Source organism: Archocentrus centrarchus, chromosome 21 (genome assembly GCF_007364275.1).
Source record: "Archocentrus centrarchus isolate MPI-CPG fArcCen1 chromosome 21, fArcCen1, whole genome shotgun sequence".
NCBI lineage: Eukaryota > Metazoa > Chordata > Actinopteri > Cichliformes > Cichlidae > Archocentrus > Archocentrus centrarchus.
The window spans coordinates 29911151-29972098 of record NC_044366.1 but is presented as its reverse complement, the minus strand read 5'-3'; the positions used below and the strand labels follow the sequence as shown (position 1 = coordinate 29972098).

At 41.7% G+C, this 60948-nt stretch overlaps 8 protein-coding genes across 8 annotated transcripts; all 8 read right to left on the bottom strand.

The window, feature by feature from the left end:
- Positions 1 to 754: 754 nt before the first annotated feature.
- LOC115801019 (olfactory receptor 6N2-like) lies at positions 755 to 1663 on the bottom strand. The gene has a single exon (XM_030758708.1). It carries the CDS (start codon positions 1661 to 1663, stop codon positions 755 to 757), a length of 909 nt encoding a protein of 302 aa, XP_030614568.1.
- Positions 1664 to 5178: 3515 nt separating this feature from the next.
- LOC115800176 (olfactory receptor 4C12-like) lies at positions 5179 to 6123 on the bottom strand. Its single transcript, XM_030757430.1, has one exon. The coding sequence runs from the start codon at positions 6121 to 6123 to the stop codon at positions 5179 to 5181; it is 945 nt and encodes a 314-aa protein (XP_030613290.1).
- A 7871-nt stretch (positions 6124 to 13994) lies between these two features.
- Positions 13995 to 14921, bottom strand: LOC115800175 (olfactory receptor 6N2-like). Its single transcript, XM_030757429.1, has one exon. The coding sequence runs from the start codon at positions 14919 to 14921 to the stop codon at positions 13995 to 13997; it is 927 nt and encodes a 308-aa protein (XP_030613289.1).
- Positions 14922 to 19622: 4701 nt separating this feature from the next.
- Positions 19623 to 20531, bottom strand: LOC115801010 (olfactory receptor 6N2-like). The gene has a single exon (XM_030758694.1). It carries the CDS (start codon positions 20529 to 20531, stop codon positions 19623 to 19625), a length of 909 nt encoding a protein of 302 aa, XP_030614554.1.
- Positions 20532 to 23963: 3432 nt separating this feature from the next.
- LOC115800173 (olfactory receptor 4C12-like) lies at positions 23964 to 24908 on the bottom strand. Its single transcript, XM_030757428.1, has one exon. It carries the CDS (start codon positions 24906 to 24908, stop codon positions 23964 to 23966), a length of 945 nt encoding a protein of 314 aa, XP_030613288.1.
- Positions 24909 to 29694: 4786 nt separating this feature from the next.
- Positions 29695 to 30642, bottom strand: LOC115801144 (olfactory receptor 11A1-like). The gene has a single exon (XM_030758866.1). It carries the CDS (start codon positions 30640 to 30642, stop codon positions 29695 to 29697), a length of 948 nt encoding a protein of 315 aa, XP_030614726.1.
- A 6358-nt stretch (positions 30643 to 37000) lies between these two features.
- Positions 37001 to 37948, bottom strand: LOC115801208 (olfactory receptor 13C2-like). The gene has a single exon (XM_030758955.1). The coding sequence runs from the start codon at positions 37946 to 37948 to the stop codon at positions 37001 to 37003; it is 948 nt and encodes a 315-aa protein (XP_030614815.1).
- Positions 37949 to 49860: 11912 nt separating this feature from the next.
- LOC115801129 (olfactory receptor 13C2-like) lies at positions 49861 to 50808 on the bottom strand. The gene has a single exon (XM_030758848.1). It carries the CDS (start codon positions 50806 to 50808, stop codon positions 49861 to 49863), a length of 948 nt encoding a protein of 315 aa, XP_030614708.1.
- Positions 50809 to 60948: the final 10140 nt, after the last annotated feature.

Here is a 60948-nt window from a genome sequence, read left to right as displayed (position 1 = left end):
AACCTGAAACAGATTAATAACCTTCACTGGTAATAACTGACCTGATCCATCCAAAATGCTTAATTGACTTGATGGTATACCCTGACTGAATAGTATTCCCTTAATTTTTTTTTTGAGCAGTATAGTTATAGAAAAACTTAACAATACAACAGTCTCAATTTCTTAAGCACTGGCCCTGTCAGTCTACTTCTTCTCTGTTTGTAATTCTCTTGTGAAAATCATTAAAAATGCTAGAGCAATGAAAGATGGAACTATTAACAAATTCATAATTCAGAAATATACATAAAAAAGTGACAACAGACACTCAAGATCTTATTATTTGTTTACTTTTCATTTACGATTTGAAATAATGATCTGCTTACAGCTACATGACAAACAGGTTAAGCCCTGTTTTTGAACGTCACACTTTGAGCACCAAAAAAACATTACAAAACAAAAGAGGAAATCGATTATTGTTTATGATAAACATTTCAAATGACTCTAAACACTAATAGCAATATTTTTTATCCAATTAATATAAAAATGGGAATGACTAAAAATAATAAAATGTTCTGAATAGCTACTTTTGAATCTACCAGTTATTGCATTGAAAAAGGTGCTACTTTATTATTGTGCTTATTATTCATAGAAAGAAAAGCTTACATTAAAGACGTCCTGAAAATCAGACCACACTTAACATTTCTTTAATAAACAATGTGCAACAATTAAAAAAAAAAAAAAAAGACTATGAATGGCTTAATTAGTTTATGTCAGATCAACAGAACAATGTTTTGAGGTGTTTAGAAATTTCTTTCATTTTTAGTCCATATATGATTGGATTGCAGAGAGGATTATATGTTACAAACTGCAATGTCATTACAAAGCGTGCAGTTTTTGGAAACTCTGACTCCAGCCTAACCATGACCATATCATATGTAAGCAAACAAGAATAGTTAATTAGAACTAGCACATGAGGCAAACAGGTTTGTAGAGCCTTTTTCTTTACATTTCCACAACTCTGATAAGCAACTATAATTATCTTTGTGTATGTAAAAAGTATGAAAAGCATAGGAAAAAGTGCAACGTTAAATAGAACAACCATACCATATACAGAAAGTGCTCTTGATGTCACACAATAAAGATGGTTGACAGAATTGTTACAAAAAATACCTTTCAAAGTAAAGTTACACAGCGGTGTGTTTGCATTTCCTGCTATTGGCACTGCAACCTGAACAGCAGGTAGAAACCACGCCAAAACCAGGAAGATATTGACTGTTGTTCTTCTCATGATAGTTGGATATTGCAGAGGTTTACATATAGACACATATCTGTCATAAGCCATCGCTGTCAGCAGTAAGAATTCTGAAGTGCTTAAAACATAAAACATAAATACTTGAAAGAGACAGGCTTGATACAAAATGATCTGTTTTTCAGATAAAAAGTCAGTCAAAAGCTTTGGGTAGATCACAGTGCTCAAAAGAACAGAGTTCAGTAACAAAGCAGCAATGAACATGTACATAGGCTCATGAAGGCTTTTGTGAATCATGATAAGCCACACAATAGTGGAATTGCTGCAGATTATTAGAATATATACTGTAAACATGATCACAAAATAAAGATATCTGTATTTCTCTACTTCCACATGACCACCAAGTGTTATATATGTTAAATTAATTTCATTCATTCAGAAATTAAACACTAATATTTAAAACAGACAAAATGACAAAATGTGTAACAAGCAGCACACATACAATAGTTTTAATATGAAGATTGTTATATTCATAAATACCTAAACTTGGTGTGTGTTCATCTTTAGAAAGTGAACTGTTCAAATCAGACAAATATATAATGAAACTTCAACCTCCGTGGATCTCATTAAGTCCTCCACAAAGACCTGCTACTATGTTGCAACTTTAAACTCTGGAGACTTAGATGGACAGGTTTTAGGCCTTAAATACACGAGTACACATTTTTCCCCTCTTATTCAACCAGACTTTGCACTTAGCAAAAAATTCAGGCTTGCACTAAACACAGTAAACCATTCAAAGTAATCACAAAACTTAAAATTTGACATAAACAACATTCAAAAGGGCACTTTGTCATATACAACATTCTATTTTTTTTTAAACAAAACAATGGTTAAGTGAACAGCTGTATAGTAATATAAACCCAGATGCATACACAAACCACATTTCAATAGCACACAATTTCTCTGATATTACAGAAAGTGTGTTTTCATATCCACACAACTAATAAAAGTTTAAAAGACTTTAGAGGGGAAATATTCACAAACTAATAGTTTAATTGTTTTTCATAATAAACAAGCAATATTCAAGCAAAAATAAACTGAATGGTTATTAAAATTAAGCAAAAAGAAGCTGAAAGGTTCCAGTGAAATAACACAGGTGTACGGTGCTATTTTTTTCATTGTTCACACTAAGATAATTTGATGTAGATCTACAGTGAAATCTGAACAGTATTATACTCTATTAACATCATACACTGTCATACTGTAAACTGCAATGCAAATCAGGAAGAAAAAATTCTTATTGCACTTTGCAATGATCCCATCATTTACAGGAAAGATGAAATGTTCTGAGTGATGAGCATGACTGGCAGTCATTTGGGAATTCACAGTCATTGTTTCCTTTGTAACTTACATTCTGTTTCATTCTCTCCTGACTTCCAGTGGCAGTAAGCAATATGGATGAATTGTACCAGCAGTGTCACAAGGAATAACTTACTGGTCAGTCAGCAGCAGAACAATTGAACCTAGCAAATGTGCAAAGTGCAGCCCAGGATGCTTGTGCACAGATTTACCTTAGTGGGACATCGCTCATTGTCCCCCAAGAAATGGCCACACCCTTGGTAGAGTGATGGCTACATGTGAGGTGCACATGCTACTACACACGCTTGTTTTACTGCTGAGTCCAAAACCCACTGGAAACTATTCTGACTTATTACCAGCAATGCGCACCAAGCTCTTGCTGCAATTGTACAGGGAATGACCCTGGCCCGTAAAATGGGCCAGACATCCCACACTCCTGCAGCGTCCCCCACAGGATATCCCAAGGGATGCGGTCGAATGCATTCTCCAGGTCCACAAAGCACATGAAGACTGGATGGGTAAACTCCCACGCACACTCAAATATCCTTGAGAAAATAAAGAGCTGATCCAGCGTTCCTCTTGAAACTGAGGTTCATCTAATGGAAGAACTCTCTTTTCCAGCATGCTGCCATAGACCTTTCCAGGTAGGCTGAAGAGCGTGATCCCCCTCAGGTGCTTCTTAAAGATGGGGACCACCATTCCTGTCTGCCAATCCAGAGGCACTGCCCCAGATCTCTATGCAGTGTTGCAGAGGTGTGCCAAACAAACAACCCTACAGCATTCAGGCCCTTCAGGAACTCAGGAATAAATTTCATCCACTGCAGGAGCCCTGCCACCAAGGAGTTGTTTAACTACCTCAGTGACCTCTATGGCCCTGTCTGGCTCTCCTAGAGTAACTACTGATCTCCTTGAATCTCCTGGGAGACACGGCTGGAAGACACAGAAAACCTTCTGGCAATGGCACGTATTAATGTGTCATCCTGGAGGAGTTGGACTACCTGTGCAACCTCTGTAGGGTCCAGGTATCACCTCATGCAACCAGTAGTGACACTGACCCCAGCCAACTGCAGAACTAGTGAAAAACTGTCAGAAAAGATAAAGAAGGAAAAAAACATCAGTCAAACCATTTGTTTTGGGGGTGGTCTCATTGTTGCCCCTCTAGTGCACCTGTTGTTAACTTTATTAACACCGGAGACAAGGGATTAAGGGAGACTGAGCAGCTATGCCTGTGATGTCACCAAAAACAGTGCCCACCGAAGCTAGCGTCTGCCATACTTTTCTGTTCAATGGGAAGATAAACTTTGTCTGTTCAAGCACAGTGTTTAGAATTAGCGGAATCCTACACACCAGAGATCCCACTCAACAATGTAAATGATTAATTTGGGTCATAGTTTTTCCTTCTATCAGGTTTAAAGAATTGAAAAGAATCAAGAGAAGCCTCTTGTTTTAATTAAAGTTTTAATAATCTAAAACCAGCAACTGAAAAAGTCCATTGACATGCACCTGTACTGAGGCTTTTTGAGGATTTCCAGGATGTCTCCATCAGTAATGCTACTGTGATTGCTCAGTTAGCTACAGTTAGCCCATGTTATTGGAACTTTATTTAATCATCAGATGAACTCAGTTTTTCACTATTCACACTGACTCACAGCATTGATGCTCACTTTTCGTCAGTAGGAAACTGATGAAATCTTTGGTTCTGACCCATCCTGGGGTCAATGAACTCTTGCTGTTATTGGTGCAGTTTATGGCACAGCAAAATTGAACACCTTAGGTGGTCATTCTCGCAGACCTTCAGGAAATGTTTGGACACTCGATACTAAACAACCACATAACAACAACCTAACAACAGACAAATACAATTGGGGGCCTAGGATGTCACGTGATTTGCTCAGTCTCCCTTAATCTCTTGTCTCTGATTAACACCAGATCACCTGAAAACAGATTAACAGACCCCTCCGCTCTTCACTGACTAGATCAATATCCCAGAAGTTTAACTGACTTGATATTATACTCTGATTGAGAAAGGCCCTTTTTAAATTTTTTTGAGTAGTATTCAATTACCTATGCTGTTACTTAAAGTGCTAAGTGTAAAGAGAAAGGCAATTGTAAATGCTTAAATGTTTCACCAAAAGCTCTTAGTATGTAACTTAATTAAACTCTGTATATCAGAAATTGTAGTGCTTACACCCTATTTACATGAATGCTTTACTAAGAATCAAAACATACAATTTAAAAAGAAAAAGTGTGAAAGACAGGAATGAGAATATAGGCATTTAATATAATTCGTATAGTTTAAATATGATGTTTATCATCAAAATGCAGAGTTCGAGTTATTGGATTTAGAATTATTGGAAACAGAACAGAACAATTCAGCCCATTCTCATTGTGGAGCAGCATCATTTTCACTATTCACTTCATTAATAAACCCACAGCACATAATATCATTTTCATCTTATTATGATTGCAGTAACAGTTTGCTAAAAAAAAACTTCCACAGATCCAATATACTTACATGACTGACTCGATTGTGTTAAATGAAATGTTTTCAGCAACTGCATAAAACTGATTACAGAACAAAGTACTGCACCTTAGCATTCAGTGTTAATGCATGAAATGATTTTGGCCTGACACAAGTTTTTTAGGTGTTTAGAAATTTCCTTCATTTTGAGCCCATAAATAAATGGATTAAACAAAGGATGATAGAGCACTATTTGTAAAGTCATTATTAAACGTGCAGTTTTTGGAAAATCTGATTCCACTCGAGCTATACTGATATCATAGATACTTAAACAGGAAATGCTGATTAAAACTAACAGATGGGGTAAACAGGTCTCTGCAGCTTTCTTCCTAATTTCTTTACAACTTCGATAAGAGACTATAAAAATGTTCATGTATGTGAAAACTATGAAGAGCATAGGAAGTATTCCAAGATCAAATAAACAAACCACTCCAAATACAGTAATTAATCTTGACCTTTCACACTCAAGAGTGAAAATTGCATTATTACAAAATATTCCTTTTAAGTTAAAGTTACACAGTTTAGCTTCAGCACTCCCAATTGTTTGGACTGCAACGTGAAGAGCAGGAAAAAGCCAAGCTATGACCAGGAAAATACTCACAGTGGTTTTTGTCATGATGGTTTGATATTGCAGAGGTTTGCAAATAGCCACATATCTGTCATAAGCCATACCTGCCAAGAGAATGAACTCTGAACTGCCTAGAGTGTAAAACATAAAAAACTGAAAGAGACAGGCTGAATATGATGTGACTTGTTTTTCTGATAAAAAGTCAATCAGAAGTTTTGGGTAAATATTTGTACTGTAAAGAACACAGTTCAATAGCAAAGCTGCAATGAAAATGTACATAGGCTCATGAAGGTTTTTATGAGTCCAGATGAGATAAACAATAGTAGAATTACTGCAAATTATTAGAATATATAATATACACATAACAAAAAAATAAATATATCTGTACTTGTTAACTTCTACATACCAGTCCAGAGTTATATAGGTAACATTTAACTCTTTCTCCATTATTGGTTTCAAAGACAAAACATTTGATCATAAAACAAATTGCAAAACCAGTATAAATAAAAATAACAAACAAACAAAAGTATATCAACATACAACCTGTGTTGTGTCCTATTCCTAAAGATATTTGAACTGGCGTCTATCTTGGAGTACATTCATCAACCAAATGCATGCAGTCAATCTGAGTCTGTGGAAGTTTTTTATCAGGCTTCTTCATCCTCCAGGGAGGAGGAGGTCTGAAACAGCACTGTTCAGTGTCTTGTAGTTAAGGCTTCAGGACTCTACAATTAATGTGTCCTTTCTGCTCATGTTTTGTCATAACTTCTGTTATATTTCAACTCTGAAATTTCAGTAGCCTTGGAAGTTTATATTGTTTGAGTGTGGTTCGATAATGCCTTGAGTGTAATCAGCTTTATTTAAATGAGGACCTCTTCTCTTTGGTTATATCTGAATATAGTTTATTGTCCATTACAGTTAGTGTGGCCTTGTGCCTTGTGTACATTCCTTTCAAACTATACTAGATACACTTGACCCTTAAAACATTTTTTCTAGTGCAAAATTTCAGCAGATGCTTTCTACTTATAATGATGCCATTGCTTGTTATGGAATCAAGTTTGAATTTCTTGTCATTTTGAAAAATAACTTAGGGATCTAAGTGACTGTTTGTTTGATTCAGCGGTTTCCTAACCCAAGCTGATTTTCTCCAATAGGGCACAATAAAGTATTTTCATGTTAAAGTCTGTATGCTGTACTGTCTTGGGAATTTTCCTTTTCTTTAGTATTCAAAATAAAAAATAAAATGTACCAGCCTGCTGTGAATGAAGCTGTACATATTTTATCAGTGTCAGAATTGAACACACTGCATCAGGAACACAGTAGATTTGTGAAAAAAAAATTTTTTTTGTGCAGCATACATCCTTAGTTTGACTCATAATTGGTGCATGCATGCCAACCTATTAATCACATCACACATGAATGTGCGTGAGACATGCAGATGTAATCTGTGGAGAATTTGGGTTTGCTGGGATATCTTCAAACATAGCCAACGTCACTGGAAAAAGTGGCTAAATTTGTCACTTTTGGAAAAAGAAGTTGCTAGGAGGGTCGAAAAGCACCAAAGTCACTGAGCTCCAGGGAATTTAGGTTTGATCGCAAGCTCAAAAATTGTACTCCCCTTTTCCACTTCTTTCCCCTCGCTTTCACACTAGTCACCATTGTGCTTTCTGCTAAATCAAGCATGAACAGGACTGTTGTGAAATAATGCGTGCACATTGTGAACTAAACTGGCCATCCCCAGTGGTAGTGAGACAAAACAAATTAAACTGGTATCAGTGACTGAGTGGAGTGTGTGCCTGCTTGCTAATTGCAGTGATAGTGAAGAGTTCCTATAGCAAACTGGTGAAATTCTCAGCCCAGTGCAAGAGACATCAGCATAGCACAGCACCAAGTGATCAACCGCTAGCTAGAACCCTGCAAAGAGAGGAAAGGTATTCAGAACTGAGAGGATTGCACTGCCAGAAGGCAACATTGCAGGTATTGAGGACAGCTACAAGTACCTTGAAATCCCACAGGTAAAGGGGACCCATGAAGAGGCTGCTAGGAAAGCTGAAACCACCAAGTACCTGCAGAGAGTAAGGCAAGTCCTAAGGAGTCAGCTGAATGGAAAGAACAAAATTTGTGCAATCAAAACCTGCACCCTGCCAGTTGTCAGATAACTTACTGGGATAATAAGCTGGCCAAAAGAGGAGATAGAAGCCACTGACATCAAGACAAGATAGCTCCTTACTATGCACTGAGGGTTTCATGCCAAATCCAGCACCTGACACTGTACGCTAAGCAGAAGGATGGAGGCCAATAGAAGAAGTGGCTGACATCAAAAAATCCCCCAAAATCATGAAAGACAGCATAGAGGCACTAATCATAGCAGTGCAGGAACAAGCTCTAAGCACAAGAGCTAGAGAGTGAGGTCTGCTGGACCAGGCAAGACGCCAGTTGCAGGCTGAGAGATGCCCCTGAGACAATCCAGCACATAAAAGCAGGGTGCAAGATTGTAGCAGGAAGGGCTTATAGTACATATAACAGCATAACCAAGTGGCTGGCACAGTATACAAAAATATTTGTGCCAAGTATGAAGTGGAAGTCCTGAGTTAAAAATGGGATACACACCCAAGCTTGGAGGACAAAGACCACCCACAGGGCAAGTGGGGAATTAAAAAAAAAAAATATATATATATAAAATTCCAGCTCGCCCCTACGGGCGGTCTTTTTGCCCTTCAAGCTCGGGTCATCTACCAGAGGCCTGGGAGCTTGAGGGTCCTGCGCAGTATCTTAGCTGTTCCCAGTATTGCGCTCTTCTGGACAGAGATTTCGGATGTCGTTCCAGGAATCTGCTGGAGCCACTCTCCCAGTTTGGGGGTCACTGCCCTAAGTGTTCCAATTACCACAGGGACCACTGTTACCTTCATCTTCCACATCATTTCCAGCCCTTGGTATTTATCAAGCTTCTCGTGTTCCTTCTTCTTGATGTTCCCGTCACTTGGTATTGCAACGTCTATCACTACGACCTTCTTCCTTTGTTTGTCCACCACTACGATGTCCGGTTAGTTAGCCATCACAAGTTTGTCTGTCTGTATCCTCTTCATTCTCGGGTTTCTGCTGCCTGAGGCACTCACTAAGCACATGATCCTTTGTGACCATCTTGCTGACGTATTCATGGATTTTCATCTTTTCATCTAGGACAGTGGTTCTGACACTCACTAGTCCTTGGCCTCCTTCCTTCTGCTTAGCGTACAGTCTCAGGGTGCTGGATTTGGGGTGAAACCCTCCATGCATGGTAAGGAGCTTTCTTGTCTTGACATCAGTGGCTTCTATTGCTTCCTGTAGCCAGCTTATTATCCCAGCAGGGTATTTGACAACTGGCAGGGCATAGGTGTCGATAGCCTGGATCTTGTTCTTCCCGTTCAGCTGACTCCTTAGGACTTGCCTTACTCTCTGCAGGTACTTGGAGGTTTCAGCTTTCCTAGAGGCCTCTTCATGGTTCCCATTTGCCTGTGGGATTCCAAGGTACTTGTAGCTGTCCTCAATGTCTGCAATGTTGTCTTCTGGTAGTGCAATATCCTCAGTTCTTTTTCTTTTTTTATATAGCCTGTCATGTCTGGCAGTTTTCGCAATCAGAATGATGATCCAAATGCACTGTTACACCAAACATATTTGCTTTTACAAGAACAGCTCTATAGGTTTTCTATAGGCTATTCTTGTTAATATTTGTAGTTTTGTTTTTATTTTATGTATTCATGTCAGGTCTGACACGCAGGAAGGAAGGGGTATAAGAAGAGAGATAGAGAAAGAAAAAAAGAGAAAAAAAGGGTATAAAACAAAAAATAATAGGAGCGAGGTAGATAGAGGAGCTCAGAAGACCTGATGCCACACATCCTGATGGCAACTGTGCACACATCCCAGAGGAGTAAAGAGGGAGACCCCAGACAGAGAACCCATGGTCAAAGGGCAAGACCGCAGAGAGCCAGAGGCTATGAGCAGCCCACCCCCCCGTAGGCCAACCACCCCAACACGAGCCCAGAACACGGCCACAAGGCCCCAGGCACCTGAGAACCGCCCGACACCCAGCAGAGCCCCCCCCCACCCCCAAATGCCGAAGAGGCCCAAGCCACCCCCAAGTCCCTGCTGCCATGGGAGCGGACCAAAAGCCATGCTAAGACATCTGGCCACGCACCCCAGGACCCACAGGCACCCACATCCAAACAAGAAAGTGACAGAGACCGGCCAATAAGTCCTAATAATTCACAGTAGAGTTCTTGCAGATTAATATACTACACTGCTCAAAAAAATAAAGGGAACACTCAAATAACACATCCTAGATCTGATTGAATGAAATATTCTCATTGAATACTTTGTTCTGTACAAAGCTGAATGTGCTGACAACAAAATCACACAAAAATCATCAATGGAAATCAAATTTATTAACCCATGGAGGCCTGGATTTGGAGTCACACACAAAATTAAAGTGGAAAAACACACTACAGGCTGATCCAACTTTGATGTAATGTCCTTAAAACAAGTCAAAATGAGGCTCAGTATTGTGTGTGGCCTCCACATGCCTGTATGACCTCCCTACAATGCCTGGGCATGCTCCTGATGAGGTGGCTGATGGTCTCCTGAGGGATCTCCTCCCAGGCCTGGACTAAAGCATCCGCCAACTCCTGGACAGTCTGTGGTGCAACGTGACGTTGGTGGATGGAGCGAGACATGATGTCCCAGATGTGCTCAGTCGGATTCAGGTCTGGGGAACGGGCGGGCCAGTCCATAGCTTCACTGCCTTCATCTTGCAGGAACTGCTGACACACTCAAGCCACATGAGGTCTAGCATTGTCCTGCATTAGGAGGAACCCAGGGCCAACTGGACCAGCATATGGTCTCACAAGGGGTCTGAGGATCTCATCTCTGTACCTAATGGCAGTCATGCTACCTCTGGCGAGCACATGGAGGGCTGTGCGGCACTCCAAAGAAATGCCACCCCACACCATTACTGACCCACTGCCAAACCGGTCACACTGAAGGATGTTGCAGGCAGCAGATTGTTCTCCACAGTGTCTCCAGACGTCTGTTACATGTGCTCAGAGTGAACCTGCTTTCATCTGTGAAGAGCACAGGGCGCCGGTGGCGAAATTTCCAATCCTGGTGTTCTCTGGCAAATGCCAAGCATCCTGCACAGTGTTGGACTGTGAGCACAACCCCCATCTGTGGACGTCGGGCCCTCACACCATCCTCATGGAGTCAGTTTCTAATCGTTTGTGCAGACACATGCACATTTATGGCCTGCTGGAGGTCATTTTGCAGGGCTCTGGCAGTGCTCCTCCTGTTCGTCCTTGCACAAAGGCGGAGGTAGCGGTCCTGCTGCTGGGTTGTTGCCCTCCTACAGCCTCCTCCACGTCTCCTGGTGTACTGGCCAGTCTCCTGGTAGCGCCTCCAGCCTCTGGACACTACGCTGACAGACACAGCAAACCTTCTTTCCACAGCTCGCATTAATGTGCCATCCTGGATGAGCTGCACTACCTGAGCCACTTGTGTGGGTTGTAGAGTCTGTCTCATGCTACCACGAGTGTGAAAGCACCACCAACATTCAAAAGTGATCAAAACATCAGCCAGAAAGCATAGGTACTGGGAAGTGGTCTGTGGTCCCCACCTGCAGAACCACTCCTTTATTGAGTGTGTCTTGCTAATTGCCAATAATTTCCACCTGTTGTCTATTCCATTTGCACAACAGCATGTGAAATTGATTGTCAATCAGTGTTGCTTCCTAAGTGGACAGTTTGATTTCACAGAAGTTTGATTTACTTGGAGTTATAATGTGTTGTTTAAGTGTTCCCTTTATTATTTTTTTTTGAGCAGTGTATGTTTTCCCTTTAGTGGGTTCTCTGGCTGGCCCCCCTTAATGTCTTTGTCTCTGCAGCTGGCCAACTGGTCCACTCCCGGATTTGCTTGGTCTTGTCTGCCACTGTCCTCTGCCCTTATGCCTTGTCCCATGGCCTGGGAAGTCTCCAGGGCTGTTTTCTCTGCCCTGTGTGGATCCATGGCTTGGCAAGACTCCTGAATGTTTTTTGTTTGGACTCTGGTGCTCCTGGCTTCCTTTGTTCTGTTTGGTTTTGGTTCCTTGTCTATTTTATGTTTAAGTGTATCTAATCATGTTCTCAGTTTCTAGTGCTTAGTTTAATTTCTCCCTCTGTGTCCTCGTATGTGTCTTGTTCCCCCATTTTTTTGTTCATGTGTCTGTTATTTTTTCCATGTGCTTGCCTCCCTGTGTTGTCTAGTCTGTGTTTCTGTTTCCAGGTTTACTTTGGCAGTCCTTGTATCATATGTTCAGTATTCAATTTTGCTTCCCACGGTCTCGTTAGCGTGTATCTGTTCACCTGTTCTCCCCAAGCTGTTTCTACTCTTTCCTTGTTACCTCTAAATTATAGTTGCAGTGAGTTCTCTTGTTTTTTCTGAGATTCCTATTCTGTGAGTTACCTGATTCCCTGCACTACATCTTGAACCAGCAATAAAGTCCAGCACGTATAACCAGCAAAAAATGTGAGTTTATCTGAGTTCATGTGAGTCTCCTGAGTCCTGTTTAGAGTCCTGCATTTGGGTCCAACCCTGCCTGCTTCACCACTTTATGATATTATCTATATTCCCTGAAAACACTCTTCTGTCTGATCATTTCTTAATAATGTCTAAATTTACAAAATGGATTTCACAGCAGTGGGGAATAAACATCATTACAGTAGATGTCTTTCTGAAGTTTAAGGATATAATTCCTCCATTATCTTCAGTACCAGGTGCCACCACAGTCCAGAGCAGCTACTCTACTGTCACTACTCCCAGGTCAATTATCTTGTCAGCAGTTTTACATCTTCACTGTATATGACACTGGATACTGTGGCTCCTCTGAAAAAGAGAGTCTTAAATCAGAAGTGATTGAATCCCTGGTATAACTCACAAATGCACAGCTGTGACATTTTTCGCAAAGAAAATTTTAACCATAATGGAAAAAAATATTCACAACCATCATCCGAGACGTATCTTTATGTACAAATACTTTGAATTCTACTGATATTTATTTAGACTCGTTCTCTCCAATTGATCTTTCTGAGTTAACGTCACTAGTTACTTCCTCCAAGCCATCAACATGTCTATTTGACCCTGTTCCTACAAGACTGCTCAAAGAAGTTGGCTCCCTGTTAAATAAATAATTGAATTTAAAATCCTCCTTCTCCCATACAAAGTCTTGAATAATCAGGCCCCATCTTATCTCAAAGACCTCAGAGCACTTCGCTCTCAGACTGCAAGCTTACTTGGGGTTACTAAGGTATTTAATGTAGAATGGGAAGCAGAGCCTGAAGCTTTCAGGCCCCTCTTTTGTGGAACCAGCTCCCAATTTAAATTTGGGAGACAGACAACCTCTCTGTTTTTAAGATTAGTCTTAAAACTTTCCTTTTTGATCAAGCTTATACGTAGTTAGGGCTGGATCAGGTGACCCTGAACCCTCCCTTAGTTATGTTGCAATAGGCCTAGACTGCTGGGGGGTTCCCATGATGCACTGTGTGTTTTTTTTCTTCACTCAACTCTTTTCACTGTGTGTTTATACACCACTCTGCATTTAATCATTAGTTATTATTAATCTCTGGTTCTCTTCCACAGCATCTCTTCTGTCCTATCTCCCTGCACTCCCTCTCAGAGAGCTTTTCCTTCCCACTGTTGCCAAATGCTTGCTCATAGGGGGGGTTGCTCGATTGATGGGGTTTTGTCTGTATCATTGTAGGGTACAATAACAATAACAACAGAAACAACTTACAATATAAAGCAGCTTGAGGCAATTGTTTGTTGTGATTTGGTACTGTTTAAATAAAATTCAGTTGACTTGAAGTGAAGTGATTACACTTTTCATATAAACCAATGCATATTATTAGAAAATATGTCATGTTTAGAATTTGTTAGTAACAGAATGCAAAATATTGTTCCCTATCAAAGAAGTCACTTGCTTCATACAGACACACACACAGCAGTCCAGTGGCTTTTGATTCATTTCACTAAATTGATTTTATGTGTTTAAAAATCCAATCTGTGTCAAATGGAAAAAGAAAGAAAAATGTTAAATGCAGGCATACAAGCTGATTAGACTTCAAACATTACCAGCAACATTTTAAGAAGTTGTTTATTTTTCCTTCATGGCCAGTACACACTTGATCAGTAGAACAACAGACATTAACATTACCTTATAAAAATGTCATAGTATATGATGATGATGATACTTCATGTCTCATTTGCAGTACAATTACAAATGAAATGATCATACTTTGACTAATAGTGAAGTAATATCACTGTTTTTTAACTAGGCACATCAATATCTTGAGATGTTTAGAAATTTCACTCATTTTGAGTCCATATATAATTGGATTCAAAAGAGGATGAAATAAAATCGACTGAAAAGTTAATATCAAACGAAGAGTTTTTGATAGATCAGATTCCTGTCTAACTATAATTACATCAAAAACAATAAAACAGGAAAAGTTGATTAACACCAGCAAGTGGGGTAAACAAGTCTTTGCAGCTTTTTTCCTCACTTCTCTACAACTTTGGTAAGATATCCTAAGAATCCTGATGTATGAAAAAAGTATGAAAAGCAGAGGCACAAAAGCAATATTTATTAACAGGACCACACCATATATAGATATTGCTACTGAGGGCACACACTGAAGCTTGTAACATGAATTGTTACAAAAAATTCCTGTCAGGGTAAACGTACAGAGTTTTACATTAGAATACAACACAGCTAACACCACAATCTCAAAAGCAGGCATAACCCAAGCTGAAACCAGACAGACATGTACAGTTATTTTATTCATGATAACTGGATATTGCAGGGGTTTGCATATAGACACATACCTGTCATAGGCCATGGCTGCCAACAGTAAAATCTCTGAACCATCCAAGATGTAATATGTAAAACCTTGGAAGAGACAGAGTGGATATGATATAACCTGTTTTTCAGACAAAACATCAGATAAAAGCTTTGGGTAAATAGTTGTGCTGTAAAGAACAGAGTTGATTAACAAAGCTGCAATGAAAATGTACATTGGCTCATGAAGGTTTGTATGAGTCCAGATAATGCACACTATAGTGCAATTACAGCAGAGTATCAGAATATAAAGTGTGAATATGACGACAAAATAAAGATATCTGTATCTGTGCAATTCTACAAACCCACCAAGAGTTATTAATGTTACATTTAATTCAACATCCATTGAATGAACCAAAATGTTATCAGCTGTAGAATCAGATCACATAACAGGTACTAATGAATAACAAATGAATAGACAAGACTTAGAGTATTGTAATAATATATTTCCTGCAGTGGAGTACAAAGGGGAGTGACTTTGTGGCTTCATCTTTTCAGAAAACCATCCATCCTCTATGGATCTCATTAAGGTCTCCACTATCATGTAAACAACTTCAGCAAACTTGTTATCTATATATTGTCCTTTATCGTGTTTCCCCATACTTTTTGTATCCATAGACGTCTTATAAGCTTAGTAATATAGGCAAAAATTCATCAGTGTGGATGAAAAAAGCTAAACAAACGAAAGCGAAAGAGGCCTTTTATTTTCCTGTTTCCATGCATGAATAAGATGATCAAAGTGCCTTAACCTGAATGATGTGGTAGTTTTCACCACTAATGGTTTGGGCCATGGGATGCAAATGTAGAATGGACCTTTGCTACACACCACAGGACATATGGCCTAAATTGAAATTATTGAAGGGAATATTTAGTGGTATGGTATAATATAATCTCAGTTTAACCTTACTGTGAAAGATACATTTTTACCTTACCTATTTTGTAATGCATTTGCAGGCTAAAATAATATGCAATTGTAGTGTATTGTTGATTACTTTTTCACATTATTTCCTAAATGAGCAGAATGATTTGTGTTCAAGCCTCAGACTGATCTGATCTTATCCAAAACACCATCCATCCATCCATCCATTTTCTTCCGCTTATCCGGGGCCGGGTCGCGGGGGCAGAAGCCTAAGCAGAGAAGCCCAAGCTTCCCTCTCCCCAGCCACCTCCTCCAGCTCATCCGGAGGGACCCCAAGGCGTTCCCAGGCCAGCCGAGATACATAATCTCTCCAGCGTGTCCTGGGTCTACCACGGGGCCTCTTCCCGGTGGGACGGGACTCCAAAACACAATCTTTAAAATTAAGACTTTTTGTAAGCATACATGGACAATGTAGCATCAGTTCTGAAGCCTCGACATTTGACATACACTTCTGGTGGCTTCAGATGCTCAGGTGGAGTGGGATCTGGTGGCTCAGGCTTCGGATGCTCAGGTGGCTTGGGACCCTCACACTAGGGTTCAGACTCAGGCAGCTCCGGACCTTCTGGATCAGGTTCAGACATGGGAAGCTCAGGACCCTTGGGCTCAGGTTCAGACGCTGGATGCTTGAGACCCTCGGCCTCAACTTCAGATGCTGGAGGAGCTCGGGCTCCAGACACTCTGGACTCTCTGAAGTAGCGGGATGCTCTGGCCCTGACTCTGGACACTCTGGCAGCTTGGGACACTCGCACTCAGGTTCAGGTACAGACAGAGCAGGATTCACTGACTTTGAACTCTCATGCTCAGGCTGAGCACCCATCAGATGTCCTCAAGCCTGTCCTTGCTGCTGTTGTGAGAGGAGATATGCTTTAGTGATGCAGGAACGTGTGGTGTGCCACCAACTGCAAAAATTTCAGTGATTACCGTATTTTTCAGACTATAAGTCGCTCCGGAGTATAAGTCGCACCAGCCAAAACACACACTCCATAGGTAGACGAAGGGCCGCTTCCTCTTCTGTGTCGCTTTCGTCAGAGTCGTCATCAGTTGCAGTTCCAATTATTCTGGCCTTTCTGAATCCTGACAGGATGGTTTCGGTTGTCACTGAAGCCCATGTTTTGTTGATCCATCCAATGACTTCCAGGAAAGTTGGGTGGCGCATTCTCCTGGTTGCCGTGAAGCTGTCCATCCATCATCCACTGCTCCCACAGGTTACGCAAGACTGCCTTAACGCCCCGGTTCACAGAGATGTCAAGTGGCTGGAGTATTCTGGTTAATTTGTTAATAATTTCACATATAAGTCGCTCCGGAGTATAGGTCGCACCCCTGGCCAAACTATGAAAAAAAGTGCGACTTATAGTCTGGAAAATACGGTAGTTTTCTCCACCAGCTTACATTTAGACAGCTTTAAAGATAATAAAGAATCATTTCTAGGCATTTTTTCAATAACATCTGATCTCTAGAATGAGCAAAGAAAACCTAGACAGTTTACAGATTTATATCGATGAGTGTTTCGAGTGAGTTGTCATGGGCAAAAAAGACAAGAGTGCCTCCAGCAGCAAAGGAGCTCCGTCTACTAAAAGAAGCCACCCTGAAGACTCCCCAGAACTGGCCTCTCCACAAACCAGCAATGTGGTGGACATTTTGGAGTCTGTAAATAAGAAACTGTCCAGCTCTGACCCACGCCTGACCCTAATGGAAATCCTCCACAAAGAGTTTAAGGTTCTGCGGGAGTCTGTAGAGTTCAGTCACGAGTAATCTAGATGCCATTTTATTAGTAGTCTTCAAACGTCCCATTTTCTGGAAGGCACTATGAGGTTTATGAGTCCTGTGCAAATTTCCAAAGACTTCATCCCTGCCCCCACAAAACTCAGCCCAAATAGCTGATCAGAGTTACACACCCTACCCAGATCGATCAAGTTAATACTGGTCTAATACATTTTAATTGGCATGGATCACTCATTATACAGAACAGTGCAAAAATCTTGAGCCATGACTAATTTCTTTATATTTTACAAGAAATGGGTGGCATTTATTTAAACATGTGGGACAAGCTGAACTCCATTCAAGTCTGGAGTTGCCCCCCTTGAGAGGCTGGGGTGGTTGTTCTTGTTTCTCCTCGGCTTGTTGACAAGAAGTCAGTGACGTGCAGTGAGGTTTGTGATGGGTGAGGCACATCCTCTGGAGTTGGATGTTCACATATATGACTCCAAAATAGAAGCTTATATTTCAATTTTAATTATACTAATGATTCATTCTGCTTTGATCAACTCCATACTGTTCAAACATGATGGTAAGAAAAACAAAATATTTAATGTAAAGTCAAACAATTTCTTTTTTTTGGGGGGGGGGGGGGGGGGGGGGGCATTTCTATTTTTAAATAAAAAAAACAAAAAAACATTTATTATCTTACCTTCATTTGAAGGTGAAGTCCATGTGCCTATCCTGCTGCTAAGACAGCACTCCTACAGCACTGCCCCCTATCGGTGTGGCATGGTACTCTCCGCCTCCCCCTGTGTATTTTCACCATGCATTTATGATCACAAAGAATAAACATGTCGCACACATTCAGTCAGTTTATTAGACAGACTGTGGAACATCAGCATGTGTAGCACATGTGTAATCAAACATGTATATTGGCAATATGTTGAGAGACAGCAACGGGCATGGCCAACTGCCTGCTTCATTTATTGTATGTGACACAGCGCCACCAGAAGTGAGGCACAGCACTGCACTGCCTCAGCCTGCATTTCTTCCATGTGTTTGAACAGGCGATGTGTAAATTCAGAGATTTTGACCATTAAAGGATTGAAATAATTCAGAAAACAGTTTTATAGAACAGTTTTATAGAACATTAAAGTGGTCAAATGTATTTTCTCTTATCACTTCCTCACCTGCCTCCCCTGACTGCATGTCACTGAGTTTAGTGTACCTAGCCTTCTTGGAGTAGTTGGATGGGGTGCTCAAGAGTGCTCCATCTGGTGACTGAGAGATTTCAATGCTTAGGTGGACAATGACAGTGAGACCTGGAGGGGCACGGCTGGGAGGCATGGCCTGTCTGACCTGAACCCGAGTGGTATTCTGTTATTGGGCTTCTTTACAAACCACAGTTTGCCCATATAGAACACCATGTTCAAACAATAGGTGCGAATGTGAGTGAGAATGGTCATCGGTCCCTTCATGTTGGCCCTGCGACAGGCTGGCAAACTGCACAGAGTGTACCCTGCTTCTCACCCTATGACAGCTGGGATAGGCTCCAGCCCCCCCTCCAATCCTAAAAAAGGATAAGCAGAAGAGAATGGATGGATGGATGGATGGATGGGGTTGTCTCATCGTTTCCCCTCTAGTGCACCTGTTGTTCATTAACACCAAAGCAGGCGAAACCTGAAACAGATTAATAACCTTCGCTGCTACTTAACTGACCTGATCCATCCAAAAGGTTTCATTGACTTGATGGTATACCCTGACTGAATAGAATTCCCTTAATTTTTTTTTTTGAGCAGTATAGTTATAGAAAAACTGAACAATACAACAGTCTTAATTTCTTAAGCACTGGCCCTGTCAGTCTACTTCTTCTCTGTTTGTAATTCTCTTGTGAAAATCATTAAAAATGCTAGAGCAATGAAAGATGGAACTATTAACAAATTCATAATTCAGAAATATACAAAAAAAAGTGACAACAGACAGTCAAGATCTTATTATTTGTTTACTTTTCATTTACGATTTGAAATAATGATCTGCTTACAGCTACATGACAAACAGGTTAAGCCCTGTTTTTGAACGTCACACTTTGAGCACCAAAAAACATTACAAAACAAAAGAGGAAATCGATTATTGTTTATGATAAACATTTCAAATGACTCTAAACACTAATAGCAATATTTTTTATCCAATTAATATAAAAATGGGAATGACTAAAAATAATAAAATGTTCTGAATAGCTACTTTTGAATCTATCAGTTATTACATTGAAAAAGGTGCTACTTTATTATTGTGCTTATTATTCATAGAAAGAAAAGCTTACATTAAAGACGTCCTGAAAATCAGACCACACTTAACATTTCTTTAATAAACAATGTGCAACAATTAAAAAAAAAAAAAAGACTATGAATGGCTTAATTAATTTATGTCAGATCAACAGAACAATGTTTTGAGGTGTTTAGAAATTTCTTTCATTTTTAGTCCATATATGATTGGATTGCAGAGAGGATTATATGTTACAAACTGCAATGTCATTACAAAGCGTGCAGTTTTTGGAAACTCTGACTCCAGCCTAACCATGACCATATCATATGTAAGCAAACAAGAATAGTTAATTAGAACTAGCACATGAGGCAAACAGGTTTGTAGAGCCTTTTTCTTTACATTTCCACAACTCTGATAAGCAACTATAATTATCTTTGTGTATGTAAAAAGTATGAAAAGCATAGGAAAAAGTGCAACGTTAAATAGAACAACCATACCATATACAGAAAGTGCTCTTGATGTCACACAACTAAGATGGTTGACAGAATTGTTACAAAAAATACCTTTCAAAGTAAAGTTACACAGCGGTGTGTTTGCATTTCCTGCTATTGGCACTGCAACCTGAACAGCAGGTAGAAACCAGGCCAAAACCAGGAAGATATTGACTGTTGTTCTTCTCATGATAGTTGGATATTGCAGAGGTTTACATATAGACACATATCTGTCATAAGCCATCGCTGTCAGCAGTAAGAATTCTGAAGTGCTTAAAACATAAAACATAAATACTTGAAAGAGACAGGCTTGATACAAAATGATCTGTTTTTCAGATAAAAAGTCAATCAAAAGCTTTGGGTAGATCACAGTGCTCAAAAGAACAGAGTTCAGTAACAAAGCAGCAATGAAAATGTACATAGGCTCATGAAGGCTTTTGTGAATCATGATAAGCCACACAATAGTGGAATTGCTGCAGATTATTAGAATATATACTGTAAACATGATCACAAAATAAAGATATCTGTATTTCTCTACTTCCACATGACCACCAAGTGCTATATATGTTAGATTCATTTCATTCATTCAGAAATTAAACAGTAATATTGAAAACAGACAAAATGTGTAACAAGCAGCACACATACAATAGTTTTAATATGATGATTGTTGTATTCATAAATACCTAAACTTGGTGTGTGTTCATCTTTAGAAAGTGAACTGTTCAAATCAGACAAATATATAATGAAACTTCAACCTCCGTGGATCTCATTAAGTCCTCCACAAAGACCTGCTACTATGTTGCAACTTTAAACTCTGGAGACTTGAACTGACAGGTTTTAGGCCTTAAATACACGGGTACACATTTTTGCACTCTTCTTTAACCAGACTTTGCACTTAGCAAAAAACCATTGTTTTTAAACAAAAGAATGGGTAAGTGATCAGCTGTATAGTAATATAAACCCAGATGCATACACAAAGCACATTTCAATAGCACACAATTTCTCTGATATTACAGAAAATGTGTTTTCATATCCACACAACTAATAAAAGTTTAAAAGACTTTAGAGGGGAAATATTCACAAACTAATAGTTTTTGTGACTCTATACCACTATGGGAATATTTTTTTTTTCATAACAAACAATATTCAAACAAAAATAACTTGAAAGGTGATAAAAATTAAGCAAAAAGGAGCTGAAAGGTTCCAGTGAAATAACACAGGTTTCAACATGCTATTTTTTTTTCATTATTCACACTAAGATAATTTGATGTAGATCTACAGTGAAATCTGAACAGTATTATACTCTATTAACATCATACACTGTCATACTGTAAACTGCAATGCAATTCAGGAGGAAAAAATTGTTAATGCACTTTGCAATAATCCCATCATTTACAGGAAAGATGAAATGTTCTGAGTGATGAGCATGACTGGCAGTCATTTGGGAATTTACAGTCATTGTTTCCTTTGTAACTTACATTCTGTTTCATTCTCTCCTGACTTCCAGTGGCAGTAAGCAATATGGATGAATTGTACCAGCAGTGTCACAAGGAATAACTTACTGGTCAGTCAGCAGCAGAGCAATTGAACCTAGCAAATGTGCAAAGTGCAGCCCAGGATGCTAATGCACAGATTTACCTTAGTGGGACATCGCTCATTGTCCCCCAAGAAATGGCCACACCCTTGGTAGAGTGATGGCTACATGTGAGGTGCACATGCTACTACACACGCTTGTTTTACTGCTGAGTCCAAAACCCACTGGAAACTATTCTGACTTATTACCAGCAATGCGCACCAAGCTCTTGCTGCAATTGTACAGGGAATGACCCTGGCCCGTAAAATGGGCCAGACATCCCACACTCCTGCAGCGTCCCCCACAGGATATCCCAAGGGATGCGGTCAAATGCATTCTCCAGGTCCACAAAGCACATGAAGACTGGATGGGTAAACTCCCACGCACACTCAAATATCCTTGAGAAAATAAAGAGCTGATCCAGCGTTCCTCTTGAAACTGAGGTTCATCTAATGGAAGAACTCTCTTTTCCAGCATGCTGCCATAGACCTTTCCAGGTAGGCTGAAGAGCGTGATCCCTCTCAGGTGCTTCTTAAAGATGGGGACCACCATTCCTGTCTGCCAATCCAGAGGCACTGCCCCAGATCTCTATGCAGTGTTGCAGAGGTGTGCCAAACAAACAACCCTACAGCATTCAGGCCCTTCAGGAACTCAGGAATAAATTTCATCCACTGCAGGAGCCCTGCCACCAAGGAGTTGTTTAACTACCTCAGTGACCTTCTATGGCCCTGTCTGGCTCTCCTAGAGTAACTACTGATCTCCTTGAATCTCCTGGGAGACACGGCTGGAAGACACAGAAAACCTTCTGGCAATGGCACGTATTAATGTGTCATCCTGGAGGAGTTGGACTACCTGTGCAACCTCTGTAGGGTCCAGGTATCACCTCATGCAACCAGTAGTGACACTGACCCCAGCCAACTGCAGAACTAGTGAAAAGCTGTCAGAAAAGATAAAGAAGGAAAAAAACATCAGTCAAACCATTTGTTTTGGGGGTGGTCTCATTGTTGCCCCTCTAGTGCACCTGTTGTTAACTTTATTAACACCGGAGACAAGGGATTAAGGGAGACTGAGCAGCTATGCCTGTGATGTCACCAAAAACAGTGCCCACCGAAGCTAGCGTCTGCCATACTTTTCTGTTCAATGGGAAGATAAACTTTGTCTGTTCAAGCACAGTGTTTAGAATTAGCGGAATCCTACACACCAGAGATCCCACTCAACAATGTAAATGATTAATTTGGGTCATAGTTTTTCCTTCTATCAGGTTTAAAGAATTGAAAAGAATCAAGAGAAGCCTCTTGTTTTAATTAAAGTTTTAATAATCTAAAACCAGCAACTGAAAAAGTCCATTGACATGCACCTGTACTGAGGCTTTTTGAGGATTTCCAGGATGTCTCCATCAGTAATGCTACTGTGATTGCGCAGTTAGCTACAGTTAGCCCATGTTATTGGAACTTTATTTAATCATCAGATGAACTCAGTTTTTCACTATTCACACTGACTCACAGCATTGATGCTCACTTTTTGTCAGTAGGAAACTGATGAAATCTTTGGTTCTGACCCATCCTGGGGTCAATGAACTCTTGCTGTTATTGGTGCAGTTTATGGCACAGCAAAATTGAACACCTTAGGTGGTCATTCTCGCAGACCTTCAGGAAATGTTTGGACACTCGATACTAAACAACCACATAACAACAACCTAACAACAGACAAATACAATTGGGGGCCTAGGATGTCACGTGATTTGCTCAGTCTCCCTTAATCTCTTGTCTCTGATTAACACCAGATCACCTGAAAACAGATTAACAGACCCCTCCGCTCTTCACTGACTAGATCAATATCCCAGAAGTTTAACTGACTTGATATTATACTCTGATTGAGAAAGGCCCTTTTTAAATTTTTTTGAGTAGTATTCAATTACCTATGCTGTTACTTAAAGTGCTAAGTGTTAAGAGAAAGGCAATTGTAAATGCTTAAATGTTTCACCAAAAGCTCTTAGTATGTAACTTAATTAAACTCTGTATATCAGAAATTGTAGTGCTTACACCCTATTTACATGAATGCTTTACTAAGAATCAAAACATACAATTTAAAAAGAAAAAGTGTGAAAGACAGGAATGAGAATATAGGCATTTAATATAATTCGTATAGTTTAAATATGATGTTTATCATCAAAATGCAGAGTTCGAGGTATTGGATTTAGAATTATTGGAAACAGAACAGAACAATTCAGCCCATTCTCATTGTGGAGCAGCATCATTTTCACTATTCACTTCATTAATAAACCCACAGCACATAATATCATTTTCATCTTATTATGATTGCAGTAACAGTTTGCTAAAAAAAAACTTCCACAGATCCAATATACTTACATGACTGACTCGATTGTGTTAAATGAAATGTTTTCACCAACTGCATAAAACTGATTACAGAACAAAGTACTGCACCTTAGCATTCAGTGTTAATGCATGAAATGATTTTGGCCTGACACAAGTTTTTTAGGTGTTTAGAAATTTCCTTCATTTTGAGCCCATAAATAAATGGATTAAACAAAGGATGATAGAGCACTATTTGTAAAGTCATTATTAAACGTGCAGTTTTTGGAAAATCTGATTCCACTCGAGCTATACTGATATCATAGATACTTAAGCAGGAAATGCTGATTAAAACTAACAGATGGGGTAAACAGGTCTCTGCAGCTTTCTTCCTAATTTCTTTACAACTTCGATAAGAGACTATAAAAATGTTCATGTATGTGAAAACTATGAAGAGCATAGGAAGTATTACAAGATCAAATAAACAAACCACTCCAAATACAGTAATTAATCTTGACCTTTCACACTCAAGAGTGAAAATTGCATTGTTACAAAATATTCCTTTTAAGTTAAAGTTACACAGTTTAGCTTCAGCACTCCCAATTGTTTGGACTGCAACGTGAAGAGCAGGAAAAAGCCAAGCTATGACCAGGAAAATACTCACAGTGGTTTTTGTCATGATGGTTTGATATTGCAGAGGTTTGCAAATAGCCACATATCTGTCATAAGCCATACCTGCCAAGAGAAGGAACTCCGAACTGCCTAGAGTGTAAAACATAAAAAACTGAAAGAGACAGGCTGAATATGATGTGACTTGTTTTTCAGATAAAAAGTCAATCAGAAGTTTGGGATAAATATTTGCACTAAAAAGAACACAGTTCAGGAGCAAAGCTGCAATGAAAATGTACATAGGCTCATGAAGGTTTTTATGAGTCGAGATCATGTATGCAATACTAGAATTAGTGCAGATTATTAGAACATATATTGTCAACATAATAAAAAAATAAACATATCTGTATTTGTTAACTTCAACATACCCATTTAGAGTTATATAGGTAACATTTAACTCCTCATGCATTATGTTTTGAAAAATATTTTTTTAATAAAAATAAAACTGAAATATAGTAGCATAGCCAGTATACATGGAGTACAAGTACATTCATGAATCAAATGCACACAGTGAATTATCTGAGTCTGTGGAAGGTTTATATCAGGTTGCTTCATCCATCAGGGAGCTGAACTATGAAGGTCTGTCACACCTTTGTTTAGCCTTTTTTTTTTTTTTAACCTGATGTCATGGTTTCTGGGTCGTGTTTCAAGTTTTGTCTGGTCTTCATTCTTTTTGGGTTTTTGAGGGGGATTTTTATTTGTGAGGGTTTCCTAATTTCTTTTTATAATGTTTTAGTTTACTTGTTCTTCTGAGTGTTTCTGATCCTTGTAGTAGTTCTCTGTTGTATTAGTGGTGTCTCTAGTTTAGTTATGGAAGACATTAGATTGCTTAGTTCTCTTTTGTGATCCCTTCCCCTTTCCCCACTCTGGTCCCCATGTTTATCTTGTCTTTCTGCATTCTGCCTGTTTTGTTTTGAGTTTAACTTCCATAGTCTTATTATTGATTGGTTCTCCCTTTGTTTCCCATGTCTTGGTTAAGTCTTCCCCAGTGTAGGTATTCTCATATTTTTGGTTATTTTGGTTACTAAGTTGTTTTATTTTAAATGTACAGCACTTTGGTCAACTGCTGTTTTTAAATGTGCTTTAGAAATAAACTTGACTTGACTACTTCCTGTTTTGTTTTGTCAGCCATTTGTCTCTTGTTTATTGTGTTTGTATTTGCTTCCTTGGTCATGTCTACTGTGATTACTTTCAGCCATGTACAGTGTATCACAAAAGTGAGTACAACCCTCACATGTCTGCATATATTTAAGTATATCTTTTCATGGGACAACACTGACAAAAGGACACTTTGACACAATGAAAAGTAGTCTGTGTGCAGCTTATATAACAGCCTTTGTGTAGAGCAACAATTCGTCTTTTAAGATCCTCAGAGTTCTTTGCCATGCTGGAACTTTCAGTGACCAGTATGAGAGAGTGTGAGAGCTGTACTACAAAATTGAACACACCTGCTCCCTATGCACACCTGAGACCTAGTAACACTAACTAGTCACATGACGTTTTGGAGAGGAAATGACAAGCAGTGCTAAATTTGGACATTTACAGGTGTAGTCTCTGAGGGGTGTACTCACTTTTGTTGCCACTGGTTTAGACATTAATGGCTGTATATTGAGTTATTTTAATGGAAGAATAAATTTACACTGTTACATAAGCTGCACACAGACTACTTTTCATTGTGTCAAAGTGTCATTTTGTCAGTGTTGTCCCATGAAAAGATATACCTAAATATCTGCACAAATGTGAGGGGTGTACTCACTTTTGTGATACACTGTATGTGTTTAAGTGTATCACACTTTAAGTGTATTCACATCCTGCAACCCCTGGATAACTTAATCTTCGCTACAGCAGAAAGCCTGCTCCTCAGCAGCCCCTGTGCAGCCTCGAGCTCGGCCAGTCCCTGCACCCATACTTTTCCCAGGGTGGGGGTGGCTTGGTCCTAACCTAACCCTGCACCTGTTCCTGTACCCAGGGTGGCATGGTTCAGGCTCAGCCTGTCCCTGCACCCATACCTGTTCCCAGGGTGAGGATGATCAGGCCCCAGCCTCAGTTTCAGGCCCTGGAATCAGCAGTATGCCCTGCTGAGCATCCCCAGTATCAGAGGAGATGGCTGGGAGCGCTACGCAATCCCAAACTGTGTATCCAGAGCATCTAGTTCATCATGGGAACCCTGAGATGTCAGAGCCTATTAAGCAGCCCCAGTGTCCTGAGCATCATGTGTATTCTGTGTAGCCAGTACAGCTTGGACATCCTGAGTAACCTGAGTCATAGCTGCAGTGTGCCGAGTGTCCAGAGCCTTCAGAGAATCCTCCGCCAGAGCTGCAGCAGCCCGAGAGGCCTGAGTCCCAGGAGCCGGTGATGCCTGAGGTGTTATGTCACCTTCACCAATGCGGTGAGCCAGATCAAGGTAGTTCACCTCTGCCATTTACCACCCAGCCTTCCTCCAGAATTGTTTTGTACTCTCCATCTAGTCCCTTGGCCAGGCCAACTCCTGCACTATCTTCTTTTTTGTTTAGACTCTGGTGTTCCCTATTTTTTCTTTTTCTTTTTTTTTTTTGTTCTGGAAATTTCAGTAGCTTTAGATTAGATTGTGTGAATCTACTTTGATAATGAGTGTCTCACAGATTTTGTGCAATCATGTTTATCCCTTATTTCTATGAGGAGTTGTTTTTTTGTTTTGTTTTGTTTTTTTTCTGGTGTCCAAAATAGGAAGTGTGGTCTTATGCCTTGTGTACATCATTTTCAGTTTACACAAGGTACATTGACATAGTTCATCAGCAAAAAAAAAAACATAACCAGCAAACTGAATAAAGATAATAAAAATTAAAGAAGGAAAGAGTTCAAGCTCATGCACTACAAGCATTAAGTTTTTATTATAGCCTGCCTGACCTATCCATCCATCATGGAACTAATTTAAAAGCCAACAGAGTAGATTATAGCATGGAAAGAATTTCAACAAACCTTTACTTTGGAATTTGCCACGTTAAACAGTGTTATGGTATATTACATGGAAACTTGTTGCTATTTTCTGTACAAACCACTATTTTCCTCTTTGTACCTTTGACACTTAGATCCAATTTCAAGGCTCAGTTTATAGCCATGTGTAAAGATTTGCTTTGCTGCAGCAACACTTTAGAATCATTATCTCTAAGTCCTCACATTTTACATAGTCTAGTTTAGTAGTATATTAGACTATAGTCTATTATCCAGTCTTACAAACCACTCAAAACACTTTAGACTACATGTTAGATTTTAACCATATGCTTTATTTCATACACTTAAAACACTATCTACCTGATATCCATGACCAATTTACAATCACCCATTAAACTTACTTCCACGTCTTCAGACTGTGGGACGAAATACAGGCACTGGGACAGCATGCAAACTTCACAAAGAAAGACCCCATCCAGGATCTAAACTGGGAGCCTTTTTGCCATGAATGGCAGTGCGAAGCACTCCAATACTGTGGTGCATTATTATGGTGCTACAAACTGAACTGGCAGCACACTGTGTCTTACTTCTTGGAATTCATACCAGACATATGTTTTCGTTTAATATGAATATGGCAGCCAGGTGTGGTTTCTGGCTCAGCAGCAGCACAAATGTTAGTACAGAGTGATTCAGAGAGTAGTTCCCCATCCTCCTCCATGCAGCATGCTCCCCACTGGTCGCTGCTGCCGCCCAATGGAGTGGGTGCTTCAGGGTTCTGGGGCTTGGCCAGATGTCCTGGCGTGGTTTTTGGCCAAGTTCCTTGGGGGTTGTGGTTCGGGGCAGCTTGGGCCTCTTCTTACAATGTGTTCTTTGAGAGGTCATTTAACATTAATATAGCAATAAATAATCAGATTTAATTATGTGAATTTTTCCAGAAAGTTTCTTTGTTATAAAAGGAATATTTTGATTAAAAAGGAGCAGGTTAGAACATGGATTGGGATTAAAGGTTGTTTGATTCAGCAGATCTTTATTCCACATAACCTTCCTGATGTAAACCCACAGGTATTTGAGTCTCCTCCTGGGATCTTTTACATTCAAACCAGGGATCTTTCACTTTATAGGCAAATGTATTAACCACTGCACTACAGAGCCACTCTGTATACAGTTGTAAGGCAATAAAACCAGAAAAGTTTGTACATGACAACAGTTTTATTGTGAATTTAGTTACACTCAAATGCACAGAAAACAACAGATATAATTTTAGCCACAGTACTTGTTTACACTGAAAGCAAATTGGTTTTCCCACTGCATTATAAATATAAGTAATACACTGGGTACTCAATTACTCTATCTGGAGTGCACAATATACACAAGCGTGGTGCTGAAATATTGAGTTTATGGTGAAAATAAAAGGATGTCACATGCCAGAAGCAAGAATGTTTAAAACCCTGTAACCCTTTACTACCACTGGGAATTTAACTGAGACCATTTCCTTCAGACCATGGGCAGTATACATTTAAATAAATGCTTGTTCTTGAATCTTTTCAGAATTATTTTGGCACACACTTTTCCTTTGGTGCAAGCTAGGGTTTTTTTCTATGTAGCGCAACTATTTTTCAGTGTAGGAATGCATTCAAATGCAGTGAACATGAAATATTCTGAAAGGCACCTGCCTGCATCAAAGCTGTCTTGGAGCTTGCTGAAGGACTGACACATGCAGTGGTTCCCTATTCTATTTCCAGTGTTTAAAAAAAATTGCTTTCAAAGTGAAGCGTTATCTATAAGTACTTAGCACCAATGCAGCAAAACAGGCACAAGCAAAGTCTGAAAGCAGCACTCAAGTCAATGTAACAATTACAATAAACATCGGTCATTGGAGCTTTTGGTGAATCCAAGTGAGCAATACCAGAATTATTGCAGAATAACTTCTTGGAGAAGATTAATTCCTCTATTGGAGTTAATTAAACTAAAGGAAGTCAGTCTACTCATGCAGTATAAATACGACACAAACTTAGACTGTGTATCTCATCATTCATGAACACTTTTTTAATAACCACAAAGTAAATAATACCAATGACATTTCTTAAAACGGGGTTAGAGTTTGCTAATTAAATTGATGACATACAGTAAGTGTTTTTTTTTTTAATTTAATATTTTCTTGGACTGCCACAGATAAAATGTACAAACATGAAAATTTGATTATGTGAAATGAAAAGTATTTTGAATAACTGCAGCAAACTGGTTACAGAATAAATTAATGTACGTTAGCATTCAGCTTTAATACAAGAAATCATGTTGCCCTGAGAAAGAAGCCTTTTTAGGTGTTTAGAAATTTCCTTCATTTTGAGCCCATATATGAATGGGTTAAACAAAGGATGATAGAGCACTATTTGTAAATTCATTATTATACGTGCAGTTTTTGGAAAATCTGATTCCACTCGAGCTATACTGACATCATATATAAAAAAAACAGAGTAGCTGATTAAAACTAACAGGTGGGGTAAACAGGTCTCTGCAGCTTTCTTCCTAATTTCTTTGCAACTTTGATAAGAAACTATAAATATTTTTGTGTATGTAAAAACTATGAAGAGCATAGGAAATATTACAAGATTTAATAAACAAACCACTCCAAATACAGTAATTAATCTTGGTCTTGCACACTGAAGTGTGTAAACTGCATTATTACAAAATATTCCTTTTACATTAAAGTCACACAGTTTAGCTTCAGCACTTGCTGTTACTAGGACAATATTATGGCAAGAAGGTGCAAGCCAAGCTATGACCAGGAAAATACTCACAGTGGTTTTTGTCATTATAGTTTGATATTGCAGAGGTTTGCAAATAGCCACATATCTGTCATAGGCCATACCTGCCAAGAGAATGAACTCCGAACTGCCTAGAGTGTAAAACATAAAAAACTGAAAGAGACAGGCTGAATATGATGTGACTTGTTTTTCAGATAAAAAGTCAATCAGAAGTTTTGGGTAAATATTTGTACTGTAAAGAACACAGTTCAGGAGCAAAGCTGCAATGAAAATGTACATAGGCTCATGAAGGTTTTTATGAGTCCAGATGAGATAAACAATAGTAGAATTACTGCAGATTATTAGAATATATAATATACACATAATAAAAAAATAAACATATCTGTACTTGTTAACTTCTACATACCAGTCCAGAGTTATATAGGTAACATTTAACTCTTTCTCCATTATTGTTTTCAAAGACAAAACATTTGATCATAAAACAAATTCCAAATCAGTATAACTAAAAATAACAAACAAACAAAAGTATATCAACATACAACCTGTGTTGTGTCCTATTCCTAAAGATATCTGAACTGGCGTCTATCTTGGAGTACATTCATCAACCAAATGCATGCAGTCAATCTGAGTCTGTGGAAGTTTTTTATCAGGCTTCTTCATCCTCCAGGGAGGAGGAGGTCTGAAACAGCACTGTTCAGTGTCTTGTAGTTAAGGCTTCAGGACTCTACAATTAATGTGTCCTTTCTGCTCACCATGTTTTGTCATAACTTCTGTTATATTTCAACTCTGAAATTTCAGTAGCTTTGGAAGTTTATATTGTTTGAGTGTGGTTCGATAATGCCTTGAGTGTATTCAGGTTTTATTTAAATGAGGACCTCTTCTCTTTGGTTATATCTGAATATAGTTTATTGTCCATTACAGTTAGTGTGGCCTTGTGCCTTGTGTACATTCCTTTCAAACTATACTAGATACACTTGATCCTCAAAACATTTTTTCTAGTGCAAAATTTCAGCAGATGCTTTCTACTTATAATGATGCCATTGCTTGTTATGGAATCAAGTTTGAATTTCTTGTCATTTTGAAAAATAACTTAGGGATCTAAGTGGCTGTTTGTTTGATTCAGCGGTTTCCTAACCCAAGCTGATTTTCTCCAATAGGGCACAATAAAGTATTTTTTAATGTTAAAGTCTGTATGCTGTACTGTCTTGGGAATTTTCCTTTTTTTTAGTATTCAAAATAAAAAATAAAATGTACCAGCCTGCTGTGAATGAAGCTGTACATATTTTATCAGTGTCACAACTGAATACACTGCATCAGGAACACAGTAGATTTTTAGAATTTTTTTTGTGTAGCATACATCCTTAGTTTGACTCATAATTGGTGCATGCATGCCAACCTATTAATCACATCACACATTAATGTGCGTGAGACATGCAGATGTAATCTGTGGAGAATTTGGGTTTGCTGGGATATCTTCAAACATAGCCAACATCACTGGAAAAAGTGGCTAAATTTGTCACTTTTGGAAAAAGAAGTTGCTAGGAGGGTCGAGTCACTGAGTTGGCAACACTGAGCTCCAGGGAATTTAGGTTTGATCGCAAGCTCAAAAATTGTACTCCCCTTTTCCACTTCTTTCCCCTCGCTTTCACACTAGTCACCATTGTGCTTTCTGTAGCCACGCAAAATCAAGCATGAACAGGACTGTTGTGAAATAATGTGTGCACATTGTGAACGAAACTGGCCATCCCCAGTGGTAGTGAGACAAAACAAATTAGTCTGGTATCAGCGACTGAGTGGAGTGTGTGCCTGCTTGCTAATTGCAGTGATAGTGAAGAGTTCCGATGGCAAACTGGTGAAATTCTCAGCCCAGTGCAAGAGACATCAGCATAGCACAGCACCAAGTGATCAACCGCTAGCTAGAACCCTGCAAAGAGAGGAAAGATATTCAGAACTGAGAGGATTGCACTGCCAGAAGGCAACGTTGCAGGTATTGAGGACAGCTACAAGTACCTTGAAATCCCACAGGTAAAAGGGACCCATGAAGAGGCTGCCAGGAAAGCTGAAACCACCAAGTACCTGCAGAGAGTAAGGCAAGTCATAAGGAGTCAGCTGAATGGAAAGAACAAAATTTGTGCAATCAAAACCTGCACCCTGCCAGTTGTCAGATAACTTACTGGGATAATAAGCTGGCCAAAAGAGGAGATAGAAGCCACTGACATCAAGACAAGATAGCTCCTTACTATGCACTGAGGGTTTCATGCCAAATCCAGCACCTGACACTGTACACTAAGCAGAAGGATGGAGGCCAATAGAAGAAGTGGCTGACATCAAAAAATCCCCCAAAATCATGAAAGACAGCATAGAGGCACTAATCATAGCAGTGCAGGAACAAGCTGTAAGCACAAGATTGATAGAGAGTGAGGTCTGCTGGACCAGGCAAGACGCCAGTTGCAGGCTGAGAGATGCCCCTGAGACAATCCAGCACATAAAAGCAGGGTGCAAGATTGTAGCAGGAAGGGCTTATAGTACATATAACAGCATAACCAAGTGGCTGGCACAGTATACAAAAATATTTGTGCCAAGTATGAAGTGGAAGTCCTGAGTTAAAAATGGGATACACACCCAAGCTTGGAGGACAAAGACCACCCACAGGGCAAGTGGGGAATTTAAAAAAAAAAATATATACATAAAAATTCCAGCTCGCCCCTACGGGCGGTCTTTTTGCCCTTCAAGCTCGGGTCATCTACCAGAGGCCTGGGAGCTTGAGGGTCCTGCGCAGTATCTTAGCTGTTCCCAGTATTGCGCTCTTCTGGACAGAGATTTCGGATGTCGTTCCAGGAATCTGCTGGAGCCACTCTCCCAGTTTGTGGGTCACTGCCCTGAGTGTTCCGATTACCACAGGGACCACTGTTACCTTCATCTTCCACATCATTTCCAGCCCTTGGTATTTATCAAGCTTCTCGTGTTCCTTCTGCTTGATGTTCCTGTCACTTGATATTGCAACGTCTATCACTACGACCTTCTTCCTTTGTTTGTCCACCACTACGATGTCCGGTTAGTTAGCCATCACAAGTTTGTCTGTCTGTATCCGGAAGTCCCACAAGATCTTAGCTCTGTTCTTCTCAACCACGCTTGGGGCGTATCCCATTTTTACCTCAGGACTTCCAGGTCATACTCGGCGCAGATATTCCTGTATACTATGCTGGCCACTTGGTTATGGCGTTCCTTGTATGCTCTGCCTGCTAGCATCTTGCACCCGGCTGTCATTTGCTGGATTGACTCAAGGGCATCTTTGCACAGCCTGCGCCTGGGGTCTTGCCTTGTGAGGTAGACCCCAGCCTCTATCGATCTTGTGCTTAGAGCTTGTTCCTGTGCTGCCAAGATTAGTGCCTCTGAGCTGTCTGTCAGTCCAGCTTTGTCCAGCCATTGGTAGGATTTTTCTATGTCAGCCACTTCTTCGATGTGCCGGTGGTAGAAGCTTGTCCTTCCATGACGGTTCCTGTTCTTTCTCCTCTTCTTTCTCGGGTTTCTGCTGCCTGAGGTACTCCCTAAGCACATGATCCTTTGTGACCATCTTGCTGATGTATTCATGGATTTTCATCTTTTCATCTAGGACAGTGGTTCTGACACTCACTAGTCCTTGGCCTCCTTCCTTCTGCTTAGCGTACAGTCTCAGGGTGCTGGATTTGGGGTGAAACCCTCCATGCATGGTAAGGAGCTTTCTTGTCTTGACATCAGTGGCTTCTATTGATTCCTGTAGCCAGCTTATTATCCCAGCAGGGTATCTGACAACTGGCAGGGCATAGGTGTCGATAGCCTGGATCTTGTTCTTCCCGTTCAGCTGACTCCTTAGGACTTGCCTTACTCTCTGCAGGTACTTGGAGGTTTCAGCTTTCCTAGAGGCCTCTTCATGGTTCCCATTTGCCTGTGGGATTCCAAGGTACTTGTAGCTGTCCTCAATGTCTGCAATGTTGTCTTCTGGTAGTGCAATATCCTCAGTTCTTTTTCTTTTTTTATATAGCCTGTCATGTCTGGCAGTTTTCGCAATCAGAATGATGATCCAAATGCACTGTTACACCAAACATATTTGCTTTTACAAGAACAGCTCTATAGGTTTTCTATAGGCTATTCTTGTTAATATTTGTAGTTTTGTTTTTATTTTATGTATTCATGCCAGGTCTGACAGGCAGGAAGGAAGGGGTATAAGAAGAGAGATACTGTAGAGAAAGAAAAAAAGAGAAAAAAAGGGTATAAAACAAAAAATAATAGGAGCGGGGTAGATAGAGGAGCTCAGGAGACCTGACGCCACACATCCTGATGGCAACTGCGCACACATCCCAGAGGAGTAAGGAGGGAGACCCCAGACGGAGAACCCATGGTCAAAGGGCAAGACCGCAGAGACCCAGAGGCTATAAGCAGCCCACCCCCCCGTAGGCCAACCACCCCAACACGAGCCCAGAACACGGCCACAAGGCCCCAGGCACCTGAGAACCGCCCGACACCCAGCAGAGACCCCCCCCCGCACACCCCCAAATGCCGAAGAGGCCCAAGCCACCCCCAAGTCCCTGCTGCCATGGGAGCGGACCAAAAGCCATGCTAAGACATCTGGCCACGCACCCCAGGACCCACAGGCACCCACATCCAAACAAGAAAGTGACAGAGACCCGCCAATAAGTCCTAATAATTCACAGTAGAGTTCTTGCAGATTAATATACTACACTGCTCAAAAAAATAAAGGGAACACTCAAATAACACATCATAGATCTGATTGAATGAAATATTCTCATTGAATACTTTGTTCTGTACAAAGCTGAATGTGCTGACAACAAAATCACACAAAAATCATCAATGGAAATCAAATTTATTAACCAATGGAGGCCTGGATTTGGAGTCACACACAAAATTAAAGTGGAAAAAACACACTACAGGCTGATCCAACTTTGATGTAATGTCCTTAAAACAAGTCAAAATGAGGCTCAGTATTGTGTGTGGCCTCCACGTGCCTGTATGACCTCCCTACAATGCCTGGGCATGCTCCTGATGAGGTGGCTGATGGTCTCCTGAGGGATCTCCCCCCAGACCTGGACTAAAGCATCCGGCCAACTCCTGGACAGTCTGTGGTGCAACGTGATGTTGGTGGATGGAGCGAGACATGATGTCCCAGATGTGCTCAGTCGGATTCAGGTCTGGGGAACGGGCGGGCCAGTCCATAGCTTCAATGCCTTCATCTTGCAGGAACTGCTGACACACTCCAGCCACATGAGGTCTAGCATTGTCCTGCATTAGGAGGAACCCAGGGCCAACTGGACCAGCATATGGTCTCACAAGGGGTCTGAGGATCTCATCTCGGTACCTAATGGCAGTCGTGCTACCTCTGGTGAGCACATGGAGGGCTGTGCGGCCCTCCAAAGAAATGCCACCCCACACCATTACTGACCCACTGCCAAACTGGTAATGCTGAAGGATGTTGCAGGCAGCAGATCGCTCTCTACAGCATCTCCAGACTCTGTCATGTCTGTCACATGTGCTCAGTGTGAACCTGCTTTCACCTGTGAAGAGCACAGGGCGCCAGTGGCGAATTTGCCAATCCTTGTGTTCTCTAGCAAATAACAATTATCCTGCATGGTGTTGGGCTGTGAGCACAACCCCCATCTGTGGACGTCGGGCCCTCATACCATCCTCATGGAGTCAGTTTCTAACTGTTTGTGCAGACACATGCACATTTGTGGCCTGCTGGAGGTCATTTTGCAGGGCTCTGGCAGTGCTCCTCCTGTTCGTCCTTGCACAAAGGCGGAGGTAGCGGTCCTGCTGCTGGGTTGTTGCCCTCCTACAGCCTCCTCCACGTCTCCTGGTGTACTGGCCAGTCTCCTGGTAGCGCCTCCAGCCTCTGGACGCTACGCTGACAGACACAGCAAACCTTCTTGCCACAGCTCGCATTGATGTGCCATCCTGGATGAGCTGCACTACCTGAGCCACTTGTGTGGGTTGTAGAGTCCGTCACCAACATTCAAAAGTGATCAAAACATCAGCCAGAAAGCATAGGTACTGAGAAGTGGTCTGTGGTCCCCACCTGCAGAACCATTCCTTTATTGAGTGTGTCTTGCTAATTGCCAATAATTTCCACCTGTTATCTATTCCATTTGCACAACAGCATGTGAAATTGATTGTCAATCAGTGTTGCTTCCTAAGTGGACAGTTTGATTTCACAGAAGTTTGATTTACTTGGAGTTATATTATGTTGTTTAAGTGTTCCCTTTATTTTTTTGAGCAGTGTATATTCAATTTATTTATTTATTTAAATCTGCATTTCTGTATGGTTTTTAACAAAACTGTATCTGGTGTGTATGCTCAGAGTGCATTTGTATAATTTTTTCATTAATTCCTTCACTAAAACCTCTCAGCTTGCAGCGCACTGGTATTCTTCAAGTCTGAAGCTGTTGGTCTTGTACCCTATTCACATGAATGTTTTATTGAGCTTAACACACTACAACTTCAGAAAACAAATGAATAGAAAAAAGTATAGAAGACACGTATGAGAACATGTGTGCATTAATATAATCTACTTCTTTCTATGCACTCTGGATTAATAACCTTAAAGTAAATAATATCAATGTCATCTCTTAAAAACAGGGTTATAATTTGTGATTTTAATTTTTTTTTATATTTTATATTTTCTTGGACTTCCACAGTTACAATATACCAACATGAAAATGCTTTGAATGACAGCTGAGAAAATTTCATTATGTGAAATGAAAAGTGTTTTGAATAACTTCAGCAAACTGATTACAGAATAAATTAATGTACCTTAGCATTCAGCTTTAATACAAGAAATCATGTTGCCCTGAGAAAGCAGCCTTTTTAGGTGTTTAGAGATTTCCTTCATTTTAAGCCCGTATATGAATGGATTAAACAAAGGATGATAGAGCACTATTTGTAAATTCATTATTATACGTGCAGTTTTTGGAAAATCTGATTCCACTCGAGCCATGATTATATCATAGACAAAAAACATAGTGAGACTCATTAAAACTAACAGGTGGGGTAAACAGGTCTCTGCAGCTTTCTTCTTAATTTCTTTACAACTTCGATAAGAAACTATAAATATTTTTGTATATGTGAAAACTATAAAGAGCATAGGAAGTATTACAAGATTTAATAAACAAACCAAACCAAATACGGTAATTAATCTTGATCTTGCACACTGAAGAGTGTAAACTGCATTATTACAAAATATTCCTTTTATATTAAAGTCACACAGTTTAGCGTCAGCACTCGCTATTGCTTGGACTGCAACATGAGAAGCAGGAACAAACCACGCTATCACAAGGAAAATACTCACAGTAGTTTTTGTCATGATGGTTTGATAATGTAAAGGTTTGCATATAGCCACATATCTGTCATAGGCCATGGCTGCTAAGAGAAAGAACTCTGACATTCCTACAGTGTAAAACATAAAAAACTGAAAGAGACAGGATGAATATGATGTGACTTGTTTTTCAGATAAAAAGTCAATCAGAAGTTTTGGGTAAATAATTGTACTGTAAAGAACACAGTTCAATAGCAAAGCTGCAATGAAAATGTACATAGGCTCATGAAGGTTTTTATGAATACAAATGAGATAAACAATAGTAGAATTACTGCAGATTATTAGAGTATATAATATGAACATAATAAAGAAATAAACATATCTGTACTTGTTAACTTCTACATACCAGTCCAGAGTTACATATGTAACATTTAACTCTTTCTCCATTATTGTTTTCACAGGCAAAACATTTGATCATAAAACAAACTGCGTAAAAATTTTAAATGAAAACATCAAACAACAAAACAAACAAAGAGAAACCTGAATTATATAAACATGCAGCCCATGCTGTGTGTCCTATTCATAAAGATATCGGAACTTGAAGTCTATCTTGGAGTACATTCATCAACCAAATGCACACAGTGAATGTGAGTCTCTGAAAGGTTTTTATCAGGTTTCTCCTTCCTCCATGGAGGAGGAGGTCTGAAACAGCATTGTTCAGCTTCATGTAACTGAGGCTTTAGGACAGTTAATGTGTCCTTTCTATTCATTATATTTTGCCATAACTTCTGGGTTTTTTTTTTTTCAACATTGAAATTTCAGTAGCCTTGGAAAATATATTGTTTGAGTGTAGTTTGATAATGTCTTCAGTGCATTCAGGTTTCTATCTTATTTCCATGAGGAGCTCTTCTCTTTGATTATGTCAGAATATATTCTTGTTGTCCATTACAGGTAGCGTGGCCTTGTGTAAATTTTTTTTTCAAACTAGGCACACTTTATCCTCATAAAAATTTTTCTATTTCAAAAATTTACAAGACCATGTATCCATTCATGGTCTTGTAAATTTTTAGTGCAGCAGTTTCAAAAGTGATTTTCTCCTATGGAAGACAATAAAACAGTTTCATTTTAAAGTCTGGATGCTTTACTATCCCAGAACTGCAGGGCAGGCTTTGTTTAGGTAATTTATAGACCCATTCAAAATATATAGACAAAGACACGACAATGAACAGAAGAAAACTGAGGGCTTAAATACACATTAGGTAATCAGGGCAAGAGGAAACAGCAGGTAAAGCAAATGAAACTAATAACACAGGGGAAGCAAAACTAAACACAAAGCACAGGGAACACAAGACTGTCAAAATAAAACAGGAAGTGACTAAACAAGGTACACGTAGACTAAATACGGGGTACTGGCACACAGACACGGGACAGAGGCACAGACTAGTAACAACACTGGGAATAAAAGTCAAAATGAAACCGCAGGAGGTCAGGGTCAAGACAAAAGGACAAAACAGACACAAGACCACAGATGCAGGGGAGACAGGGACAAAGGGAACAAGAACACTAAAACAAACTGGGAACTAACAAAACTTCAGGGAAAACAAAACTCAACACACAACACTGGACATATGGCCCAGGACCATGACACTAATTGGTGCATGCATGCCAACCTATTAACCACATCCCACAATGCAGACATTGTAGTCTGGTCTCTGAAGTTTTATATGCCCATGTTTTGTTTAATATTCTTTATTAGGAAAATCGAAGATATAAAAATACACTGTGCAAGACACATATCTGCACATGCTTCGTTAGAAGTTTTACATTTTCTCTTTCTTTCTCTCTTTTGTTAAAGCATACACACACACACACACACACACACACACACACACACACACACACACACACACACACACACACACACACACACACACACACAGTAATAAAAAATTTGCAACAACACAAAAAATTGCTACATGTGGAGGGACATCAATAGATTCAGAGACCACCAGTGTTAATTTTGACAGCAAATTTTGATTTAGTTTTAGTCATAGTCTTTTGATGAAAATGTAATTTAGTTTTAGTCATAATTTAGTCATCTGAATAATTTTAGTTTTAGTCAATGAAATTATCCTAAGATTATAGTCGACTAAATCTGGAGTTGATTTAGTCGACTAAAATATAACGGGTGTAAAATGTAAATGTTTTTTCTTCAGTTCACTTGAATTAGTCATTATACACACTTACACAAATTAAACATTTATTAAAAGAATATTATTAATAATATAAATATTATTATATATATTATATAATAATATATAATAGCGTTTCACCTGCTTCCCACACACCTGATCATTAACACCACCTTACTGAGATAATACCAGTGTTTTACAGCAGGACATGCTCTGAAAGGTACAGGTCAGTGTTCAGAACTAAGATTAGGAAAGGCTAATCCACCGTGGTGTGGAGATTTTCTCCAAACACAAATGCTAAACTGGGAAAAACACTTTACCCTGCATGACATTAATGTGTATTTCAAATTTTATCAAGATTGCACAAAACCTACTGTTTTGTAAAGGTTTTTGTGTGTTGATGTCCAGGCGTGGTCTCACATGTGCCATTTGGAGACTCTCAAGTACCACATGTGAGCAGCCTTTGATATGCCAACAAATGCCAACAAAATCCGTGTGCAGCTCAGCAAGCTACACGAATGAATGAATGAATGAATGAAGTTTTATTGCCATGTGGGTGAACAAGTTCACACATTGGAAATTGCAGTTACAGAACACCATCCAAATACACAAACACAACACACATAGGGGGATATGTGTCCTCGGGTCATGCAGCCGTTAACTTGCGGCGCTACCTTTGGCAGGAGGAGAAAACAACACATCATGGGGAAGTTAGGTTAAAAAAAAAAGTCATCTGGTACAGTGCTCTTTTGAGCACTGTACCAGGGTCCAAAAAAACCACCTTAGCAAAGCATTTGCACATGTAAAGCAAGGACAGCGGCGGTAGGTGAGGTCAGGTTTAGGAGGGGATGCAGACGGAGATGAGAGGTGGGGGCATTGTGGAGCCAGATGCCATGATCCAGCCAAAACAGTTCGCTGATAGCGGTGGAATTTCATCAGCGGCCGTGATACACCAGACCCAGCTTCACAAATCACAACGCGGAGTGGGGGAGAGAGCAGCCTCACACAGAGCTCTGGAGAGAGATATGGTTGCCAACCCAAGGCCGGCAGGGGAGCCGAATTCCTGATAACAAATGTTGTTTTGGAACAGGCTGCTTGTTTTTCCAACAGCCTTCAGTCTTACTGGGAAACCATTCGAAAATCCAATATTCCAAATTCGTTGATTGCCGTCCTCACTGTGCAGAACCGAACTATATCTCCTGATCTAACCCCTCTCGCCTGCGAGCTCGCTAATCTTGCGGCTCAGGTCCACCAGGCTTTGAGTCTGAGTTTGTACGGCTCTGCTCAGCCCCTCCACCTGGGTCGGCAGCCTCTGCAGATGTCGAACCGCCATCCAGATTTTCTTAATTTGCCAGTAAAGCAGGTATCCACCGAGCCCAAACAGAGTAGATACTGCTACCAAAAGGCCGAATATGTAGGCGTCTTCCACGTCTTCCACTCCAAGGGCCGAGAAGCACACAGGTCTCCACGAGCTCCAAGAGTCAATGACGTATCCAACCGGGTCTGTTCCACTCGGACACGCAGGCTCCCCTGTCCCGGATCTCATAGTGGAAAAAATTCGATCAATGATGGAGAATGCCCAGTTTGCCAGATCCATGGTTCAATCTTGTTCTTATTCGGACAGTGTGTAAAAGACGCTCTCACAGCAAGCAGCAAGCGGAGAGATGGGGAGGGCAGGGAGAGAGAGATAGTGCGACCGTCTCCGACAAGAGCAGGAATTTGTTGGCATTTCGAGTGCGGATAGTTTCAAAATTAAGTTAAAAAGCAGAATATATCAACACAGTGGTGGTTTAAATACCCTGAAGAGATGTTAGAGTAGGTTTTGCAGGAGCTCCAAAAGTCGCGTCTCACTCCATCAGACACAAAACCGGAAGTCCAAAATTAAGAGATTTTATCTAAAGTGTATCTTTTTTCGACCTTCGCTCAGTTGTTATACAAACATGTCTGAACCTTTAAGAAATTTAGCTAGGCTTTAGCTTTAGCACACAGGAAATTTGTTGAGAGGGGTGTGAGGTCATATAGATGAGGGGTATTTAAGCCAGACAGCCCCCCCCCCTTCCAAAAAAAGGCAGAAGCACAACTACTCAGGAGCTTGTCATGTCCCTGTTGCAATTTCCCTAATTTCCCTACCTCATCAAAGATTTTTTACTTTTTATTTAATCATAACTCATAAATTGGTAGGCCTGTAGCTGTCATTTTAAGCTTGTTGATGCAATGATGCAAGTGAGCCAGCAATCAGGAAATGGATGGTAGGCTACGTTCACACTCCAACCCAAATCCAATTTTTTGCCCTTATGCGACCTGTATCTTATCTTTTCATGACAGTCTGAAAAACACAGATCTGACTTTTTCAAATGCGACCCAGGCCATCTGGATATGTGGCCCTAAATCCGATGCGTATCCCATCTTTTCAAATGTGGCGTGTCTCTGTATGGCCAGGTCGCATTTACCTGATCTGCATGTCATTGATACTCAACAAACGTCACTATTCTGCATCCTGCTACACGGAAGCAGGAAGAAAAACAAACTTACTTCCGCAAACACTGAGCAAGTTCGCTACATGTGACGTTATTGTGTCCTCTACTGCACATGCAGGACACTTGTAGGTTCATTTGCAGTTCACACACAGATCACATACAAGTTGCATTTGGAAATGTGAACAACCACGCAAAAAACAAAATTTCGGATTTCACAAAAAATCTAAATTAGGTCACTTCAGGCTGCAGAAACAGCGAATCATGGGAACTTAGGTCTATTGCAGCATAACTAAGGGATGGTTCAGGGTCACCTGATCCAGCCCTAATTATAAGTGTAATCAAAAAGGAAAGTTTGAAGCCTAATTTTAAAATTAGAGAGAGTCTGTCTCCTGAATCCAAACCGGGAGCCATTTTCACAGAAGAGGGGCCTGAAAGCAGTCTGAGAGTAGAGTGCTCTCTCAAGGAAATACAGTGGGGTGAATTAATTTTGACAAAGCAGCATCGCTTCTGCATGTGTCAAAACCTTTATAACTTATTTCATGCCTCCAAAGTTTAGTCATTCCATGGCCAGACAGTTTAAATCTTTATTTTTTCAGCAGCAGTTTAGTGGCTGCAATGACTTACAGTACACACTTAATGTATTTTTATCCACCCTGCTTTGACCATATTGAGAAGCAACTGAGCAAGTATTTTGTAGATGGTTACACAGAAAATAATGGCGTGAAATATTTTTGGGAATATTTTGGATGCTATATCATATGCCATGCTTGTCCAGACTGCTATGCCTTTCATCAGATCAGCACCCCTTCTTAGGTGTGCCTTTTGCAGATTTGCATTCAGTTTCTAAATAGAAATTACAGTAACTATGAGCTGAATATGGGTTCAAGGTAGCTATTATGAGGGAAATCATATGCATAAAAATTAAACAAAAAAGGCAGCTGCCGTTATCCTCTAGGGCAGTGAACATCAACTGGCTTTTCATCTGGGCCCCCGAACCTAGTGAAGCAGAAAAAAATATGAAGCGATCTGATGCAAAAGCTGCTAAACGCCATATTTACAGAATCCTTTCCACACATACTATGTCAATCATGTCATGTCATAACCTGTTAAATACCCATCTCTGACCAGTCTGAGTTATCAGAAGCCTCCAAACGCCAGTTCCATTGCCCACAAAAGTCTCCATGTCCATAGAACAAATCAGAATGCAAGATCGGACCATGTTAATATTTTCAGCACTGCACTGCACTGAGGAGCCGGCTTTTGTTGGTGATGGTCAACACAGCTGAATGTGAGTCTAGTGTTGTTTTGTGTTGAGAAAATGTTCGCCGACCAAACTTGTCTTAATTAAAAGAAGTAAAAGTTGTAACGTGATTCCCATCCGTGAACCTGCGGAAGGATCGTTACTGGCTGCCAAGTGCACTCCCCAGCCTGTGCGGTGCTCCCGTCTCTTTTGCTGTGAAGATCTCTCACACGGTCTGCGCGCGTGGGGGAACAGATGGTGGTGGTGGCTCGGTGGCTCAGCATTTACCCTGTGCAGGTGGGGATGTCCATTCCTTGGTTGTCACGAACCCCATGGCCTGGTATCTACCATTCTGTTATTGTTAAAATAATTGTGCTGTGATTTTTTTTGCCATTGTGGTTGTATTGTGTGAATCTATGTAGAAATCTTTTTTACTCATAGTCTGATATTTGCACCTTTTGCCTTCATTCACACAGGGCAGAGGATGGACTAAAATTTATCATAGGATCCAGGTAAAAACAAGTGTCCAGACAGATTTAGCGGGTTTTGCATCTGAACTCTTCATGTTTCTATATTCACTTAAAAACAACAACAACAACAACAATAACAAAAACACCTTCTAAAAAATGGATGTGTGTGCATAGACAAACATGTAACTTTTTATTGTTTCACAACTGCACACAATGGCAGTGTTGACATAACAGAGAACATGTAAGTGCAAGACTTGCACATCACATCATTAAAAATAGTATAAATTTGAAAGGAAAATTTATTTATCAAATGATAATATATTATTTAGGATACAATTCCTTACAAGATGTCCTATTTGTTTACGAGAGCATCTGGCACTCACAGTGTCTGCAGAGAAAAATTCCCTTGGACAAATGTAGTTGATGGTCCCTGGTTGTCATGGTCCTGGGCCGTCTGCCCAGCATTTTGTGTTTAGTTCTGTCTTCCCTGAGTTTTGTTGTTTTTCAGTTGTTTTGATACGTTTGTTCCCCTCGTCCCTGTCTCCCCTGCTCCATGTTCTTGTCATGATGTCTTGTCCCTGACCTCCTGTGTTTTCATGTTGAGTTTATTCCTAGTGTTGTGACTAGTCTGTGTCTCTGCCCCGTGTCTGTGTGCCAGTCCCCCGTATGTAGTCTGCGTGCGCCTTGGTTAGTCACTTCCTGTATTATTTTGACAGTCGTATGTTCCCTGTGCTTTGTGTTTAGTTTTGCTTCCCATGTTGTTAGTTTCATTTGCTTCACCTGTTGTTCCCTGCTGTTTCCTCTTGCCCTGATTACCCAGTGTGTACTTAAGCCCTCAGTTTTGTTTTGTTCTCTGTCGCGTCGTCTTCAGTGTTCCCTCGCTGTGTGTCTCCCTGCTCCTCCTCAGGTTTTTGTTTAGTTCCTTCCCAGTATAGGTTTGTTTTGTATTTTTCCAATAAATCCTGTTTGTTTGAGTCTGCATCCTGGGGTCCAATTCTGCCTGCCACACACACACGCCATGACAGAACGACGCGAACATTTCAAAGACCCCGCGGACTCAGACCTGCGTGAACGGCAGCTAGCTGTGCAAGCTCACCTGCAGGAAGTGGTGAGGAGGAAGCCGTGGCTGGCTCCCGAGTATGAGGGACAGCTCCGCCGCTCTCACCGCGCTTGGGGAGACTCCAGCTGGGTTAAAGGGTCTCCGCGTCAGAGCTTGCCGCTCTCTCCACCTCCGCCGCCACAGCCCTGTTCATCAGCCGCACTGCAGCAACCGCCCGATACCATTGCCCCACCTCTGCCCCAGCCTTTAGGGATTAAGCTGGGCGGGTTCTCCCTGGCATCAGATTCGCCCCCGCCCGAACCTTTCGGGAAAAGGCTGGGCGGGCTCACTTCCTCATCAGACAGTCCTTTGCCTGCTGCTTCTCTTGCCAGCTCTGCTTCCCTTCCTCTCCCTAAGACGCGGAAGCAGCGCTCGCGATTCAGGAAGAGGAGCACGGAGCCAGCAACCCATGACAAGAAGCAGGAATCAGTCACTGTGAGAGAGATGTCCTGTATTGACTCTGCCAGCCCTCCAATGGATCCTGCAGATGCTTCCGTCTTCTTGGACCGGGAACTTGGGCCAGAGGTTCGAAGATTCTTCAGAATCTCCTCCCGGATTTATAACTGTACTGACTCGAAAGCCTTTTCCATTGGATTTTCTGCTGTGCTCAGTCTCTTAGACACCCACCCTCGCTTATTGCTGTCACCCACTATTGCCGGCTGGATGGCTTCTGCTGTTCGTGTGGAGGCACAGATTAGAGCACTGAACTCTCTGTCTTCAGCATCACCAGCAGCAGCACCACAGTTACCCACGCCGCCTGTACCACAGACCACTGTAGCAGCCTCCGAGCCACAGCAGTCAGAGCCCCCAGTGTTAGCTGCAGCAGCTCCTCAGCCACTCCCATCAGAGCCCCAGCTCCCTCAGTCAGCCTCTGTAGCTCTCCCCGCTTCAACTTCCCCAGTGCCAGCTCTCCCCGCTTCAGCTCCCTCAGCCTCAGCTTTCCCTAGCTCTCAGTCAGTTTCCACGCAGTCAGCTCTCCCTAGCTCTCAGCCTGCTCGCCCTCAGTCAGCAGCAGCTCCAGCCGCTCTAGTTCACCCTGCCTCAGCTTTGCCCCCTCCAGTGGTTTCTCTTTCTGTGATCCCCTTGGTCAGTTTAGTTTCACCTCCAGTCCCTTCATCTTCAGTTTTAGTCTCAGTCCCCTCTTCCTCAGTCACCTCAGTCCAGTCAGCTTCCCCGGTCCCCACAGCCAGTGCTTCAGCTTTGCCCCCTTCAGTGGCGTCACTTCCCTTAAATCCCTTGGTCTCTCCAATCAGTTTAGTTTCATCTTCAGTTCTAGTCGCAGTCTCCTCGGTTTCCTCTGTGCCCTCTGTCCCCGTAGTCCCTCAGGTCCCCGTAGTCCCTCAGGTCCCCGTAGTCCCTCAGGTCCCCGTAGTCCCTCAGGTCCCCGTAGTCCCTCAGGTCCCCGTAGTCCCTTACTCTACTTCCACTTCTGGTCCCTCAGTCCCTCAGTTCCCAGTAGTCCCTTCAGCTCTCCCTAGCGCCCGGCCTGCTTCCACGCAGCCGGCTCTCCCTAGCGCCCGGCCTGCTTCCACGCAGCCAGTCGTCTCCCGGCCTGCTTCCACGCAGCCAGTCGTCTCCCGGCCTGCTTCCACGCAGCCAGTCGTCTCCCGGCCTGCTTCCACGCAGCCAGTCGTCTCCCGGCCTGCTTCCACGCAGCCAGTCGTCTCCCGGCCTGCTTCCACGCAGCCAGTCGTCTCCCGGCCTGCTTCCACGCGGCCCCTAGTGCCAGTTCCCTTAGCTTCAGTCCCGTCAGTTTTGGTCCCTTTTGTTCCCTCCTCTGGTCCCTCAGCTCCTTTCGTTGTGGTTCCCCCTGCAGCCTCAGTCCCAGTCTCCTCTGTTCCTGCTCCCCCGACTCCAGTTTCCCCGCAGTCAGCTTCGGTCCCCTCACCTCTCCCGCAGTCAGCTTCGGTCCCCTCACCTCTCCCGCAGTCAGCTTTGGTCCCCTCACCTCTCCCGCAGTCAGCTTCCCCAGTGTCAGCTTCCCCGTCCTCAGCTTCCACACTCCTAGCTCCCTCCGTGTCAGCTCCCTCAGTGTCAGCCTTAGTTCCCTCCTGTACTTCCATTCCTGGTCCCTCGGTCCCCCTAGGTCCCTCAGCCTCCCTGCAGTCACAGTCCATAGCGTCAGCTCCCTCGCCCTCCATAGCGTCAGCTCCCTCGCCCTCCATAGCGTCAGCTCTCTCGCCCTCCATAGTGTTAGCTTCCACGCACCCACCATCACATGCACCTGGTCCATCCCCCAAGCAGCCCCAGCTGCTCAGTGAAGTAGCTGTGTGCCCTACACCGCAGACCCAGCCTGCACATTCGGAGCCTCACCTTGTAGGCCCCGTTCAGCCCAAGGGTCCGGCTCAGTCGGAGCCGTGTTTGAAGCCCAAGGGTTACGCTCAGTTGGAGCGTCGGGCTCGGTTCGAGCCTCCTGCCTCGTCTTGCCGCCGCCGCTTGGAGCGCGGTCGGCCCCCAGTCTGGTCTCCTCGCCGCCGCCGCCTGGAGCGCGGTCGGCCCTCAGTCTCGCCTCGCCGCCGCCGCCTGGAGCGCGGTCGGCCCTCAGTCTCGCCTCGCCGCCGCCGCCTGGAGCGCGGTCGGCCCTCAGTCTCGCCTCGCCGCCGCCGCCTGGAGCGCGGTCGGCCCTCAGCCGCGTCTCGCCGCCGCCGCCGCCTGGAGCGCGGTCGGCCCTCAGCCTCGTCTCGCCGCCGCCGCCGCCTGGAGCGCGGTCGGCCCTCAGCCTCGTCTCGCCGCCGCCGCCGCCTGGAGCGCGGTCGGCCCTCAGCCTCGTCTCGCCGCCGCCTGGAGCGCGGTCGGCCCTCAGTCTCGTCTCGCCGCTGCCGCCGCCTGGAGCGCGGTCGGCCCCCAGTCTCGTCTCCTCGCCGCCGCCGCCGCCTGGAGCGCGGTCGGCCCCCAGTCTCGTCTCCTCGCCGCCGCCGCTGGAGCCGCGGTCGGCCCCCAGTCTCGTCTCCTCGCCGCCGCCGCTGGAGCCGCGGTCGGCCCCCAGTCTCGTCTCCTCGCCGCCGCCGCTGGTGCCGCGGTCGGCCCCCTGCCACGACTCCTCGTCGCCGCCGCTGGTGCCGCGGTCGCCCGCCTGAGAGGTTTGGACTCTGCTTTTTGGCCCCTTGGCCTGGACGGCCCCCTGAACTATGGACTGTTTGTTCCCCCTGGCCGTTGCTCTTTTTGTTTCTGTTTTTGTCATAGCTCCTGAACTGTTCCTTGTTTTGACCCCCTGTTTTGGACATTGGAGCTCTCCGGCCTTGTGCCGTCGCTTTTTGTTTCATCCACTTGTTTTTTTTCTCATTCCTGTGTTTTGTCCCTGTTTTTGGACTTTGTCCCGGCCTTGTGCCCCTGCTGTTTTTGTTCTGACATTGTGATTTTTGATGTTTTGCTCCCTGCCTTTGTTGCTCCCTGCCTGGTTTTGTTTTTGTTCCGGTCCCTCCGTCCTGGTCCCCCGCCTCCCTCCCTGGTCTGGTTTTGTTTCCTGTTTTGGCCGTCGGGTGCCGGCCTTTGAGGGGGGGGTGCTGTCATGGTCCTGGGCCGTCTGCCCAGCATTTTGTGTTTAGTTCTGTCTTCCCTGAGTTTTGTTGTTTTTCAGTTGTTTTGATACGTTTGTTCCCCTCGTCCCTGTCTCCCCTGCTCCATGTTCTTGTCATGATGTCTTGTCCCTGACCTCCTGTGTTTTCATGTTGAGTTTATTCCTAGTGTTGTGACTAGTCTGTGTCTCTGCCCCGTGTCTGTGTGCCAGTCCCCCGTATGTAGTCTGCGTGCGCCTTGGTTAGTCACTTCCTGTATTATTTTGACAGTCGTATGTTCCCTGTGCTTTGTGTTTAGTTTTGCTTCCCATGTTGTTAGTTTCATTTGCTTCACCTGTTGTTCCCTGCTGTTTCCTCTTGCCCTGATTACCCAGTGTGTACTTAAGCCCTCAGTTTTGTTTTGTTCTCTGTCGCGTCGTCTTCAGTGTTCCCTCGCTGTGTGTCTCCCTGCTCCTCCTCAGGTTTTTGTTTAGTTCCTTCCCAGTATAGGTTTGTTTTGTATTTTTCCAATAAATCCTGTTTGTTTGAGTCTGCATCCTGGGGTCCAATTCTGCCTGCCACACACACACGCCATGACACTGGTCTAGGGTATCCCAGAATTATCGCAACAAATTCACCATCAAACATATATATATATATATATATATATATATATATATATATATATATATATATATATATATATATATATATATATATATATATATATATATGTATATATATATATATATATATATGTATATATATATGTATATATATATATATATATATATATATATATGTATACACCCAGAAGAAAACTTTCTTCTTACAAAGTTTTGAAGATGCTACCAAAGCCCCTTATGGATATGTTGGTGATAGACTTAACCCCTACATGTCCAGAGAAACTTGAAAAATCAGAGATACTGCTTGAACAGCTATAGTGTTTTTATTTTACGATGAAATAAATAATGTCTGCTTGGATAAAAAGAAACTTAGTATTGTTGAAAACACTGATTAGCAGCTCTACTAACCAGCAGATTTTCAACTTACTACCCATATTCTAACTGAGCTTTGCATTAACCTTTTTGAAGGAAATACACTGATTACACATAAGAACCTTAAACAACACAAGAAAAGCATTAGACCAATGACCAATTTAATTGATTAAAGTGATATATATATATATATATATATATATATATATATATATATATATATATATGTGTGTGTGTGTGTGTGTGTGTGTGTGTGTGTGTGTGTTTTTTCTTTCTTGTACTTCTATAGATACAATATACTTAGTTGAAAAATTTTCGGAATGACAGTTCAAATGAAAAGCATTTTGAATAACTGCAACAATCTGATTACAGAAAGAAATCACTGCAATTTAGCATTCAATTTGAATACAAGAATTTGTGCTGGCCTGAGAAAGAAGCCTTTTTAGGTGAACAGAAATTTCCTTCATTTTGAGCCCATATATGACTGGGTTAAACAAAGGATGATAGAGCACTATTTGTAAAGTCATTATTATACGTGCAGTTTTTGGAAAATCTGATTCCACTCGAGCTATACTTATATCATATACAAAAAACACAGTGAGACTGATTAAAACTAACAGGTGGGGTAAACAGGTCTCTGCAGCTTTCTTCCTAATTTCTTTACAACTTCGATAAGAAACTATAAATATTTTTGTGTATGTGAAAACTATGAAGAGCATAGGAAGTATTACAAGATCGAGTAAAGCAACCACACCAAATACAGTAATTAATCTTGGTCTTGCACACTGAAGAGTGTAAACTGCATTGTTACAAAATATTCCTTTTATATTAAAGTCACACAGTTTAGCTTCAGCACTCGCTATTGTTTGAACAGCAGAATGGCAAGAAGGAACCAGCCAAGCTAAGACCAGGAAAATACTCACAGTGGTTTTTGTCATGATGTTTGGATATTGCAGAGGTTTGCATATAGCCACATATCTGTCATAGGCCATGGCTGCTAAGAGAAAGAACTCCGACATGCCTAGAGTGTAAAACATAAAAAACTGAAAGAGACAGGCTGAATATGATGTGACTTGTTTTTCAGATAAAAAGTCAATCAGAAGTTTGGGGTAAATATTTGTACTGTAAAGAATACAGTTCAATAGCAAAGCTGCAATGAAAATGTACATAGGCTCATGAAGGTTTTTATGAGTCCAGATGAGATAAACAATCGTAGAATTACTGCAAATTATTAGAATATATAATATACACATAATACAAAAATAACCATATCTGTACTTGTTAACTTCTACATACCAGTCCAGAGTTACATATGTAACATTTAACTCTTTCTCCATTATTGTTTTCAAAGACAAAACTTTCAATCATGAAATAAATTGCAAGTATAAACAAGTATGAATGAAAACAACAAAACAAACAAAGAAAAACTGAATTATACAAACGTGCTGCCTGTGTTGTGTCCTATTCATAAAGCTATCTGAACTTGAAATGTACTCTTGGGGTACATTCATTAACCAAATGCACACAGTGAATCTGAGTCTGTGGAAGTTTATTTATCAGGTTTCTTCCTCCTCCTGGGAGAAGGAGGTCTGAAACAGCATTGTTCAGCTTTTTGTAACACTTTAGGTGTGTACAAGTAATGCGTGCTTTCTGTTCAACGTGAACATTCATCATGTTTTGTCATAACCTACAGTATAGCCTAGGAAAACATTGTTTGAGTCTGGTTTTATAATGTCTTGAATGTATTCAGGTTTCTACCTTATTTCCATGAGGAGCTCTTTTCTTCGATTATGTCAGAATAGAGTTTATTGGCCATTACAGGTAGTGGCCTTATGTTTTGTGTACATTGTTTTCAAACTACACTAGACACACTTGATCCTCAAAACAAATTTTCTAGTGCAAAATTTTACATGTGCATGTATCCATTCAACAGTCTTTCTACTTTTTAATTGTGCCATTGCTTGCTACTGAATCAAGTTTGATTTTTTCGTAATTTTGAAAATAACTTATGGATGTAAGTGTAAATTGTTATTTTTTTGATGCAGCAGTTTGGTAGCCCATGCTCATTTTCTCCTGTGGGAGACAATAAAGCAATTTCTGTTAAAGTCCGTATGCTGTACTCTCTTTGGACTTTTCCATTTCAATATAAATGTGAATTCCAGGGCAATTTGATTTAGGGTATTTATGTAAGTATTCAAAGTATATATAAAATGTACCAGCCTGCTGTGAAAAGATATATATACAGTCTCACAAATGAATTCACTGTATCAGGAACACAGTAGATTTGTGAAAAACAAATACATTTTTGTGTGCAGTACACAGAGGTGCTTTACAAAAAATATCTTGCCATCTTTATTTGGAATCCTAATTGGTGCATGCATGCCAACCTATTAACCAAATCCCACATAAATGTGTCTGAACCATTCAGACATTGTAATCTGTTCTCTAAAGCTTTAAAGTTAAACACAATATAACTACAATATAAACATACTAAGATATAAAAGCAGCAATAAGGCCAGCAGTCAGTGGCATTCACACTGAGTAGGGAGAGTTGAAGTACTGTGCAATTGAGAGTCAATTCAATTCAATTCAATTCAAGAAATGTAGGTCATAATACTCTCGGTGCCTCTGTAGAAGGTGATCAAGTGGACGGTGGGAAGACCTGCCTTCCTAAGCGGGTGGAGCCGCTGTTGGACCTTCTTGACGATGGCTGCAGTATTGCAGTATTTAAGTCTTCTGCCAGGTGGACTCAGAGAAACACAATGACAGTTGACAATGCTGGCCTTCTCCACAGCAGCCTTATTGATGGTCAGAGGACCATAGGTCTGTCTCCCGGGTTTTCTGAAACCCATCACTATCTGCTTTGTTTTTTCTAAAAGGTTGTGGGACCTGCTCCACAATGCCAATTGCTCCACCTACATTATTTCATCCTAGACAGTCTGTATGGTGCTGCATCTCCTGACATAAATGCTGTGTTTTTGGTTCTCAGCAGTGCACGCACTTCAGCACACATCCAGGGTTTGTCCTTGTTGGGACCTTCCCTTTCTTGGTTACCATATGAATTGAATCAATGTCTCATTCACTCCTGGCATACAACGTGATGTCATCCATGTAGAGGAGGTGGCTGATGTTTGCGCCAATCCCTAGCCAGTCTTGAACAGCATGTGGGGACACTTCATGGTGACTTTGGCTTGAATTTGGCCTGTAGTGTTGTTCTCCACTGAGTTCCTGATGAAGTCTCGTAGGTACCTGTTGATCTTGAATAGTTCTAAGCATGCCACAATCCATGTGTTTGGCATCAAGTCATAGGCTTTCTTGTAATCAATCCAGGCAGTGCACAGGCTGGTCAGTCTCATCCTACAGTCTTGAGTGACTGCTCTATCTACAGTAGCTGGGGTTTTGCACCTCTTGTATTACTCCCAAGTCCTTTCTGGGCCCCGCTCATGTATTGAACTATATGCCAGCTCATCTTAGCTGCTACGGAGCTTGAAAAATGTGACTGGACTTCTTTGAAGTTTCTTTAAGACATTTCACCTCTCATCTGAAAGGCTTCTTCAGTTCTAAAACCCAGTTGGTTGAGAATCCCAGATCCTTCAACCCCAGTGGGTGTTGAAGTACCCGAACATATATATCTATATCTAAAACTATATCTAGCCACCTATCCTGGATTTAATGAAATTTCTATCAGGGGCACATTATAGCAAACATAATCAACAGGAGACCACTGTTTTGAAAACAGGAAGAAGAGAAAGATAAGCTCTCTATCACCTCACTAGTTAAATTTTTGATAAAATAAGATATTTCCAATAAATTAACATTTTCCTTTAAAGCTACTTTTGGTCATCTGGATGATTTTTATACACTGAAAACACAGCACGTGAAATTTCATTCCACTCAGCCCACAACCCCTATGGGCCAAATAGAGTGCCGGCCACACACTGTTGACTGGGTGCTAAAGCTGTCTTTCATGGTAAGCAATTATTTTCAAGTGATTTTCCAGAAATTTCAAGATGTTTTTCAGATAAAATACATAATCAGGAGAAATCCAAAAGAGTGAAAAACAATAGTGCCTCCATCTTTATCCAGTGTTAATGCCAGTCAATGGGTCCCTGCCAAATGACGGTATCAGTGATTAATTAGGCAGGCCATCTGAATGACCTCTCCAGTAAAGGAAGGTTGTCTGATGCCCAACTTCCACAAACTGCATCTCCCACTAATCCACACGTAGGATTTTCCAACAGATGATTGTTCATTTAAAAAACAAACAATAACAAACATAAACCTTCTTGGCAATAAACAAAGACTTGGCATTTTTAGTTTATTTTCAATATAGAGTCAATATAGGCATAGACAATGAGGCTGTTGTGTGCTGAAGAGGTGTTCTGAAATGCATTTCCAGTCTTAAATTTTGTCATCAGTGACAAGGCCAAGTGTCTTCTGAGCAGGATAAATTAAAGACATGAACAAGTTAGCCCTGTTGAAAATCATCTCAATCAATGTGCTGAGATACGCCTTTTAAATTTCTTCCCGTCGAGAAAAAAAATCTCCCCGTGGCTGGGTATGCACTATAAAATTCTCTGAAAAATTAATTAATTGCTGCTATTAATTGAAATGCTTTGTAGGTCATAGCACTAAAATGCACACATTTTGGAACTAGAACATTACCCCAGAAAACATCCAATAAATTCTAAGTCGACGTTTGGTAGACATGTTTTTCAACCTTCCAAAATCACAAAAAATCTCCACCATTCTTGAAGCATGAATTTTGCCTAGACTAATACCGGAAAACATCCACCTTCGAAGACAATTTGTCTGTCAGCTGACATCGGCAGTCATTTACCATGTAGTGTATTGCCCAGTGCACTTAGCTTCTTCTCTGTGGAAAAACCCAAACCTCAAATGCAGGAAGTACTATGTAACCATAGTATCAGGATGTGAGGCTGTGTCCGTATTGGATTTGACTATGGTAGAAAAAATGGCAACCAGCGGTTCATTTCAGATTTCAGCCAATCAAGTTTACCTTGGACATAGCCAGAAAATCTCCAATATAAACAGCAGAGCTTTGCATATGACTACTACATGGCAATTCTCTGGTTATGGATTTGGCATCAGTTTGCCTTGGAAAGTTTGGACTCATATACTTTAGTTTGTGTCATGGCTACGTGTGTGGCATGCAGGATTGGACCGCAAATTGCAGACTCGCAGAGCAAAACTGAACTTAAATGTAGTTTATTGTGAAATGACAGTAAATTACAATTGCAGCTATACTGGAGCTGGTTGGTTGCCAGAACTAAACAACAAAAACTAAGGAGCAGGGAAGCAAGCAGTGAGCTAACATCAAGGACAACACGACAAGGGACCAGGGAAAAACACAGACAATATATACACAGGGGATAGCAAGGGAACAGGTGTGGAGCACAGGTGCAGGTAATCACAATAGACAAGACCAATAAGTAAAACTAAACACAGAGCACAAGAGACAAATCAGAATCAGAATCAGAATCAGAAGGTTTTTATTGCCATATGGGTGAACAGGTTCACAGCATTAGGAAATTGCTGCGGTACTTCGTGCTTACAGAAAAAAAAAAAAAACAAAAAAACAAAAAAACAAAAAACAAAAAACAAATAAGTATAAAAACTATAAGACAATATACAAGTATACAAATTGCAAATATACAGAGATATTAGAGCTTACAAAATATACAGTGCAGAGACTAATATTCCACTAATATGTACATCAGTGCAAACAGACAGGTGCATAGACATAGGGTCATCAGCGTTTGTGGAGGGTGGTGGTAACAGTCTTAGGGTAATTGTTCATGAGTCCAACAGCAGAGGGGAAGAAACTGTTCTTATGGCGGGAGGTTCTGGTCGGTATGGACCGTAGCCTCCTGCCTGAGGGGAGAGGGTCAAAAAGTCTGTGCCCAGGGTGAGAGTGGTCGGCTGTGATCCGACCTGCACGCCCCAGTGTCCTGGAGGTGTACAGGTCCTGGAGAGATGGGAGGTTACAGCCAATCACCTTCTCAGCAGAGTGCACAACGCGCTGTAGTCTCTGTTTGTCCCTAGTGGTGGCTCCAGCGTACCACACAGTGATGGAGGAGGTGAGGATGGACTCAATGATGGCAGTATAGAACTGCACCATGGTCCTTGCTGGCAAGTTGAATTTCTTCAACTGCCGCAGGAAGTACATCCTCTGCTGGGCCTTTTTGATGACAGAGGTGATGGTGGGCTCCCACTTGAGGTCCTGGGTGATGGTAGTTCCCAGGAAGCGAAAAGAGTCCACTGTGGTGATGGGGGTGTCAGTCAGGATGATGGAGGGTAGAGGGGCTGTGTGCTTCCTAAAGTCCACTATAATCTCCACTGTCTTCTGGGCGTTCAGTACCAGGTTATTGTGGCTGCACCAGGACACCAGACGTTTGACCTCCATCCTGTAGGCCGACTCGTCCCCGTCTGAGATGAGTCCGATGAGAGTCATGTCGTCTGCAAACTTAATAAGCTTGACAGACTGGTGGTCAGAGGTGCAGCAGTTGGTATACAGGGAGAAGAGCAGAGGAGAGAGGACACAGCCCTGAGGAGTGCCAGTGCTGATGGTCCGGGAGTCCGAGACATTCTTCCCCAGCCTCACGTGCTGCTTCCTGTTCATCAGGAAGTCAATGATCCACCTGCAGATGGGATCTGGCACGTTCATCTGGGACAGCTGGTCTTGGAGGAGATCAGGGATGATGGTGTTGAAGGCAGAGCTGAAGTCCACAAACAGGATCCTGGCGTAGGTTCCCTGGGAGTCCAGATGCTGTAGGATGAAGTGCAGAGTCAGGTTGATGGCGTCGTCCACAGACCTGTTGGCTCTGTAGGCAAACTGCAGGGGTCCAGAAGGGGGGCTGTGAGGGACTTGAGGTGGGACAGCACCAGACGCTCAAATGACTTCATGACCACAGAAGTCAGTGCCACAGGTCTGTAGTCATTTAGTCCAGTGATCCTTGGCTTCTTGGGGACAGGAACAATGGTAGCGGTTTTAAAGCAGACAGGCACGTGGCAAGCCTCCAGTGAGGAGTTGAAGATGTTCGTGAACAATGGGGCAAGCTCGTTAGCACAGTGTCTCAGTGTGGCAGGTGAGACACCATCTGGACCTGGAGATTTGCGAGCTTTGACACTCCTGAACTGCTTTAGCACCTGGTCCTCCTGAATACAAAAGACTGTGGGGGTGGGGGTGAGGGGGACTCTGGGGTGGGAGTCCTTGATGATGTGGGCTTCTCTGAGGTGTGGGGAGTGGGGGAGGTTGGGGGGTGAATATTTGTGTTGGCTGTATTGTAGTTGGGACTGGTGGAGGTGTGAAGGCTGCTGAACTGACCATCAAAACGACAATAGAACTCGTTCAGTCTATTTGCAGTTTGTAGGTCGTCTGTGGAGTGGGGGGTTTTAGGCTTGTAGTTGGTAATCTGCCTAAAGCTTTTCCATACAGAGGCCGCGTCGTTCTCTGAGATCTGCTGCTGTATATTCTCAGAGTGATGTGATCTAGCAGTGACCACTTCCTTGCTAAACCTGTACTTGGCCTCTTTGTAGCAGTCTTTGTCCCCACTTTTAAAAGCCTCCCTCTTCTCTATCCACAGCTGCTTCAGTTTGGGAGTAAACCAGGGTTTGTCACTGTTATAACTCACCCTGGTGCGTGATGGCACAATGCTGTCCTCGCAGAAGTGGATATACGAGGTTACAGTGTCCGTGTAGTCATCCAGACTGTCACAGGCAGCCCTCATTGAGTCCCAGTCTGTAGTTTCGAAGCATGTGCGGAGCTCCTCCACAGCCTCACGGGTCCACTGCTTTGTTGTCCTCACCACAGGTTTTGAGAGCTTCAGCCTCTGTCTGTACGCGGGGATCAGGTGGATCATGTCGTGGTCAGAGAGGCCGAGTGCAGCGCGGGGCACTGCGTGATAAGCCCCGCTTATCGTGCTGTAGCAGTGGTCTAATGTCTTCTCCTCTCTGGTCGGACATGTGATATATTGTTTATATTTGGGAAGTTCCTGTCTCAGGCTGGCTTTATTAAAGTCCCCAAGTACGATGATAAGAGAGTCCGGGTATGTCCGCTCCATGCACAGAATCTGCTCTGTGAGCGCGCACTGGGCCTCGTGCACGTCCGCGTCCGGCGGGATGTAAACAGCAGCCAGTATGAATGAAGCGAACTCCCGCGGAGAGTAGAATGGTTTACAGTGAATGAAAAGATATTCCAGTGAGGGAGAGCAGTGCTTAGCAATCACTGTCACATCCGTACACCAGCCACTGTTGATGTAGAAGCAGACTCCTCCACCTGTAGCCTTGCCGGAAAGCGCAGCTTGCCGGTCTGCGCGGAGGAGATGAAATCCCTCCAACTGGAGCGCGCAGTCCGGTATCTCCTCACACAGCCATGACTCCGTGAAGCATAACACACAGGATTTGGAAAAGTCTCTATTCATGCTCCTCATCAGTGTCAGTTCGTCCATTTTGTTCCTAAGTGAACGCACGTTGGAGAGGAAAATCCCAGGTAAGGCTGTGCGTAATCCCCGTCTCCTTAGCCTCACAAGCACGCCAGCGCGCTTCCCTCTCTTTCGGCGTCTCACTTTCTGGGCCAGAGTGTGTAATAAATCCGCCGCAGATGCGACAAAAACAGGAAATAAATCCGAAGGTGTTGTGGACCTAATGTTGAAAAGCTCTTCTCTGGTGTAAGAATACCCAGAAGAGTGTCCAGACACAGAAATAACGCACAAAAACAAACAAAACAGAGCGCACCGAAGTACCAGGGCATCCATTCGCGGCGCCATCTTGGATCAAAGCTGACTGACAAAGTAAAACAGGAAATAAGCAAGCATGGGAACAGAGACACAGACTTGTCACAACACTGTGAATAAAACACAGGAGACCAAAGGATGACACAGAGGCACAAAACAGATGCTGGAGCATGGAGACACAGGAAGACAAGAAGTACAAAGAGAAACAGGAATGCAGTATAAATAACAAATAACAGGACTTACAGACTTATAATGACCTAAGAATCAAAATTCTAAGCAAACACAACAGAAGAATTTCAATGAAAGTAGAACCTAAAAGACAGTTTGGACTCGTGAAAATAGGTTTTTACACACAAGTCCACTGAGAAAAAATGGACTCATGGAAAAAAGATCCTTAGAGCTACCACTGCAATTGTGAAAGTTTCTCGGGATGGAATAGGTTTTTACATTAATACACGACAAGGGATTCAAGCTGTTAGCTTTTAACAAAGCAGGTGTATGACCAAGTTACACACCACAGGAAGCAGTTATCGTTTTCATAGACAAAGAGCCTGCAAACAATAACACATATGCAGGCTCCATGAAAAAAAAGGCATTGTTTGCTCTGGTCAGTTTAATTCTCAAATGAACAGCGTTTAACAGAGCCCGTAATGCATGTAACATCTCTCTGCATCTAATGGTCCCTGGACATGAAATTCTTTGGACCCCCTCACTGTGCTTAGCCCTCTTCACTAAACCCCAGGTTGGCCTGTTTATAATCACATGAGAATCATGGGCCCCAGGGGGAATCGTTATAAAACAATCCAGCGCTAAACTGACTCTTAACAGCAAGATATTTTCAAAATAATTCAAAAAGGACCACTCTAAAGATGTGTGTTGAGCTCAGCTAGAGTGATGTGTTAAACTTGTATTAAGGAGGTAATTGATAATGCCTGAAATTCAATTCTTTTTTTAAATTGAAATTTTAGAAAAATGGCAGAAACTGTTTTAAGGAGAAAGTATTCCAGCTCTGCACACGGCTGGTTAAAAACAGTTTGTCTTATTTGTTCATTTAAGAAAACAAAATAAATAAAATCTTCCTGTTCACTGGATGCACACAATTTCATCTAGTTGTACACAAGCATTCCTCCCATACTTATTTCACTGTTTATGAAATATCATGAATGAACATGAAGTGGTTCCACTCTTCTCTCTTGCGTGTGTGTGTGTGTGTGTGTGTGTGGGGACAACAGGGCCTGGGTCTGTGGCTTGCTGAGCCTTGGCACCTGTGGGACATGGTTGCGGAGTACGTTCCATGACAGAGGCACATACACACATTATTTTCAAGCAACAGCAGGATTGTGTGTGTATGTGTGTATGTGCATGTGTATAGATATGTGGATGCGTGTATGTATGTGTGTATATCATTCTTTGATTATTCTTTTCTCCCCTTTGTTTTGTTTTTTTTCTTCATCTTTCTCTTCCTCACTCTTTTTTTCCTACCCTTTCCTTTACCTGTCAGGTCTGGTATAAATAAATAAAATTAAAATACAAACATTAACAAGAGTAGCCTATTGGAAAACTTATAGAGCTATTCTTGGAAAAGCAAATATGTTTGGTACAGCAGAGCATTCGGATCATATTCCGTCATGTGACAGACGTGACAATTGGCCACCTTAACCCTTTCTCATAATTGGATTCACCTGTGTGTGTAGGCCAAAGGTCAATGAGCTTACAGAACAAATTTTGTGTTCCAATAATTAGTGCTAAAGGTATTCAAATCAATAAAACAAGGGTGCCCAAACTTATGCACCTGCTTAATTCTGTTTAAATAATTATTGCACGCTTTCTGTAAATCATATAAACTTCATTTCACTTCTCAAATATCACTGTGTTCATCTGCTATATATTTAAATCACACTGCTGATCTGAACAACCAATGATTTATAAAGGAAAATTGTGAAAATTATCAGGGGTACCCAAACTTTTGCATACCACTGTAAAACCAAGAAAGTATAATTAAAATAAGAAACAACCCTTCACACATCATTACACCTCATTTGTTCACACAGACCCAGACAAAAAATGTTACCCAGCATAGCATTGTGGTGATACCAGGCTACATCCAGACCTCGCCCTGCTAAGTGAGACTCTAGATAAAATAATTTTTGAATGAATTACAAGACAAAATTTCCTATTTTTTTTTTTTAATGGATAAAGAAGTTTCTTTTTTAAATGGTACAAAAAATGTATTTAATAACATTTAAGACAGCATTGAAAACAGGCTGCTGCTGTGAGCATTGTGAGATGGTTCCTACTCCCTGACGAGCCAGAAGCATAAGAGGAGAGGGTTCGAAGAGTCACAGGGATCACAGGCTTTGAACACAACATCCTGTCAGGGCTTTGTATGCAGGGTTAGGGAAGGGCCAGCTACCCAGCTAACACTCTCTCAGCGTTGGAGTCGTCTGACGTGACGTCTAACCAGAGTACCGACAGCTCTCTGAGAACATACTGAGTAAACAGACAGGAAAATACCCCAGCTGTTTGTCTTTCTCCAGATACTGTATATTTTTATGTGTGTTTAATTTTCAAAATCATCCTCATCCTCATCTGAGCTGGAGATGAATGATTTTTTTTTTTTAAACTGCCTTTGCTGTGATAAGTCACTGCATTTGGTTTAAGACATTTTATAGACTGGCCTCTTTTTCTCTCCCTGTCCCCCCATCACTACCAATATGAGCA

Bases quoted from the DNA above. Each gene is read 5' to 3' on its own strand.
- LOC115801129 (XM_030758848.1), bottom strand. From the start codon at position 50,808: ATGGAGAAAGAGTTAAATGTTACATATGTAACTCTGGACTGGTATGTA.
- LOC115801208 (XM_030758955.1), bottom strand. From the start codon at position 37,948: ATGGAGAAAGAGTTAAATGTTACATATGTAACTCTGGACTGGTATGTA.
- LOC115801010 (XM_030758694.1), bottom strand. From the start codon at position 20,531: ATGAATGAAATGAATCTAACATATATAGCACTTGGTGGTCATGTGGAA.
- LOC115800176 (XM_030757430.1), bottom strand. From the start codon at position 6,123: ATGGAGAAAGAGTTAAATGTTACCTATATAACTCTGGACTGGTATGTA.
- LOC115801019 (XM_030758708.1), bottom strand. From the start codon at position 1,663: ATGAATGAAATTAATTTAACATATATAACACTTGGTGGTCATGTGGAA.
- LOC115800173 (XM_030757428.1), bottom strand. From the start codon at position 24,908: ATGCATGAGGAGTTAAATGTTACCTATATAACTCTAAATGGGTATGTT.
- LOC115801144 (XM_030758866.1), bottom strand. From the start codon at position 30,642: ATGGAGAAAGAGTTAAATGTTACCTATATAACTCTGGACTGGTATGTA.
- LOC115800175 (XM_030757429.1), bottom strand. From the start codon at position 14,921: ATGGATGTTGAATTAAATGTAACATTAATAACTCTTGGTGGGTTTGTA.